Genomic DNA, 72,089 nt, shown 5'->3' on the forward strand with positions numbered 1-72,089 from the left:
AGTGCACGCGTGTAATGGTGTCCCCGCACTCACAAAGTTCAGTGAATTGGCTCTGAACAATGTGGGGGCACCTTGGCTAGTGCCAGGGTGCCCTCACACTAAGTAACTTTGCACCTAACCTTTACCAGGTAAAGGTTAGACATATAGGTGACTTATAAGTTACTTAAGTGCAGTGTAAAATGGCTGTGAAATAACGTGGACGTTATTTCACTCAGGCTGCAGTGGCAGGCCTGTGTAAGAATTGTCAGAGCTCCCTATGGGTGGCAAAAGAAATGCTGCAGCCCATAGGGATCTCCTGGAACCCCAATACCCTGGGTACCTCAGTACCATATACTAGGGAATTATAAGGGTGTTCCAGTAAGCCAATGTAAATTGGTAAAAATGGTCACTAGCCTGTCAGTGACAATTTGGAAAGAAATGAGAGAGCATAACCACTGAGGTTCTGGTTAGCAGAGCCTCAGTGAGACAGTTAGGCACCACACAGGGAACATATACATGCACACCTATGAGCACTGGGGCCCTGTGTGACAGGGTCCCAGTGACACATACATATAGGCCACAAACCTATGAGCACTGGGGTCCTGACCAGCAGGATCCCAGTGACACATAACAACCATACTGAAAACATAGTGTTTTCACTATGAGCACTGAGGCATGGCTATCAGGATCCCAGTGAGACAGTGAAAACAGTGACAAACACCCTGACATACACTCACAAACAGGCCAAAAGTGGGGGTAACAAGGCTAGAAAGAGGCTACCTTCTCACACAGGCCTTCCAACCCTGAAGGCTAGGTGCAAAGTACCCGTGTGTGAGGGCACCCCTGCACTAGCAGAGGTGCCCCCACGTTGTCCAGAACCATTTTCCCAGACTTTGTGAGTGCAGGGATGCCATTTTATACGTGCATTGGACATAGGTCAATACCTATGTCCAGCTTCACAATGGTCACTCCGAATATGGCCATGTAAGGTGTCTAATACCTGGGAATTGTACCCCAATACTGATTCTAGTATTGGTTTTACAATTCCATTCTCTCTGGGGGCTCCACAGTGGACCCCCAGTATTGCCATTACAGTCTTCTGAGGTTTTCCAGGCAGCCCCAGGTGTCGCCTCCTCCGAGACCGGTTTCTGCCCTCCTGTTGCTTGTGTAGCTCAAGCCCAGGAAGGCAGAACAAAGCATTTCTTCTCCCTTTGGAAATAGGTGTTACAGGCATGGGAGTGCTGAAGGAATCAGACCAAAAGCTGATCTTGTTATCACAATTTGTAAACTCAAGACTCCACAAAACAAAGAAGAAGTAATGAAGTTTTTAGGTATGACTGAGTTTTATAACAAGTTTATTCCCAATTTGGCTGATAAAACCTCAGGGATGAGAAAGATATTGCAGAATGGGAAGGAATTTGAGTGGACTGGAAAATGCGATGAAGAGTTCATTCTAGTAAAGCGGTGTTTGAAAACTGCTACGAATCTTGGTAGCTTTGATCCCATGGATGAGTCTTGGATATTGACTACTGCGAGCTCGAAAGGGTTAGGAGCAATTCTTACGCTGGGGTAGAGCGGACTATTTTGTTTGTTTCTCACGCATTGAGGGGAGCAGAGTGTAATTACTCTGTAGTTGAGAAAGAGGCACTTGCTGTATATTGAGCAGTACGAAAACTACGGATGTTTCTGTGGGAAAGAAGTTTGTAGTTAAAACCGATCACAAACCCCTTAGGGAAGTTTTCTGCAAGAAGGGAGTAGATTTAGTCTCCCATACTATACGAAAATGGGTTGTGGCACTGCAGGAGTTTAACTTTAAAGTGTCATACATACGAGGTGTGGATAACATTTTAGCAGATTGTTTATCAAGGTTGGGTAATGTAGAAAGTGGAGTTTCAGAGGAAGGTGATAGTGTTGAAGATGAAGACTTGGAAGAAGAAGTCAATGTGTGTATGATTTCAGAAGGTATTGTTTCGGAAGAAATGTGGAGAGATAATTTGAGGAATGATGTGGTCTTATAAAAGGTGATTTCTATGATTAATACTGGATGGTGTGAGAAAAGTAGATGTGACAGTGATCTGAAATGATTTTGGCAAGTTAAGGATGAACTATCAGTGGTTGTTATTTTGCTTATGAGAGGTACTAGATTAGTACTCTGATTAGAATGTCACAGAGTCTAAGAGAGTCCAAGTGGGGAAAAGGGGATTAGTTAGGGAACAGCTGGGAAGGAGACCTGTAGGAAGGAAAAAAGTTAAAACACACAATATCAAGATGATATCATATTAATCATTACTAGGCTATGACTCTAAGCATTGTCATACTGGAAACATGGATAACTTAAGCATGGACTTAAATAACTAGGCCTCAAGGTGACTGGATACCTGTGAGGGAATCAAGAAAGATTAATACACTTTCCAATGAAACACTCAATGAAATGTTACACATTAATTAGAAACATCAGAACCTTCTAGAATTACACTTTCAAATTCAAGTATAGACTTTTGCATGAGGACCACGAAATAATCTGAATGATTTCTATAACACCATATGAATTGTACTAGATGGACTCATGCACATACAATATAACATCTGGAATTCTAACACCTTAGTTTTCTTAAAATGCAGGAACATGCATTGCGCACATTGCAGATTTTTACAAAGGTTTGTAAATGCCATGAAATGATTGTGCACAATGAATAACATGAGTTAGACTCGAGACATAAATCGCGCGTCTTGCCGATTCGAAGGCCACCAAGTAAATGCCAATGAAATGGTAGCGCACAATGAGTAGCATCAGTTCAACACAAGAAATGAATCGTGCATTCTGCCGATTCGAATGTCACCACGTAAATGCCATGAAATGGTAACACACAATGAATATTATGAATTAGACACAAGAAATGAATTGCGCGTCTTGCCAATTCGAAGGCCACCAAATGAATGCCAAGAAATGGTAGCGTACAAAGAAAACCATTAATTGAGCACAGGAAATGAATTGCGCATTTTGCCGATTCGAATGCCACCATATGAATGCCAAGAAATGGTAGCGTACAATGAATGACATGAACTAAGCACAGAAAATGAATTGCGCGCCTTGCCGATTCGAATGCCACCATATGAATGCCAAGAAATGGTAGCGTACAATGAATAACATGAATTAAGCACAGGAAATGAATCGCACGTCTTGCCGATTCGAATGCCACCATATGAATGCCAAGAAATGGTAGCGTACAATGCATAACATGAATTAAGCACAGGAAATGAATCGCACGTCTTGCCGATTCGAATGCCACCATATGAATGCCAAAAAATGGTAGCGCACAATGAATAACATGAATTAAGCACAGGAAATGAATCGCGCGTCTTGCCGATTCAAATGCTACCTAGTAAATGCCATAAAATGGTAGCGCACAATGAATATCAAGATTTGTGCACGAGTAAAGAATCGCGCATTTGCCGATTTGAGTGTCAGCATGAAAATGCCATAAAACTTCGAGTGCACTTTCACATGCATAAGAGCAAAATTGTTTTATCATGCAAATTAGGCCCAAGAACTCGAAAGCCTTCGAGAACGGGATCGGGGGCCCAGCCCGACCTCCGTCTTACCGCCCTGATCAAGAATCACCAACAAAGTGAAAGGGCAAGGCCTGGAAGATCAAAGTAGGCCTCCGGAACAGGAGCTCAGGAAGTTGCTGCTGCTCTGCACCGGGACCTCTGAATAGTGAGCAAGTGGAGCTGGGCTGGCTCCCTTATATAGAGTCTTGGCCCAGCTCACAAACCACACCCAGTCATGCTGCAGAGAAAGCTTCTAGAAGGCCCTGGAAAGGGACCACACCCTGACACACTCTGAAAGCCTGCAGCAGTACATTACAAATGAACAGTGTTTTTAAGCACCTTGAACATAAGTCTTCAGGATTAAACTCTGCAATGCAAAAGGTTAAACAACAGCATATCAGCACAATGCATAAATTACGATATCCTGAAAGTGGTAGGTTTTTGCATTCTAGTCGCCTGTAGAGCGCGCACTGCCCTGATGTTGACAGTTGGCCTGAAGCTAAGATTGTTGGTTCGGTAGAATCGAAAGTGATTATTGAGTTATCGGAAGATCTGTTTGAGAAGGAAGGGTTTCCAGCATCTATTCACTCAGATAATGGTATGCAGTTCACTTCAAGAGTGGTAGAGGGGTTTCTGCAGGAAATAGGAGTGAAACATAAGAAAGCAGCACTTTACCATCCTGAGAGCAATGGCGTGGTGGAAAGGTTTGTTTAAGTCTTGAAAGAAAGTGTGCAACAGGCTCAAACTTCAGGTGGTAATTGGGAAGTGGCCATAAGGAAAAAAGTAGGAGAATATCGTTTCACACCACATTCATCTACTGGAATCTCTCCCTTTCAATTATTCAGAGGTAGGAGGGCCAACACCGAGATAATGCCTCTGTGGGTGTCTGAGAAACGAACGATGGTGGACAGTCATGTTGATGTGGCTGGGGATTGGAAGGTGAAAGAAAGAGAGAAGATGTTGTGAAGAAAAGAGCTGTATGATGTGAGAAAATCGGTTAAAGACACAGTAGTGAGTGTAGGAGACTGGGTGAAAATAAAATCACCCAAGAATGGGCGTCTTTCTCAATACAGTCAACCTTACAAGGTGATTAAAGTTTTTAAAAATGCGGTAAAGCTGAGTGACCATAGCGTTTGGAATTTGAATAGGGTGGCGAAATTTACACCGTTGACTAACGAGCGGTGCACAAATGATGATACACAAAATGATGGTCTCGTGGGGAAGTGTAGGCCTCAACAGGTAAGAAAGAGACCCATTTATTTGCAAGATTTTGTGAAATGAATCTAAAAAAGAAAAAACTCAAGTATACTCAAGTTTGCATTGAAATCTAGTCGGTTAGTATATGAATACAGTTGAGTAGTGTATAAGAAATATGAAATGTTTTCTTGTGTTAGTTTGTGTTACTTTCCTTGTATTGCAATGGGTTGCCTAAGTAAGAAATGTGAACTCTGTACTTTTTTTGTATTTGTGAGGTGAGGGAGGTGGTGTGGTGTTTAGTAACTAGGCGATGACATAATATTCATAGCACCTCCCCCACCTTTCTCCCCTTCCCCTACTCAGTGCTTTGAGACCCTCACGGGTGAGTAGTGCGCTTTACAAATCCCCCTGATTGATTGACTCTGGAATGCTGAGTTCGTTCTGGTGTGGAATGTGTATGGAAGAAGGAGACGACAGTTGAGGACTGGAATGATGGGTGGGGTCTTCATTGTCAGTCACTTAAATAAACTTGAATGCACTATGAAATCAACCGGAACGGCTGAAACATTGATTTAACCTTTCACATTAGGCTCACATTTTAAATGTGCAAAACCATAGAAATTCACCAGTTATAGTTAGAGTTACATCAAGCAACTATAACTCATCCCCTAAGGTAACTATAACTCACGCTCTCGCCATGCACTGCTAATTACCCCGCAAATTACGGCACTCATGACATCTTTGATAACATCATTGATAATGTCATTGTAATATTTGCAGTAAAATTTGTGATGAAAAAACTGTGCAAAAAATAAGTGCATATATATATATATGTATATATATATATATATATATAATAAAAGGTTACAGGGACGGTATAGTTAGGTTCTGAATTTACTCATACAAAACCATATAAATTCAGCAGTTATAGTTACCTGAGCTCACTATAACTTGCGCTCCCGTAATTCACTGCTTATGACCTCACATATTATATCACTTATGACATGGTCAGTGACATCACAGATGATAACAATGATGACATCTCAAATCACATCACTGGTGACATCATCCAGTCACTGTAAGTAGTTGTATTGATGTGTGAGTAGGTGTGTGACTTGCTCTATGGGTGAGTGAGTGGTTGAGTAATTTGCTGTATGGGAGAGTGAGTAGATGTGTACCTAGCTGTACGGGAAGGAAGTGACTATGTTAGTGGCTGCATTTGGTTCAGTGAATGGGTGTCTGAGTGGTTGCGTGGGTGAGTGAGTGGGTGTGTAGTTGCTATATGGGTGAGTGAATGGTTCTCCCTGTATTGTTGAGTGAGTTGGTGAGATAGTGACTGCATACATGATTGAGTGGGTGTTTAAGTGTTGTATATATAAGTAAGTGGCTATGAGAGTGACTCTATAGGACAGGTGAGTGGATGTCTGACTAAGTATTTTAGTGAGTGTCAGTGTGTGAGTGGCTGCATGAATGAGTAAGTGTATTGTGTGAGTCCTGTACAGGGGAGTGAGTCACTGTGTTAGTCTTTGTGTTGGTATGTGAATGGTTGTCTAAGTAAATATATCGGTGACTGAGTCGGTGTATCAGAACCTGTATGGCTGAGTGTGTGGGTGTGTGAGTGGTTGTTTGTGTGAAGGAGTGGATGTGTCAGTAGCTCCATGGTTCTGTTAGTGGGTATGTGTGTTGTTGCAGGGGTGTATGACTGGATGTATCAGTGACTGTATGAGTGTGTGAGTGGGTGTTTGAGTAGCCATATGAGTGTGTAAATAGCTGAGTTAGTGGTGTATGGGTGGGTGACTAGTTGTGTCAGTTTCTGTGTGAGTGAATCAGTGGATGAGTGTCAGTAGTTTTAGGGTTCTCCAAATGAGTATGGGAGTAGCTGTGTGTGTGGATGGGCGAGAGTTTGTATGGGGAGATGAGTGGGTGTGTGACTGGTTGTGTGGATGATGTCATGAGTGATATCATTTGAGATTTCATCAGTGATGTCACTGACCATGTCATATGCAACGTAATATGTGAGGTCATAAGCAGTGCATTACGGGAGCACAAGTTATAGTTTGCTCGGGTAACTATAACTGCTGAATTTCTAAGGTTTTCTACAAGTAAATTCAGAACCTAACTACAGTATAACTTCCCTGTAACCTTTGGATTTTCAGTGAATTTCAAAGGTTTTTTTAATTCTATTTCCTATCTATAATGTCCCTGTAACATTTAGTAATTACATTTAATTTCTCAGGTTTGTTTAAGTGTATTTTATAGCTATAACCTGTCTGTAATGTTTGGGTTTGTTAGGAAATTCAAATCTTTTAGTTATACTCAGTAAGATATTAACCCCAGAAGTCTAGGTAAAAAGTAATGAGGATCCTTTCATTAAGCTGTCTCCCATAATAAAATACACCAACGCTGTACACTGTTGTAAGTAGACTGGAACAGGTCCATTCCTTTTTAAAATGGTGATGGTGATTCCCTGTTATAGTCTATCGACCATTTAAATACTTGTCAAATGCTATTACTATTTTTTTTAAATTTATTTTAGATCCGCGTTGCCATCCGCTGTTCCAGACAGGTAGAGCAATAAACATCTGTGGTTTCCATTCCGATCAAGTTGTCGGAATGAATCTCTGGTTAAGATCCGCAGATTTGCGTAAATTTGAAAAAAAAAAAAACATTTAAATAAAGTATGCATTCTTTCCCATGTACATGGAAGGCTATATATTTGCAAGTCACAAACATATTTTGTTCCTTACAATACAATGTAAAAGTTGTTTTACAATTAGCACAAATCCGCGGGATGTGTGAAGAGTATTCTGCTATTTCATTGGTTACTTACTTTTGAACCACACCTAACTTTGGATAGGGCCACTTCCTAAAAAAGTTATTATTCTTCCAGCTGGTTTGGGAGAAGCATTTTTAGCTGGGATCCTCCTGTTATAGAAGTTCCCAGAATGGCTGAAGAGCGTGCTCCTCCACCATCTGCACAATCCCAAGATATTGCCGATGAAGATGAAAGTCAACAGGTGCCTTCTTCATCAAGGTAGGAGAGTGATGTATAGCAATTTTTTACCATACCAAGCAGAGAAAAATAAGTCACTGCAAGAACTGTTAAATGCAACCTCTGTGGAAAACATCTGTCTCATGATACATCGAAAAAATACAGCAATGGAACGTCGAGTATGTGGACGCATCTGTGCACAATCAACGAATGGGCATATCGACGTATGTTATGGGAGAACAAAGGAAGACATTTACATTCTGATGCTGATACATCATAATCTGCTCATGCTACTGCTACTACTGAATGGTAACATCGTGTGGCATCGGCCATTATCTTGTGGTTGCAAAAGCTAAATATGTCAGTGATTTATTTTTGCAGGTGAAAAAGCACAGTTGCTTATTTTGTTACTATTTTTTTCTTTAAAGAAACTTTTATTGTGCATTGTTGTCCTTTGATATAGCAAACGTTTTGCATTAAACACATATTCCCCTTGAAATTACATTTTATTATTTAAATCTGTGTAGGCTTCTGGAAATGGGAGCATATAAAGGGCAACATGAAAAAGTCGATGACTTCTAAATGTCCAGCGACAACTCTGACTCTCCAGGACATAGAAGAGCTAGTCACTTGTGCAGTCTTTCGACAAGTTGCAGACGTGCCAACTTGAACAAAAATCTCACCGCATGAGGAGATGGCAGGGTCTTGGAGGGAGCAGGGCCAAAAAAAAAAAAATCTTACTGAAGCTGTTGTCGTTGTCCTGAGGTGCTTTCACACCTATTAATGGACATATGCAGTCCAAAGCCTCTGGAAACTGCTGAAAACCACTGTCGACAGTGGTTTTCAACTTGTTTTCCCTGCCACTGTGAGATATCGGCTCCTCATCAGGTGACCATGTGGTGGGAGCGATATTGTGTGTCACACAGTGGCACTGTGTAAGTTGGCAGGTCTCAGGTTGACCTCTTAATCATAAAGATCTATGGGACCCACTCGCACTTTGGAAGGCTTTGAACTGATATGCAGATCTGCCTTGACTCTGCACTATTTATAGGAAATAACTCACTGAGAAGACTTTAGGCCTGATTTAGATCTTTATGGTAACAGTCCTGACGTCATTTCTCCATCCGAAAACCTGTCTGCCACCTTGGCGGTCCTCCTGCTGTATTTATATGTTGGCGGGACCATAGGACAGAAATCCTCAACCTCGTTGATGGTGCCATTGGAAATAGTGGCTGGCAGCGGTGCTCCAGCCACTGTTCCCACCAAGTCAATCACGATGTACCTTCCTGCCAAGCCAAATGTGGCGGTGTTACCTCCACACCTGAGTTGTTAGATCGGGAGGAAAATTATGTAAACTCACCTTTTTGCCCATTTCCACTTCTGTTTCCAACTTCTCTCCCACTGGATGAGAACTGCCGCTGCTGCTCTCACTTGACCAAGGAGGACACACAACCCTGCTGTCGCCCATCAGGGACCTCCGGACAGTCAGGTTCCCAGACCCACACCACCACAGAGCCTCCCCCTCAGGAAACACCAGCACAGCACCCACCCAGCGGGCCCATGCCTCTACCCCTAGGACACGTCAATCAGCAGTGTGTCCACCACTACAGGAACCCCAGGCCACCCCACAAACCCAGGACAATCACAGACCTGGGGTCAGAGGTAGTGGGAACACGGTCCAGGGGACAGAGGCACAGTCCAACAGGGGCTCTGGGAGGACTGCTGTGCGACAGGGTTGAGGACAGGCCCAGGGAACCCACTCTCCAGGAGGCACTCACCAACATTCTGGGAGCCTATCAACATTCCTAGGATACCATGGGCCAGATACTGGAAAAGTTGCAGGAGACCCAGTGGCTGCAGGAGGGACAGTACCTGGGGATCAGGGAAGACCTCTAGGACATCAACACCACCTTGGTCACGATTGCAGGGGTGCTGGCAGACTTGGCCAAAACCATCAGGGAGGCAGTGGCACCCCAGCAGGCCCCTGCCACTAGCCAGGACACAGAACAGCCCTCCACCTTCGCAGCCGCTAGTGGACAGGAGGCCCTGCCACAGGAACTACAGGCCACCAGGACCCCACCCACCTGCAGAAGGAGAAACACCCCGTAAATGGTCCCTGCGATCCAGGCAGAAGCCAGAGACAATTGCCAAGCCCACCGCCAGGAAATAGGACTCTCCTGAATTTCACCCTTGTGTCCCACTCCGTCACCCTGTCCACTATGAACTGCCATTGCTCCCCTTCCTATGCCCCCTTGGACAATGCACCTGTGAGACGAATAGACTGGACTCCAACCTGGAAACCTGGACTTTCCTCCATCATCACCCCAGCCCATTGCACAAACCCCTCTACTTTTTGGCACTAAAATAAACACTCTTGAATAAAATACAAGTATGGAGTCTGTCCAATAATTTAAGTATGTATTTTTGTATCCAAAGTTTAAACATTGCATCACAACTATACAGTACTGTAGATTTATAAATGACCTGTAGTTGGCTGCAGACAACACACTAGGTGCCAGAGTGGGGCACAGATTTCTGAAAATAGGGATAGCAAAGGGTACAGTAAGTGGATACAGAATTGTGAGAATCTGACTGCCATGTACAATGTCAAATACAACACTGTCAATACAAAGTGAAGTTACACTGTCCTACCTGTGATTATCACTGGAAATACTGTCGTATGATGGCTGTTCTGTTGTCCTCATCCTCATCCTCTTCCTCTGCCTCCTCATCTTCACTGTCCACAGGTCCACCACTGCCACACGACCATCACCGGCCTCATCCTCCTGCAGAAAAGGCACCTGGCGTCTCAATGCAAGGTTATACAACATGCAGCATGCCATGATGATCTGGCACACCTTCTTGGGTGAGTAGTACAGGGATCCACCTGTCATATGTATGCAGCGAAACCTGGCTTTCAGCAGGCCGAATGTCCTTTCGATATTTCTTCTTGTACACCCATGTGCCTCATTGTAACGTTCCTCTGCCTTGTCCTGGGATTCCTCACAGGGGTCAAAAGCCATGACAGGTTGGGGTAACCAGAGTCACCTTCAAATACCGAGGGACACCTGTTAGCCAAACACTCACCCTTAATGCATACACCATATCCACACACCAACTTGTACTGGGTGGGAAACATGGGCTCACCTATTAGCCACACCCGGTGTCTCTGGAGTTGAGCCAGGATTCTTGGCATTCACATGGGAGATGTACTGGTCAGCCAGGCACACCATCTGCACGTTCATATAGTGAAAGCTTTTTTAATTTCTGAACACCTGCTCATTCCTCCGGGGGGGGGGACAATGTAGGAGGCTGGACTGGCTTGTAGTGAGTACCAAGGGGTACTTGCACCTTGCACCAGGCCCAGTTATCCCTTATTAGTGTATAGGGTGTCTAGCAGCTTAGGCTGATAGATAATGGTAGCTTAGCAGAGCAGCTTAGGCTGAACTAGGAGACGTGTGAAGCTACTACAGTACCACTTAGTGTCATATGCACAATATCATAAGAAAACACAATACACAGTTATACTAAAAATAAAGGTACTTTATTTTTATGACAATATGCCAAAGTATCTTAGAGTGTACCCTCAGTGAGAGGATAGGAAATATACACAAGATATATATACACAATAGCAAAAATATGCAGTATAGTCTTAGAAAACAGTGCAAACAATGTATAGTTACAATAGGATGCAATGGGGAAACATAGGGATAAGGGCAACACAAACCATATACTCCAGAAGTGGAATGCGAACCACGAATGGACCCCAAACCTATGTGACCTTGTAGAGGGTCGCTGGGACTATTAGAAAATAGTGAGAGTTAGAAAAATAACCCTCCCCAAGACCCTGAAAAGTGAGTGCAAAGTGCACTAAAGTTCCCCTAAGGACAAAATAGTCGTGTTAGAGGGAAAATGCAAGGAAAACACAAATCAGCAATGCAACAACGATGGATTCCTGACTGAGGGTACCTGTGGAACAAGGGGACCAAGTCCAAAAGTCACAAGCAGCTCGGAGATGGGCAGATGCCCAAGAAATGCCAGCGGTTGGTGCAAAGAAGCTCTTACTAGGCTGAAGAACTGTGAATACTGCAGGAACGACAAGGGCTAGAGACTTCCCCTTTGGAGGATGGATCCCCCACGCCTTGGAGAGTCGTGCAGAAGTGTTTTCCCGCCGGATGGACGCCAACAAGCCTTGCTACACGCAAATCGTGCGTTTGGCGTTTCTGGACGCTGCTGGGGCCCAGGAGGGACCAGAAGGTCGCAAATTGGACCTGCAGAGAGAGGGGACGTCGAGCAAGACAAAGAGCCCTCAATGAAGCAGGTAGCACCCGGAGAAGTGCCAGAAACAGGCACTACGAGGATGCGTGAAACGGTGCTCGCCGAAGTTGCACAAAGGAGTCCCACGTCGCCGGAGACCAACTTAGAAAGTCGTGCAATGCAGGTTAGAGTGCCGTGGACCCAGGCTTGGCTGTGCACGAAGGATTTCCGCCGGAAGTGCACAGGGGCCGGAGAAGCTTGCAAAGTCGCGGTTCCCAGCAATGCAGCCCAGCGAGGTGAGGCAAGGACTTACCTCCACCAAACTTGGGCTGAAGAGTCACTGGACTGTGGGGGTCACTTGGACGGTGTCGCTGGATTCGAGGGACCTCGCTCGTCGTGCTGAGAGGAGACCCAAGGGACCGGTAATGCAGCTTTTTGGTGCCTGCGGTTGCAGGGGGAAGATTCCGTCGACCCACGGGAGATTTCTTCGGAGCTTCTGGTGCAGAGAGGAGGCAGACTACCCCCACAGCATGCACAAGCAGGAAAACAGTCGAGAAGGCGACAGGATCAGCGTTACAGAGTTGCAGTAGTCGTCTTTGCTACTATGTTGCAGGTTTGCAGGCTTCCAGCGCGGTCAGCGGTCGATTCCTTATCAGAAGGTGAAGAGGGAGATGCAGAGGAACTCGGCTGAGCTCATGCATTCGTTATCTAAAGTTTCCCCAGAGACAGAGACCCTAAATAGCCAGAAAAGAGGGTTTAGCTACCTAGGAGAGAGGAAAGGCTACTAACACCTGAAGGAGCCTATCAGCAGGAGTCTCTGACGTCACCTGGTGGCACTGGCCACTCAGAGCAGTCCAGTGTGCCAGCAGCACCTCTGTTTCCAAGATGGCAGAGGTCTGGAGCACACTGGAGGAGCTCTGGACACCTCCCAGGGGAGGTGCAGGTCAGGGGAGTGGTCACTCCCCTTTCCTTTGTCCAGTTTCGTGCCAGAGCAGGGGCTAAGGGGTCCCTGAACCGGTGTAGACTGGCTTATGCAGAATTGGGCACATCTGTGCCCAACAAAGCATTTCCAGAGGCTGGGGGAGGCTACTCCTCCCCTGCCTTCACACCATTTTCCAAAGGGAGAGGGTGTCACACCCTCTCTCAGAGGAAGTTCTTTGTTCTGCCATCCTGGGCCAGGCCTGGCTGGACCCCAGGAGGGCAGCTGCCTGTCTGAGGGGTTGGCAGCAGCAGCAGCTGCAGAGAAACCCCAGGAAGGGCAGTCTGGCAGTACCAGGGTCTGTGCTACAGACCACTGGGATCATGGAATTGTACCAACAATGCCAGGATGGCATAGAGGGGGCAATTCCATGATCATAGACATGTTACATGGCCATATTCGGAGTTACCATGGTGAAGCTACATATAGGTAGTGACCTATATGTAGTGCACGCGTGTAATGGTGTCCCCGCACTCACAAAGTTCAGTGAATTGGCTCTGAACAATGTGGGGGCACCTTGGCTAGTGCCAGGGTGCCCTCACACTAAATAACTTTGCACCTAACCTTTACCAGGTAAAGGTTAGACATATAGGTGACTTATAAGTTACTTAAGTGCAGTGTAAAATGGCTGTGAAATAACGTGGACGTTATTTCACTCAGGCTGCTGTGGCAGGCCTGTGTAAGAATTGTCAGAGCTCCCTATGGGTGGCAAAAGAAATGCTGCAGCCCATAGGGATCTCCTGGAACCGCAATACCCTGGGTACCTCAGTACCATATACTAGGGAATTATAAGGGTGTTCCAGTAAGCCAATGTAAATTGGTAAAAATGGTCACTAGCCTGTCTGTGACAATTTGAAAGTAATGAGAGAGCATAACCACTGAGGTTCTGGTTAGCAGAGCCTCAGTGAGACAGTTAGCCACCACACAGGGAACATATATATGCACACCTATGAGCACTGGGGCCCTGTGTGACAGGGTCCCAGTGACACATACATATAGGCCACAAACCTATGAGCACTGGGGTCCTGACCAGCAGGATCCCAGTGACACATAACAACCATACTGAAAACATGGTGTTTTCACTATGAGCACTGAGGCCTGGCTATCAGGATCCCAGTGAGACAGTGAAAACAGTGACAAACACCCTGACATACACTCACAAACAGGCCAAAAGTGGGGGTAACAAGGCTAGAAAGAGGCTACCTTCTCACAGACAAATGCAATATGCATTCCATCAATAGCCCCATTGATGTGTGGGATATGTCCCATTGCATAGAATTCAGCTTTCACTCTGGCCAATTCATCCACCTGGGGAAAACAATGTAGCTGGGCACGTGTTTCATCAAGGCAGCCAACACTCTCGTCAGCACAACTGAGAACATTACCCGTGACATTCCTGCTGCCAAGCCCACTGTCACTTGGAAGGAGCCAGTTGCCAGGAAATGGAGCACAGATAGGTCTTGCACGAGAGGGGGGATCCCAGTGGGCTGACGGATAGCAGACATCAGGTCAGGCTCCAATTGGGCACACAGCTCGGTGATTGTGGCCGTGTCCAGTCTATAGGTGAGTATAATGTGCCTGTCCTCCAGAGTAGCCAAGTCCACCAGGGGTCTGTACACTGGGTTATGTCTCCATCTCCTATTCATCCATAGTGGTCGTACTCTAGGGGGCAAAACGGGGAGCCAAAGTTGAGATTCAGGCACATACTCAGATTAACATGCAATTTTTGTCTTACAGAAACAGTATGTGAAGTATGTGATTCAGTTGATGTGCCTATGTCTGATGTGACACAGTTAGGTGCCATGGCCTGTGCCCCCATGAAATGGCGTCTGCCTGACCTGTGAGGAGGGACAAGTGGAAATGAGGTAATTTCGCTGGCGTTGTGTGCCGTCGCGGTGGGCAGTCGACGACCGCCATGCAACCCCGCATTGGTTATCATTGGGGCCTGCGGCTCCAAGGGGCCAATGGCAAGCGGTGATGCTCCCTAGTGGTGGCGGACACCTCTGTGCCCACCCCATCTTCAGGTACAGCCGCCACCCCCGTACCAGCACTGCCCTCCCAGCAGCCAGCAGCCCCTCAGCGTATTTCCCGTGCCCGCTTACCCAGGAAGGTGGGCATCTCCTTCGCCCCAGGCACCTCAGGCCCTGCCCCAGTCAGTCCTGCTGCCCTGAGTGAGGAGGCTATTGACCTCCTGCGATCCATCTCTGTTGGTCAGTCAACCATAGTGAATGCAATCCAGGGGCTGGCAGCCTGTTTGCAACAAACTAATGCATTCCTGGAGGGCATTCACTCTGGCATGGCGGCCCAACAGAGATCAATCCAGGCTCTGGCCTCCTCTCTGATGGCAGCCAGTGTCCCTGTTTCCACCCACCCCCCTCCAGCTCCCACTACCCAGTCCCATCCCCCACAATCCCAACCTATCCCAAGCACATCTACAGACCTTCATGCACCCATGACAACACATAGGAGGGGCTCAGGCAAACACAAGCACCACACATCATCCCTCAGGCACTCGCACAAACAACATTCAGATGCAGACATGCCAACATCCACTGCCTCCACTGTGGCCCCCTCCTCCTCCTCATCACCCACCTCCCTCCCAGCAGTGTCTCCACTCACACCTGCATGCACTACATCCTCATCCACTACCACCATCACCAGCACACCTATCACTACACACCCCTCACTGGCAGTCACCACTCCCACATCCATGCACACATCCCCTGTGTCCTCTCCCACTGTGTCTGTTCCCACTCCTCCCAAAGAACACAAACGCAGGCACCCAGACACCCAACAGCCATCTGTAGGAAAGTACCATCTTGCCTGGCATGTTACCCCCATTTTTCAATGTATATATGTTGTTTTAGTTGTATGTGTCACTGGGACCCTGCTCTCCAGGGCCCCAGTGCTCATAAGTGTGCCTGACTGTGTTACCTGTGTAGTGACTAACTGTCTCACTGAGGCTCTGCTATCCAGAACCTCAGTGGTTATGCTCTCTCATTTCTTTCAAATTGTCACTAACAGGCTAGTGACCAATTTTACCAATTTACATTGGCTTAATGGAACACCCTTATAATTCCCTAGTATATGGTACTGAGGTACCCAGGGTATTGGGGTTCCAGGAGATCCCTATGGGCTGCAGCATTTCTTTTGCCACCCATAGGGAGCTCTGACAATTCTTACACAGGCCTGCCACTGCAGCCTGAGTGAAATAACGTCCACGTTATTTCACAGCCATTTTACACTGCACTTAAGTAACTTATAAGTCACCTATATGTCTAACCTTTACCTGGTAAAGGTTAGGTGCAAAGTTACTTAGTGTGAGGGCACCCTGGCACTAGCCAAGGTGCCCCCACATTGTTCAGGGCCAATTCCCTGAACTTTGTGAGTACTGGGACACCATTACACGCGTGCACTACATATAGGTCACTACCTATATGTAGCTTCACAATGGTAACTCCGAATATGGCCATGTAACATGTCTAAGATCATGGAATTGCCCCTTCTATCCCATCCTGGCATTGTTGGCACAATTCCATGATCCCAGTGGTCTGTAGCACAGACCCTGGTACTGCCAAACTGCCTTTCCTGGGGTTTCACTGCAGCTGCTGCTGCTGCCAACCCCTCAGACAGGTTTCTGCCCCCCTGGGGTCAAGCCAGGCTTGTCCCAGGATGGCAGAACAAATGACTTCCTCTGAGAGAGGGTGTTACACCCTCTCCCTTTGGAAAATGGTGTGAAGGCAGGGGAGGAGTAGCCTCCCCCAGCCTCTGGAAATGCTTTCTTGGGCACAGATGTGCCCAATTCTGCATAAGCCAGTCTACACCGGTTCAGGGACCCCTTAGCCCCTGCTCTGGCGCAAAACTGGACAAAGGAAAGGGGAATGACCACTCCCCTGACCTGCACCTCCCCTGGGAGGTGTCCAGAGCTCCTCCAGTGTGCTCCAGACCTCTGCCATCTTGGAAACAGAGGTGCTGCTGGCACACTGGACTGCTCTGAGTGGCCAGTGCCACCAGGTGACGTCAGAGACTCCTTCTGATAGGCTCCTTCAGGTGTTAGTAGCCTATCCTCTCTCCTAGGTAGCCAAACCCTCTTTTCTGGCTATTTAGGGTCTCTGTCTCTGGGGAAACTTTAGATAACGAATGCAAGAGCTCATCAGAGTTCCTCTGCATCTCTCTCTTCACCTTCTGCCAAGGAATTGACTGCTGACCGCGCTGGAAGCCTGCAAAACTGCAACATAGCAGCAAAGACGACTACTGCAACTCTGTAACGCTGATCCTGCCGCCTTCTCGACTGTTTTCCTGGTGGTGCATGCTGTGGGGGTAGTCTGCCTCCTCTCTGCACTAGAAGCTCGGAAGAAATCTCCTGTGGGTCGACTGCTACCGCAGGCACCAAAAAGCTGCATTACCGGTCCCTTGGGTCTCCTTTCAGCACAACGAGCGAGGTCCCTCGAATCTAGCAACTCTGTCCAAGTGACTCCCACAGTCCAGTGACTCTTCTGTCCAAGTTTGGTGGAGGTAAGTCCTTGCCTCCCCACGCCAGACTGCATTGTTGGAAACAGCGTCTTTTGCAAATACTCCGGCTTCCGTGCACTTCCGGCGGAAATCCTTTGTGCACAGCCAAGCCTGGGTCCACAGCACTCTAACCTGCATTGCACGACTTTCTAAGTTGGTCTCCGGCGACGTGGAACTCCTTTGTGCAACTTCGGCGAGCACTGTTTCATGCATCCTCGTAATGCCTGTTTCTGGCACTTCTCCGGGTGCTACCTGCTGCTAAGCGGACTCCTTGTCTTGCTCGATGTCCCTTCTATCTCCTGGTCCAATTTGCGATCTCCTGGTCCCTCCTGGGCTACAGCAGCATCCAAAAACGCTAACCGCACGATTTGCAGCTAGCAAGGCTTGTTGGCCTTCTTTCGGCGGGAAAACACTTCTGCACGACTCTCCACGGCGAGGGGGATCTGTCCACCAAAGGGAAAGTCTCTAGACCTTTTCGTTCCTGCAGAAACTGCAGCTTCTTCTGTCCTGTAGAAGCTTCTTTGCACCCGCAGCTGGCATTTCCTGGGCATATGCCCATCTCCGACTTGCTTGTGATTTTTGGACTTGGTCCCCTTGTTCCACAGGTACCCTAGATTGGAAATCCACAGTTGTTGCATTGTTGGTTTGTGTCTTTCCTGCATTATTCCTTTATCACGACTTCTTTGTCTTTTGGGGAACTTCAGTGCACTTTGCACTCACTTTTCAGGGTCTTGGGGAGGGCTAATTTTCTAACTCTCACTATTTTCTAATAGTCCCAGCGACCCTCTACAAGGTCACATAGGTTTGGGGTCCATTTGTGGTTCGCATTCCACTTTTGGAGTATATGGTTTGTGTTGCCCCTATCCCTATGTGTCCCCATTGCATCCTATTGTAACTATGCATTGTTTGCACTGTTTTCTGAAACTATACTGCATATTTTTGGTATTGTGTACATATAACTTGTGTATATTTGCTATCCTCACTCTGAGGGTTCACTCTAAGATACTTTGGCATATTGTCATAAAAAATAAAGTACCTTTATTTTTAGTATAACTGTGTATTGTGTTTTCTTATGATATTGTGCAAGTGACACTTGTGGTACTGTAGTAGCTTCACACGTCTCCTAGTTCAGCCTAAGCTGCTCTGCTAAGCTACCATTATCTATCAGCCTAAACTGCTAGACACCCTATACACTAATAAGGGATAACTGGGCCTGGTGCAAGGTGCAAGTACCCCTTGGTACTCACTACAAGCCAGTCCAGCCTCCTACATTGGTTGTGCAGGGTGGGATAAGTGCTTTGAGACTACTTACCACTCTTGTCATTGTACTTTTCATAAGAGAAACACACGCCTTCTCTCTTCCCCAACACCTTCACCAGCGTCCTCTTTGTTACACGTTCCTATCATTCTGCATCACCAATTTTTTGGCACCCTCAAAAGCTCACAGTGAAGTGGTCAGGCTAACGGAAAGGCCGTTTCAATCTGCACGGTGTGGAACGACGTTGACGACGTGGACACAGGCGCCGGGTGGCTCACATCCGGAGCTCACCGCGGAGTGCAACGCTGCCGCTACTGCTGCTGCGGCGGCGGCTTTGGGGGTCGGAGGAGGACTCTCGCCGGGTGGCTCACGTCCGGAACTCACGCGGAGTGCAACGCGGAGTGCAACGGTGCCGCTACTACTGCTGCTGCGGCGGCGGCTTTGGGGGTCGGAGGAGGACTCTCGCCGGTGTGTAAACCGGCTGTATCTTGGCTGCATTCCGGCAGGGGGTGTGGGCGACCCCCCTGCTCCTTTCCACCGCTGTGTTGTTGTTGTTGTTTCGGCGCGGCATGGCGTGGACTTGAGGCGCTAGGAGGAGCCAGAAAGCCGGAAGGAGTCAGAAGGAGTCTTGCCAACCCCCCTGTGGACCCCCTGTGGGCCCCCCCTGAAAGACGCTGAGTAGGTGAGCAGACCGGGAGAGACCAGGAGTAATCGGGAGAGACCGGGTAAGCAGCCTTCCTGGGGGGGGGGTCCCTGTTCAGACTCTGTTATACGGGACCCTTCTTGGCCATTGAACCCCTCTCTTGCTTCTACCCTCGGCTCCGGTTCCAGCTCGGTGTTGGTGCTCAACCGCGTCACGTCGCCTCACCCAGCCCCACCCAGCCCCACCCAGCCCCAGCCACAGCTCTAGCCGCAGCTAGCTTAGCTTTTGGCCTTGGACTTGGACCTGCCTTCGCTGTTGGTGGTCTCTCCTAAAGACTGAGTAAGGAAGGAAGCCAGTAAGGAACCAAGAAGCCAAGGGGAGGGGAGCGAAGGGTGAACGGAGGATGGTTGGGACAAGAGGAAAGACAAAGAAGGCTAGGGAGGCCAATGAGGCGCTCATTCACCTAGCGGAATTCCAAAGATCAGAGCAGGAGTTCAACAGTTTACAGGGTCTGGGGTTAGACCAGGACCAGGACCCCAGAACCATCCAGCTATCCCAGGGGGGATTCGCAAAACTAGGTGAGGACACAGCAGAGGGTGTCCAACTCGGGTTTCCCGCCGATGAAAGCGATTGCGAGCCAGGAGAAGTGTCAGGTGGGATACTAGAAGTGGTGACAGTGCCTCGTTTGCCAGCCCATACTGACTCCGATGACATAGGGGGTGTTTTACTGAACGCAGGAGAAACTGCAGGAGAAACTGTGGGGGGCCTTGCAAGTTCTCTGTGTAGGAGACAAAAGTATACACCGACGCACCCGGGCCCGGGTGGAACCACGGGAGTAAGGAAAACTAGATTAAAAATAAACACCATTACTAACTATTACAACCAACTGAACTTAAACTCCGAACAGCCGCAAACGCAAAGTCCTAAAGCCAGTGGCCTCCCATTACAGCCACCGGGGGAAGTGGGTGGCTACAACGTGGGGGGGGGGGTGAACTGGAGCTACAAGAGACCGGGCTCCAGGACACTCGCCTACTCCAGCAGCAACTGGCTGGTTTATCGCAACTATCCTGCCCAATGAGTAATCCCCTTGGGGATGGTGAAGTGGAGTCAAATAACTTCCAAAAGTGGAGCAACTTTACGGGAGAGCAAAGAAAAAGCAACGAATTACTTTATCCTGACCCCCAAAAGGGACCATTAAACTCCGGGAATTTCTCATTAACATTCTCTCCACGATGTGCCCAAGCAGAATTTATAGCACTCCAAAATATAATGGGTCCGGAAACAGATCACTCACCATCTAAACAGACCCATAAACCCTCAGCGCCACAGCTTCACTGCGGAAGTCAAATTGTTAAAACTAATTTAACGCTGGGCAGACTTAACAGTAGTTCCTTCAGTCTGGAGCTGTCCTTGCTCGACAACTCCGTCATTGGCAATATAGACCCTCAACTAAACAGCATAACATCAGAAGATCTAAACTTTCTGGAAGGTAGCATAATAAAAGGCCATAGAGGAGAGGAAGGTAAGAACCCAGAAGGCCAGATAACCAATGAGCAAAGTGGAAATAGAGATGACCTCTCATTAGATCAACCAATTCTTAGCATCATGAAAGTTATATGTACAACACTGGGCTCAATTGCAACAACGATCATGGCCCAGTCTCAAAAATTTGATGATCAACTTGAGCTGACCAAACAACTTACAACCTCAATACAGTCTATAGATTACAGGATGGCCCTAATAGAGGGCGTAATTAGGGAAAACCTGTTGCACCAGGCAGTGGCTGACAAAATGGACAAGTTGGACGGACAAGCCTGTGGACCACTGCTGGAAAAATTATTGGAAGTCCCGAAAGTAATCAAAGACATAATCGAAGACTGCAAACATAGCCTTAAAAGCACACAGGGGTGCAACCACGAGTTAGGAAAAACAGAATCTAGATTAATTGAAAGGTCAACAGACAGAGAAAATAGAGAAAGGCACTCTGGCCCAGGACGAGAGAACTATCCAGATGCAAAAAATCAGACACCTAAGATGGAGAGAACCAACGGAAGTCCTGAACTTGGAATCAAAGTCCCAAATACAGTAGAAAAAAGGACCCCGGGTAAAAGGCCTCAACCAATAGGCAGATGGAAAAACACATGGAAGAAAGCTAGAGGAAAAAAAAAAGCACCAGCAAGAAAGGCTTCAAACATGTTACAACAGATAGGCCTAATAGGAGAAATCAGGAACACAGGTGATGAGATCGCCCAACAACAGCATAGAGATGAAAGCATTAAGTCTGAGAGTCTTGAGTAACCTACTGATAAAGTTTTTAACTTTATAAACAAAAATCCTGGATTATTGTGCGACAAAAGTTGCACTCACCATTCCCATATAAACCGTATACCCATTGGCCCCAGGGGATACCAAGTATCTGGGCATGACTTAGATAAAGGAAGGTGGTCTGGAAAAGATCCTGGAACAAATCATGGGATAAATGAGGTAAACGAGGTAAATGATCCTCTAGTCAATGGACAACTTAAATGGAGCCCAGAAACATCCAAATCAAGTACCGGCATCGATAAGCACTTCCCAGCTACAAAAAACGAACATTTAGTTCAGGTACATCACTCAAATACAGTAGGAGACCACTATGGAAAATGCCAGCAGCCTCCGAATTCCATTAGTGAGGGGGCAAAACAAGATAACAGCAAAGGTGAAAGCAGAAGGGCAGAGACCCCAGAGTAAATACGAAGCAAACAAAGTATAAGAACAACCATGTGCGTGGACAACATAACAGCCCCAGTTCCCGCACCCCGGACAAAGGTAAAATATTGCTCTTAGGTCAGCCCTGGAAATCATAATCTCAGTAACCAGCCTGGGTGGATCACTGATTCGCCTGCTCCATCGCGCCCAGCACTGGACCTGGAAACCAATGAAACCAAAGGAAAAAGGGACAATTGGCCTCCAAAAAGGCCACCCTATGAAGAACAAAGGAACAAAGAGTTGCAATTGGGGAGGGAAAAAGGCCAGGTAAATCGAACATTGACTAGTCGGGCTGTTACCACTCAAGACAGACAAAATGAGAATACCCAACTTCAAGGAAGACGGTCGCAGGGAGGTGGCGGGCACACTGAGATCCATTCTGAAACAACTAAAGAGCCTGAAGCCATGATCATGTTCATCCCTGAGTACTCCTCAAGAGGAAGTCACGACATCCTGAACAGGTCTAACATCTTACATCTGGTCAACTCCCTACCAGCCTTACAGAATGTAACAACTAAAGATCTCCTCTCAGTAAGATTCACACCAAAAAAAGAATTAGAGAACGGGGAATTAACAGAAACAGTCTGGGCCTCACCTTGGATAGTAGAACAGATCCTAAAATGTTCTAACACGATGTTGACCTGGGGAATATCCATTGCTACTCCGCAAAAAGAACCATATCCAACAATACTTCTTGAAAAAGCCTCAAACCGAAACATGTTGGGTAGGCAAGAGGTAAAAGGCAATTTTGGTTCGATTCTCCAGGGAGCAATCAGCTCCAAACAACAACTCCCTGAACGAATAAATTTGAGTAATATGAGGTTCTGCCTGTTGGCCAATTCCCCCAGAAACAGTAGGGGCAATCCCCCACAGTTACAGAACTGCGAAGAGCAATCATTCAGAAGCTCGTAGCAAAAAACGGACGGCTTGAACATAAAAAATAAAATCAGTCCCATATTAAAAATTCTAAGCTGGAACATAGCAGGTTTAAAAAACAAAATGGAAGATAAAGACTGGGTCGAATTCATTAAAAAACAAGACATCAGCTGTTTCCAAGAAACTTGGTCTATTCATGCTATTGACCTAGATGGGTTCTCAACTTTCCACTTACCCGCTATTAAGCAAAAAAAAGGAAGACCATCGGGAGGTCTGATTATTTGGATCAGAACTTCACTACTGAGAAACTCCGTAGTAACTCATACTGTACTAAGCAAGGGAATCCAGACGCTCGCAGTCAAATACGAGGAGTGGTCACTCGAAATAGTAAATGTGAATTTCCCCCCTATCAGCCGGGCTCAAGTTATGCCAGGGGTGCGGCTCCTTAAAGAACATATCCTAAATAAAAGAACTAAGGATTGGAGGAACCCTGCACCAGGTCACACGAACAATTGCTCTCCCCAGCCTTGTAAAACCCTTTTACTGATATGTGGTGACTTCAACACTAAACCTCATTCTATCCTCTGGGATGAACAAGTAGCAGAGGAAGACTATGCTTGGAATATCCCAACGCCTCTTATCCAACGTTGTAAAGACTCCAAGAAAGGAGAATTAATCTTTGAAGCACTAATAGAAGGAGGAATCCGCACATTAAATGGGAGAACAAATTCAGATAAAACTTTCAAATCTACCTTTCGAACTGGAAAAAGGCAAAGCATAATCGACTACATGGCAATAAACATCGAAGCCTGGCATTATGTCATCGATATGGAAATAAGGGACAGAATCGAGAGTGATCACGACCCACTGCTAATGGAGATAGTCCATCCGGACACGAGCCCAGGGAAGGCTGAGTCTCCATTCAACGGAAATAGTTTAACAATAACTATGAGACCAAATAGGAAAAACATATTAAGGTCAAATGAGGATGAACCTTATATGAGCGTACCTAGTCAAACCTGGTTGTTATCACTTAGCACATTTTTAAACCTATCAGTTAATGACGCTTTACCCCTCCTGCATAACTTTAATAATTTGCTATTGCAAACAAAAAAGGAAAAGATCAAGCATCTTCAAATCAATCCTAAAATGATGGAGGGCTGGTTCGATGAAGAGTGTTTAAAGCTAAAAAAGACTTTATCACAAGCATTGAAGAACCAGCACTTGAATGACTCCAACGAGCAACATTTTTATGAACGTAGGCAACAGTACAAAAAATTATTAAGATACAAAAGGAAGATATTTCCACATAAACTTTGGAAAACTCTACTGCAAGCAATATTGGCAGGGAACTCCAAAAAGTTTTGGGAGATAGTCAGGTGGGGATGCGAAGGTCCCTCGAAAAACCTAGAACTGAATATCAACCCTCAACTTTGGGTAAAGCATTTTACCGCCTTGTACCAGGAAGTGGCCAAGACGGCACCAGGGATGACCAATAACCCAAACATCCTCACTCAAGGGCTGGCAGGCAGAAATCAAAGATTAAGTAAAGTATTTCCTTTTCAAAAGACTTACGCAGCACCTTCAAATCGGCTTGCTAGATTGGTAAACGAAACCCAGAATGTACTAGTCCCCAACGAATTCTCCAGCACAAATTCCACGCAAGTAGCCCATGTCATTCCACGTGCAATGGAGTCAATACCGGAATTCAGTGAAAAAGAGATTAAACAAGTTATCCTCCTCCAAAAGCCGCATCAGGCTGCAGGCCCAGATGGTATCCCTTCAGACGCTTACCGCAACCAGCTAACGTTATGGTTACCTGCTCTAGCCCGTCTATTCAACAGTGTTTGGCACCACAAGGTAATCCCTTCCTCTTTGAAGGAATCAATATTCGTTCCAATTCACAAAAAAGGGCCTCGGGACATGGTGAGCAATTATAGACCTATTTCACTGCTTGATAGTGTTGGAAAGATTTTTGCCAAATTGATTCAGTCGCGTCTAGACCAATGGCTAGAGGACGGAGACTTAATATCAACACACCAGCTGGTTTTAGGAGAGGCCAAAGTACAACAGATCAACTTTTTAAGCTAAACATGATCTGCACTAAATACGCCACCCTTAAAAACTGTCCATTATATCTGGTCTTTGTGGATCTCCAAACAGCCTTTGACAGCGTAAATCGCCAAACACTATGGCAGTTATTGTCGGACATGGGCATACAGGGAAAAATCTTAAGGCTGTTAATTCTATTGCATACAGGAAACACTGCCAGGGTCAGATATACTACGAGAAATGATTATATGGCTGAAATTCCAATCGAGCGAGGTGTAAAACAAGGCTGTGTTTTGGCCCCAACCTTATTTAATTGTTATATAAATGAAGTAAGTCAAGTTTTGAAGGAATTAAATCTGGATGTGCCAAAACTAGCCAATGAAAGTATACCTATCCTGCTCTTTGCTGATGACGCCGTATTACTGGCAAGAACGGAGATAGCAATGCATGGACTACTTAGGGGTTTCGAATCATTTTGTACCTCAAGGAGCATGGTAATCAATGAGGGGAAAACAACGTTTATGATTCTTAACCAAAAACAGACGATGCAATCGACCTTTAGGGCAAACAATAAGCCTTTGGCCTGAGTGGCTACTTACGATTACCTGGGCTGCAGACTAGACGAAAAACAGACATGGAAACCACAAATCTATAAAAGTAGCATTTCCTTGGCCCAACAAGCTGGAGCAGTACTCAGATTCGCAAAAGCTACAGGCAATCATTCCGTGAGTTCTGCACTGCTCGCATACAAAACAAAAGCAAGAGCCGCAGCACTTTACAGCGCAGAGATCTGGGGATTCAGAAAGACTCCATCAATACAAGTAACCGAGAACAAATTTTTACGCCGATTACTTTGTCTAGGCAATGCCACACCAATGAATGCAATAAGAATTGATCTACAGATGAGAAAGGTCGAGGACTACATTGCTCTGGCTCCAGTAAGATACTGGATCCGTATTTGGACAAAAGAGGCTCTCAAACCATATAGAGACGTACTTAAGGACATCATGAAGCTGCAAAACCATCGGAAATTGCCCTGGTTCAAACATATCTCAACTATCCTGGCTGCTATCGGCCAGGATGACTTCTGGCTCCATCCAGAAAAAATCGGAAGGCCTAGTCTAGCTGTCGTAAAAAAGGCATATTGGGAGCGAAAGACTGAGACTATGTGCGAGTCATTTAGCCCTTTATTCAAGCGGTATATTTTGTTTAACCAAGAGCTTAAACCAGCAATATTCATAGACAGTATTTATCCGGAGGAAAAAAGGGCTCTCTACTTTAAATTCCGTATGGGCACACTACCTGTGACGGCGGTGGTCAACAGATGGCAACCTGCTCCTCTGGGTAGATTAGAATGCTGTCCATGTCTTCATGGTGGCCCAGAAACACTTTCCCACTTCCTTCTATTATGCCACTTTACGCTTAAACTCCGTAAACTGTACCTACGCCCACTTTTCAGATCTTACGGAGTTAGGAAGTGCAAGGAGGCGGAAGCGCTATGTATGCGATCAGACGAGAAATACATTGTGACAAAGGTCTCAACTTATATCTTGGAACCATGGAAATTACGTCTATCAATGCACCCATAGTTGGCATAAGCATAACAGCCTATGTTATCCCGTAGCTATCCAGCGTGGGAAATTGGTGCAGGGTAGCGTAAAACTGGGTTAGGCCTCGGGCTTCTATTAAATGGCTGGAAGGCACTGCAAGGTCCCAAATGATTCGTCCCAGAAGAAGACATTTTAAATATTAGATTTATAATGTTTTTCTAGAATAAGTTAAGTTTTAATGTAAATTATGGCTATATATCAGGTTTTACGATAACGCATGGTAAATCGGATACATTTCGGTACATGTTAAATCAAAAATTCAAGCATAGTTTCCCTTTTTACTGAGATGTTTTATTTAATGTGATTTTTATCGAGTGTGATGGATTGATATTTATTGTGTAATTATTGTTAAGGCCGGATAGGCTAACAACAATTAAATAAATGGTAATGGTAATGGCATAAGAGAAAAATATTCAAAACAAGTTCAGTGTGTGTACACATAACTAAAAAGTTTTGCATTTCCTCTTTTCACTCTTTTCTAAAGTGCTGAAAAGTACATCTAAACTTTCAAAAAGTTCTTAAAAGTTTAAAAAGTTTTTTTCTGTCTTTCTAAAAAGTTCTGAAAACTTTTTTCTCTTTTTCTATCACTTTAACTCTCTCTAAAAATGTCTGGCACAGGCCAAAATGTTGATCTGTCCAAACTTGCATATGACCACCTTAGCTGGAAAAAAGCAAGGAGTCTCTGTGTAGAGAGAGGTTTGAGTGTAGGGGAGAATCCTTCCTTGGAATTGTTGCTTAATATGCTTAGAGAACAAGATAAGGCCATAGGGGCCACATCTGTTGAAAAATTAGCAAATGGTTCCCAATCTGATCCAGGGACTCTCCCAGGAAAAGATTCAGGAAAGAAAGTTCCTAGCCTGCCCATTACTAGACAGTCTAGCATAGTTGGTAATGATGGAGAGCCACACCATACAAATAGTGTTGTCTCACATCATAGCAAGAGCATTTATTCACACCACAGTGGAAGTGATGTTTCTGTTAGCCAAGCTGTTAGGGTGGCTTCTGTAAGGGACAGGTCTCCTTCTGTTCATTCTTCTGTGTCTAAGAATGTCCCTCCCACCAACCCTGATGACAGAATGTTAGAAAGGGAACTCAACAAGTTGAGAGTGGAACAAACCAGACTGAAGCTTAAAAAGCAACAGCTGGATTTGGATAGACAGTCTTTTGAACTAGAGAAAGAAAAACAGAAGTTGGGTTTAGATACCCATGGTGGCAGCAGCAGTATTCCCCATAGTCATCCTGTAAAAGAGCATGATTCCAGGAATCTGCACAAGATAGTTCACCCTTATAAGAATGGGGATGACATTAACAAGTGGTTTGCTGCACTTGAGAGGGCCTGTGTTGTACAGGATGTCCCTCAAAGGCAGTGGGCTGCTATCCTATGGCTATCATTTAGTGGAAAAGGTAGGGATAGGCTCCTTACTGTGAAAGAAAGTGATGCCAATAATTTTACAGTACTTAAGAATGCACTCCTGGATGGTTATGGCTTAACCACTGAACAATAGAGGATAAAGTTCAGAGAGACCAAAAAGGAGTCTTCACAAGACTGGGTTGATTTCATTGATCATTCAGTGAAGGCCTTGGAGGGGTGGTTACAAGGCAGTAAAGTTACTGATTTTGAAAGCCTGTATAACTTGATCCTGAGAGAGCATATTCTTAATAATTGTGTGTCTGATTTGTTGCACCAGTACTTGGTGGACTCTGATCTGACCTCTCCCCAAGAATTGGGAAAGAAGGCAGACAAATGGGTCAGAACAAGAGTGAACAGAAACGTTCATACAGGGGGTGACAAAGATGGCAACAAAAAGAAGGATGGTAAGTCTTCTGACAAGGGTGGGGACAAATCAAAAAATGAGTCTTCATCAGGCCCACAAAAACACTCTGGTGGAGGTGGTGGGTCAAAATCCTCCTTTAATCAAAACAAAGAAAATAAACCATGGTGCTATTTATGTAAAGTAAAAGGCCATTGGACAACAGATGCCAGTTGTCCAAAGAAAAGCACCAAGCCTACTACCACTACAACCCCTACTGCTACACCTAGTGTCCCTACTAATAGCAGTGGTGGTGGGAGCAAACCTACTAATAGCCAACCCAAGGGAGTAGCTAGGCTCACTATTGGTAACTTAGTTGGGGTTGGTCTTGTTAGGGAGACCACAGAGGCTGTGTTAGTCTCTGAGGGGGCTATTGATTTAGCCACCTTAGTTGCTTGTCCCCTTAATATGGATAAGTACAAGCAGCTGCCCCTAATAAATGGTGTTGAGGTTCAGGCCTACAGGGACACTGGTGCCAGTGTGACTATGGTCATAGAGAAACTGGTCCACCCTGAACAACACCTACTTGGTCACCAGTACCAAGTAACCGATGCTCACAACAACACACTTAGCCACCCCATAGCTGTTGTAAATCTCAACTGGGGGGGGGTTACTGGTCCAAAGAAAGTTGTGGTAGCCACAGATTTACCTGTAGACTGTCTACTAGGAAATGATTTGGAGACATCAGCTTGGTCAGATGTGGAGTTGGAGGCCCATGCAGCAATGCTGGGCATCCCAGGGCATATTTTTGCATTAACCAGGGCTCAGGCCAAAAAGCAAAAAGGACAGGGAATCTTGGATTCTGGAACAATGGACCAAGTGCTCCCTAAAGCTAGGGCTAGTAGAAGCAAACCACTTCCTACTATCCCTCCCTCTACAGTGGATTCTACTTCTGAGGAAGAAGAATTCCCTCCCTGTGCAGAACCTACACCAGAGGAGTTTGAAGCAGACACTGCTGAGCTTTTGGGTGAAGGGGGGCCTGCCAGAGAGGAGCTGAGTGTGGCACAGCAAACCTGTCCCACATTAGAGGGTCTCAGACAGCAAGCTGTCAAACAGGCTAATGGGGATGTCAGTGACTCTCACAGAGTTTACTGGGAGGACAACCTCTTGTACACTGAGGCAAGGGATCCTAAACCTGGAGCTGCCAGGAGATTAGTGATTCCTCAGGAGTACAGAAAGTTCCTCCTAACTCTTGCCCACGACATTCCCCTAGCTGGGCATCTAGGACAAATGAAAACGTGGGACAGGCTTGTTCCCTTGTTTCATTGGCCTAGAATGTCTGAGGACACAAAAGAATTTTGTAAGTCCTGTGAAACCTGTCAAGCCAGTGGCAAGACAGGTGGCACCCCAAAGGCACCCCTTATTCCACTGCCTGTGGTTGGGGTTCCCTTTGAAAGTGTAGGGGTTGACATAGTTGGCCCCTTGACCCTCCTACTGCTTCAGGCAATAGGTTTATCTTGGTGGTAGTGGACCATGCCACAAGATATCCTGAAGCTATTCCTTTAAGGACCACTACAGCTCCTGCAGTGGCAAAGGCCCTCCTGGGAATATTTTCCAGGGTGGGCTTCCCAAAGGAAGTAGTATCAGACAGGGGAAGCAATTTCATGTCTGCATACTTAAAGGCCATGTGGAAGGAGTGTGGTGTGACTTATAAGTTCACTACACCCTATCATCCACAAACAAATGGACTGGTGGAGAGATTTAACAAAACTCTCAAAGGCATGATTATGGGTCTCCCTGAAAAACTCCGCAGGAGATGGGATATCCTTCTACCATGCCTCCTTTTTGCCTACAGGGAGGTACCCCAGAAAGGAGTGGGCTTCAGCCCCTTTGAACTTCTTTTTGGACACCCTGTTAGGGGTCCACTCACACTTGTCAAGGAGGGTTGGGAACAACCGTTAAAAGCTCCAAAGCAAGATATTGTGGATTATGTACTTGGCCTCAGATCAAGGATGGCTGAGTACATGAAAAAGGCCAGTAAAAACCTTCAGGCCAGCCAAGAGCTCCAGAAGCAATGGCATGATCAGAAGGCTGTTTTGGTTCAGTACCAACCAGGGCAGAAAGTGTGGGTCTTGGAGCCTTTGGCCCCAAGAGCACTCCAAGATAAATGGAGTGGTCCCCACACAATTGTTGAGAAAAAGGGTGAAGTCACCTATTTAGTTGACTTAGGCACTGCCAGGAGTCCCCTTAGGGTGCTCCATGTCAACCGCCTGAAACCCTACTATGACAGGGCTGATCTCACCCTGCTCATGGCAACTGATGAGGGACAGGAAGAAGACAGTGATCCTCTACCTGATCTCTTCTCTTCCACAGAACAAGATGCTCTTGTGGAAGGTGTAGTTTTGGCTGATTGTCTTACTGCTGAGCAGAAAGACCATTGCATAAATCTCCTAGATCAATTCTCTGAACTCTTCTCTACTGTGCCAGGTACCACTTCTTGGTGTGAGCACACTATAGATACTGGAGACAGCTTGCCTGTCAAAAGTAAGATCTATAGGCAGCCTGACCATGTCAGGGACTGCATAAAGCAAGAGGTGCAGAAAATGTTAGAACTAGGAGTGGTTGAGCACTCTGAAAGTCCATGGGCTTCTCCTGTGGTACTTGTACCAAAACCCCATTCCAAAGATGGAAAGAAGGAAAAGCGGTTTTGTGTAGACTACAGAGGTCTCAACTTGGTAACCAAAACTGATGCTCACCCTATACCCAGGGCAGATGAGCTCATAGATACACTGGCATCTGCCAAGTATCTAAGAACTTTTGAATTGACTGCAGGGTATTGGCAGATCAAATTGTCAGAAGGTGCTAAACCTAAAACTGCATTTTCAACCATTGGAGGACATTACCAGTTCAATGTAATGCCTTTTGGATTGAAAAATGCACCTGCCACTTTTCAGAGGTTGGTGAACACAGACCTGCAAGGGCTGGAAGCTTTCAGTGCAGCATATTTGGACGATATAGCTGTCTTTAGCTCCAGCTGGGATGATCACCTGGTCCACCTATGGAAAGTTTTGGAGGCCCTGCAAAAGGCAGGCCTCACTATCAAGGCTTCAAAGTGCAGATAGGGCAGGGTAAGGTGGTTTATCTGGGACACCTTGTTGGTGGGGAACAGATTGCACCACTTCAGGGGAAAATCCAAACAATTATTGATTGGGTTCCCCCTACCACTCAGACTCAGGTGAGAGCCTTCCTAGGCCTCACTGGGTATTACAGGAGGTTCATTAAGAACTATGGCTCCATTGCAGCCCCTCTTAATGACCTCACATCCAAGAAAACGCCTAAAAAGGTATTATGGACAGCAAACTGTCAGAAAGCTTTTGAGGAGCTGAAGCAGGCCATGTGCTCTGCACCTGTCCTGAAAAGCCCTTGTTACTCTAAAAAATTCTATGTCCAAACTGATGCATCTGAATTAGGAGTAGGGGCAGTCCTATCACAACTTAATTCTGAGGGCCAGGATCAACCTGTTGCTTTTATTAGTAGGAGGTTGACCCCTAGAGAAAAGCGTTGGTCTGCCATTGAGAGGGAGGCCTTTGCTGTGGTCTGGGCACTGAAGAAGTTGAGGCCATACCTGTTTGGCACTCACTTCATTGTTCAGACAGACCTCAAACCTCTACTTTGGCTAAAACAAATGAAAGGTGAAAATCCTAAATTGTTGAGGTGGTCCATATCCCTACAGGGAATGGACTATACAGTGGAACATAGACCTGGGAGTAGCCACTCCAATGCGGATGGACTCTCCAGATATTTCCACTTAGACAATGAAGACTCATCAGGTCATGGCTAGTCTTATTGTCCTTCGTTTGGGGGGGAGGGTTGTGTAGGAAAGTACCATCTTGCCTGGCATGTTACCCTCATTTTTCAATGTATATATGTTGTTTTAGTTGTATGTGTCACTGGGACCCTGTTCTCCAGGGCCCCAGTGCTCATAAGTGTGCCTGACTGTGTTACCTGTGTAGTGACTAACTGTCTCACTGAGGCTCTGCTATCCAGAACCTCAGTGGTTATGCTCTCTCATTTCTTTCAAATTGTCACTAACAGGCTAGTGACCAATTTTACCAATTTACATTGGCTTACTGGAACACCCTTATAATTCCCTGGTATATGGTACTGAGGTACCCAGGGTATTGGGGTTCCAGGAGATCCCTATGGGCTGCAGCATTTCTTTTGCCACCCATAGGGAGCTCTGACAATTCTTACACAGGCCTGCCACTGCAGCCTGAGTGAAATAACGTCCACGTTATTTCACAGCAATTTTACACTGCACTTAAGTAACTTATAAGTCACCTATATCTCTAACCTTTACCTGGTAAAGGTTAGGTGCAAAGTTACTTAGTGTGAGGGCACCCTGGCACTAGCCAAGGTGCCTCCACATTGTTCAGGGCCAATTCCCTGAACTTTGTGAGTGCGGGGACACCATTACACGCGTGCACTACATATAGGTCACTACCTATATGTAGCTTCACAATGGTAACTCCGAATACCATTGTAACATGTCTAAGATCATGGAATTGCCCCCTCTATGCCATCCTGGCATTGTTGGCACAATTCCATGATCCCAGTGGTCTGTAGCACAGACCCTGGTACTGCCAAACTGCCTTTCCTTGGGTTTCACTGCAGCTGCTGCTGCTGCCAACCCCTCAGACAGGTTTCTGCCCCCCTGGGGTCAAGCCAGGCTTGTCCCAGGATGGCAGAACAAAGGACTTCCTCTGAGAGAGGGTGTTACACCCTCTCCCTTTGGAAAATGGTGTGAAGGCAGGGGAGGAGTAGCCTCCCCCAGCCTCTGGAAATGCTTTCTTGGGCACAGATGTGCCCAATTCTGCATAAGCCAGTCTACACCGGTTCAGGAACCCCTTAGCCCCTGCTCTGGTGCGAAACTGGAGAAAGGAAAGGGGAGTGACCACTCCCCTGACCTGCACCTCCCCTGGGAGGTGTCCAGAGCTCCTCCAGTGTGCTCCAGACCTCTGCCATCTTGGAAACAGAGGTGCTGCTGGCACACTGGACTGCTCTGAGTGGCCAGTGCCACCAGATGACGTCAGAGACTCCTTCTGATAGGCTCCTTCAGGTGTTAGTAGCCTATCCTCTCTCCTAGGTATCCAAACCCTCTTTTCTGGCTATTTAGGGTCTCTGTCTCTGGGGAAACTTTAGATAACGAATGCAAGAGCTCATCAGAGTTCCTCTGCATCTCTCTCTTCACCTTCTGCCAAGAAATCGACCGCTGACCGCGCTGGAAGCCTGCAAAACTGCAACATAGTAGCAAAGACGACTACTGCAACTCTGTAACGCTGATCCTGCCGCCTTCTCGACTGTTTTCCTGGTGGTGCATGCTGTGGGGGTAGTCTGCCTCCTCTCTGCACTAGAAGCTCCGAAGAAATCTCCCGTGGGTCGACGGAATCTTCCCCCTGCAACCGCAGGCACCAAAACGCTGCATTACCGGTCTCTTGGGTCTCCTCTCAGCACGACCAGCGAGGTCCCTCGAATCCAGCACCTCTGTCCAAGTGACTCCCACAGTCCAGTGACTCTTCAGTCCAAGTTTGGTGGAGGTAAGTCCTTGCCTCCCTACGCCAGACTGCATTGTTGGAAACCGTGTCTTTTGCAAATACTCCGGCTTCCGTGCACTTCCGGCGGAAATCCATTGTGCACAGCCAAGCCTGGGTCCACGGCACTCTAACCTGCATTGCACGACTTTCTAAGTTGGTCTCCGGCGACGTGGGACTCCTTTGTGCAACTTTGGCGAGTACCATTTCACACATCCTTGCAGTGCCTGTTTCTGGCACTTCTTTGGGTGCTACCTGCTGCTAAGAGGACTCCTTGTCTTGCTCCATGTCCCTTCTATCTGCTGATCCAATTTGCGACCTCCTGGTCCCTCCTGGGCCACAGCAGCATGCAAAAACATTAATCGCACAATTTGCAGCTAGCAAGGCTTTTTGGCGTTCTTTTGGCGGGAAATCACTTCTGCACAACTCTCCACGGCGAGAGGGATCCGTCCACCAAAGGGAAAGTCTCTAGCCCTTTTCGTTCCTGCAGAAATTGCAGCTTCTTCTGTCCAGTAGAAGCTTCTTTGCACCCGCAGCTGGCATTTCCTGGGCATATGCCCATCTCCGACTTGCTTGTGACTTTTGGACTTGGTCCCCTTGTTCCACAGGTACCCTAGATTGGAAATCCACAGTTGTTGCATTGTTGATTTGTGTCTTTCCTGCATTATTCCTTTATCACAACTTCTTTGTCTTTTGGGGAACTTCAGTGCACTTTGCACTCACTTTTCAGGGTCTTGGGGAGGGCTAATTTTCTAACTCTCACTATTTTCTAATAGTCCCAGCGACCCTCTACAAGGTCACATAGGTTTGGGGTCCATTTGTGGTTCGCATTCCACTTTTGGAGTATATGGTTTGTGTTGCCCCTATCCCTATGTGCCCCCATTGCATCTTATTGTAACTATGAATTGTTTGCACTGTTTTCTAAGACTATACTGCATATTTTTGGTATTGTGTACATATAACTTGTGTATATTTGCTATCCTCACTCTGAGGGTACACTCTAAGATACTTTGGCATATTTTCATAAAAAAGAAAGTACCTTTATTTTTAGTATAACTGTGTATTGTGTTTTCTTATGATATTGTGCAAGTGACACTTGTGGTACTGTAGTAGCTTCACACGTCTCCTAGTTCAGCCTAAGCTGCTCTGCTAAGCTACCATTATCTATCAGCCTAAACTGCTAGACACTCTATACACTAATAAGGGATAACTGGGCCTGGTGCAAGGTGCAAGTACCCCTTGGTACTCACTACAAGCCAGTCCAGCCTCCTACACCATCCACCTCACAACAGCATGCAGCCCATGCACCTGCACCCAAACACAGCAGACTGACACCTCCTACAACCACTACCTCTTCCTCCACTCCATCTCCATCTCCCTCTTCCTACCCCACTGCCCCTAAGAAGTTTTTCCTTGCAACCTTTGACCTCTTCCCTACCCCTCCCCCCGTCCATCACGTACAGCCAGAGTGGCGACAACCGAGGCACGCACCTCATCCACCCAGTCCACAGCCACAGTGGTTTCTGCAGGTACTGCAGGTGTGAGAGGCTCCGAGGAAGCACCTGTCAGCACAGCCAGTGTGCCAGCACCACCTGCCAAGGCCTGGGAGGCACCACCAGCCAGCAAGGGCAAGGGGAAGACACCAGCCAGCAAGGCCAAGGAGACACCACCAGCCAGCAAGGCCAAGGAGACACCACCAGCCAGCAAGGCCAAGGGGAAGACACCAGCCAGCAAGGCCAAGGAGACACCACCAGCCAGCAAGGGAAAGACACCAGCCAGCAAGGCCAAGGAGACACCCCCAGCCAGCAAGGGCAAGAGGAAGACGCCAGCTGGCAGAAGCAAGGAGGCACCACCAACTGCTAAGGGCAGGGAGGGGCACACAACACCAGCCATGGCACTTCAGCCATCCGAGGCTGCAGGGGAAGGGCTAGAGCCTCCCCCCACCACTGACAGCACCGCCACCTGCACCACAGACAGCACCGCCACCTGCACCGCGGACAGCAGCACAACTACCAGCAGCAGCAGCCCCAGGGGGCAGACATCCGAGGCTGCAGGGGAAGGGCTGGAGCCTCCCCCCACCACTGACAACACCACCACCTGCAGCGCATGAGACATACATTGAGCAGCTGTCACCACCGGCAACCAGTGTGTAGAAGTGACTACATGGGCTACAGTGCATACTGGCCCCTGCAACACCTGTCGGTGTGACACCCAGGTGAGAGACTGTGACCTTGCCCCTTGCCAGGATGTAGCACACTGGGCACAAGGCCACCTCCAGAAGCAGTGGATAAGTCATCCACTCACCCCCTCCTTGCCAGGATGAAGCACAATGGGCACAAGACCCCCTCCAGAACCAGTGGAGAAGTCATCCACTTACCCCCTCCTTTCCAGGATGAAGCACACTGGGCACAAAGCCCCCTCCAGAAGCAGTGGAGAAGCCATCCACTCACCCCCTCCTTGCCAGGATGAAGCACACTGGGCACAAGGCCCCCTCCAGAACCAGTGCAGAAGACATCCACTAGAGAGACTGTGGCTTTGTACTCCTCAGGACCAGGCAGGGGGCAAACCACCCACTAGAGAGACTGTGGCTTTGTACTCCCCATACCAAGCATTGGGCAAACCACCCACTTGAGAGACTGTGGCTTTGCACTCCCCAGGACCAAGCAGTGGGCAAAGCACCAACTTGAGAGACTGTGGATTTGCACTCCCCAGGACATAACAGAGGGCATGTAGCCCCCTTCAGGAACAGTGGCGTTGTACCATCTTCCAGCTGGGGTGCCCCCCATTCCTCATCCCCCTGAGGTGCCTGTGTGTTTTTGACCTGATGGCCCTGCAGTGTTCTCTCCGTATTGAGGCAGGAGTCAAGTGTGGCCTTGGCCAATGTGTTTTGGCCCGTGGGACTGGGACATTTTGGAATGGGCATTGTCCCTCCTTTTGTATATATCGTACATACTGTTTGCTGATTGACGACCAAATTGGTCTCAAACTATACTATTACACTCATTTCAATCCTTTTCTTTTGTTGTTGCGTTATTCCTGGGGATTACGGGGTGTATATGTAAAGTTGTTGCATCTGTTTGTGTGTATGGTGTTGGGGGTGAGGGTGGGGGTGGGGGTGTTGAGTGTGTGTGTCACTCTCTTTCCCCCCCTCCCTTGTGTGCTAGGTACAGTACTCACTGTGGTCATCTTCGCCAGCGTTCGTGTTCCTGGTACATGAGGAGGCACACCAGCATTGGGAAGATCTGCAACTCAGGCTCCATGGCATTGTGGTTCTTCGTAGAGTCTCCAGAGGTGAGTGGTTTCCCTTCTGTGCCCTGTTTCTGCTGTGTTTTTGATGTTGTTCGTACCGCCCCGGAAACGGTGGCGGATAGGGCTGTTGTGATACGGTGGGCGGTACATGGTCTTCCTCCTGGCTGTCGGCAGTTACCGCCACGGTGCTTGTTGCTACCGCCATGGCAGTCAGTATGTTAAAGTGTCTGTCTGTGTGGGGCGGTTACCGCCGTGGTCATGATGCCATTTTGGTTACCGTCGGGCTGTTGGCGGTATTACAGCTGCTTTATCACCGACTGGCAGGGTTGAAATGAGGGCCTGAGTGTGGTCACTTCACATTAGCTCAGGACCACTGCAGTCATATATATGTCACAGTAATATTTTTTAAAAACTGCATATGACATGCATATGTCTGTAACACATCTGTGTCAGACATCAATGGGGACATACCTGTATATTACACATATCACTGACATACACAATTTTTATTCTGGTGTAAGTATTCATTGCCAAAGACCGTCAAAATTGTAATCTATGTGTGAGAAAGTAGCCTCTTTCTAGCCTTGTTACCCCCACTTTTGGCCTGTTTGTGAGTGTATGCCAGGGTGTTTTCACTGTCTCACTGGGATCCTGCTAGCCAAGGCCCAGTGCTCATAGTGAAAACCCTATGTTTTCAGTATGTTTGTTATGTGTCACTGGGACCCTGCTAGTCAGGACCCCAGTGCTCATAAGTTTGTGGCCTATATGTATGTGTTCCCTGTGTGGTGCCTAACTGTCTCACTGAGGCTCTGCTAACCAGAACCTCAGTGGTTATGCTCTCTCTGTACAAATTGTCACTAACAGGCTAGTGACCAATTTCACCAATTTACATTGGCATATTGGAACACCCTTATAATTCACTAGTATATGGTACTGAGGTACCCAGGGTATTGGGGTTCCAGGAGATCCCTATGGGCTGCAGCATTTCTTTTGCCACCCATAGGGAGCTCTGACAATTCTTACACAGGCCTGCCACTGCAGCCTGAGTGAAATAATGCACACATTATTTCACAGCCATTTTCACTGCACTTAAGTAACTTATAAGTCACCTATATGTCTAACCTTTACCTTGTAAAGGTTAGGTGCAAAGTTACTTAGTGTGTGGACACCCTGGCACTAGCCAAGGTGCCCCCACATTGTTCAGGGCAAATTCATCGGACTTTGTGAGTGCGGGGACACCATTACATGCGTGCACTACATATAGTTCACTACCTATGTGTAGCTTCACAATGGTAACTCTGAATATGGCCATGTAACATGTCTAAGATCATGGAATTGCCCCCTCTATGCCATCCTGGCATTGTTGGCACAATCCCATGATCCCACTGGTCTGTAGCACAGACCCATGTACTGCCAACCTGCCTTTTCAGGGGTTTCACTGCAGCTGCTGCCAACCCCTCAGACAGGTTTCTGCCCTCCTCGGGGTCCAGCCAGGCTTGGCCCAGGAAGGCAGAACAAAGGACTTCCTCAGAGAGAGGGTGTTACACCCTCTCCCTTTGGAAAAAGGTGTTCAGGCAGGGGAGGAGTAGCCTCCCCCAGCCACTGGAAATGCTTTCATGGGCACAGATGGTGCCCAGTTCTGCATAAGCCAGTCTACACCGGTTCAGGGATCCCTCAGCCCTGCTCTGGTGCGAAACTGGACAAAGGAAAGGGGAGTGACCACTCCCCTGACCTGCACCTCCCCTGGGAGGTGCCCAGCGCTCCTCCAGTGTGCTCCAGACCTCTGCCATCTTGGGAACAGAGGTGCTGCTGGCACACTGGACTGCTCTGAGTGGCCAGGGCCAGCAGGTGACGTCAGAGACTCCTTCTGATAGGCTCCTTCAGGTGTTGCTAGCCTATCCTGTTTCAGGTCCTGAGCTCGCCCCCACGACCGCAGCACCAACCTGCTGCCTCCTGCCTCTGTCCCCCATCCACGCTGCTGTTTGCGTGTTCGAGGCCCTCCGCCACCCGCAGGCATCCTCCTGCGCCTCATCCCTGGTGTCTAGTGGGCTCTGACTAGCTTCACTTGACCCGTGTGCCGCTTTCCGCCGTCTGCCATCCTGTAAGTTGTTTTTCTCTTTTTTTCTGCGCCTCGCCTCCGGCGCTTCTGCCCCCGTTGTGCCCCTCTGATTGCTGTTTCCCCGATCGTGTACTGTGCCATTACTGTATTTCATACTGTGTGTTTTCATATTGTGACTGCCTTTAATTTTGCTCGATTTTCTGTGCTTTTTTGCCCCTTGTGCGCTCCCCCTTGCTCTCCGATCCCTGCCGCTGCCTCCCTGCGGCCCCGCCCCCCTCGCGCCCCCATTCGCCGCTCCCTCCCGCCTCCCAGCTGCTCCTCCCTCCCCCCTCCCTTCTTAATGGCTGGCGCTGCGCGTCGCGAGTGAGCGACCTCTGACCTGTTTCAGGTCCTGAGCTCGCCCCCCACGACCGCAGCACCAACCTGCTTCCTCCTGCCTCTGTCCCCCGTCCACGCTGCTGTTTGCGTGTTCGAGGCCCTCCTCCACCCGCAGGCATCCTCCTGCGCCTCATCCCTGGTGTCTAGTGGGCTCTGACTAGCTTCACTTGACCCGTTTGCCGCTTTCCGCCGTCCGCCGTCCTGTAAGTTGTTTTTCTCTTTTTTTCTGCGCCTCGGCTCCGGCGCTTCTGCCCCCGTTGTGCCCCTCTGATTGCTGTTTCCCCGATCGTGTACTGTGCCATTACTGTATTTCATACTGTGTGTTTTCATATTGTGACTGCCTTTAATTTTGCTCGATTTTCTGTGCTTTTTTTGCCCCTTGTGCGCTCCCCCTTGCTCTCCGATCCCTGCCGCTGCCTCCCTGCGGCCCCGCCCCCCTCGCGCCCCCATTCGCCGCTCCCTCCCGCCTCCCAGCTGCTCCTCCCTCCCCCCTCCCTTCTTAATGGCTGGCGCTGCGCGTCACAAGTGAGCGACCTCTGACCTGTTTCAGGTCCTGAGCTCACCCCCCACGACCGCAGCACCAACCTGCTGCCTCCTGCCTCTGTCCCCCGTCCACGCTGCTGTTTGCATGTTCGAGTCCCTCCTCCACCCGCAGGCATCCTCCTGCGCCTCATCCCTGGTGTCTAGTGGGCTCTGACTAGCTTCACTTGACGCGTGTGCCGCTTTCCGCCGTCCGCCGTCCTGTACGTTGTTTTTCTCTTTTTTTCTGCGCCTCGCCTCCGGCGCTTCTGCCCCCGTTGTGCCCCTCTGATTGCTGTTTCCCCGATCGTGTACTGTGCCATTACTGTATTTCATACTGTGTGTTTTCATATTGTGACTGCCTTTAATTTTGCTCGATTTTCTGTGCTTTTTTGCCCCTTGTGCGCTCCCCCTTGCTCTCCGATCACTGCCGCTGCCTCCCTGCGGCCCCGCCCCCCTCGCGCCCTCATTCGCCGCTCCTTCCCGCCTCCCGCCTCCCAGCTGCTCCTCCCTCCCCCCTCCCTTCTTAATGGCTGGCGCTGCGCGTCGCGAGTGAGCGACCTCTGACCTGTTTCAGGTCCTGAGCTCGCCCCCCACGACCGCAGCACCAACCTGCTGCCTCCTGCCTCTGTCCCCCGTCCACGCTGCTGTTTGCGTGTTCGAGGCCCTCCTCCACCCGCAGGCATCCTCCTGCGCCTCATCCCTGGTGTCTAGTGGGCTCTGACTCGCTTCACTTTACCCGTGTGCCGCTTTCCGCCGTCCTGTAAGTTGTTTTTCTCTTTTTTTCTGCGCCTCGCCTCCGGCGCTTCTGCCCTCGTTGTGCCCCTCTGATTGCTGTTTCCCCGATCGTGTACTGTGCCATTACTGGATTTCATACTGTGTGTTTTCATATTGTGACTGCCTTTAATTTTGCTCAATTTTCTGTGCTTTTTTGCCCCTTGTGCGCTCCCCCTTGCTCTCCGATCCCTGCCGCTGCCTCCCTGCGGCCCCGCCCCCCTCACGCCCCCATTCGCCGCTCCCTCCCGCCTCCCAGCTGCTCCTCCCTCCCCCCTCCCTTCTTAATGGCTGGCGCTGCGCGTCGCGAGTGAGCGACCTCTGACCTGTTTCAGGTCCTGAGCTCGCCCCCCACGACCGCAGCACCAACCTGCTGCCTCCTGCCTCTGACCCCCGTCCACGCTGCTGTTTGCGTGTTCGAGGCCCTCCTCCACCCGCAGGCATCCTCCTGCGCCTCATCCCTGGTGTCTAGTGGGCTCTGACTAGCTTTACTTGACCCGTGTGCCGCTTTCCGCCGTCCGCCGTCCTGTAAGTTGTTTTTCTCTTTTTTCTGCGCCTCGCCTCCGGCGCTTCTGCCCCCGTTGTGCCCCTCTGATTGCTGTTTCCCCGATCGTGTACTGTGCCATTACTGTATTTCATACTGTGTGTTTTCATATTGTGACTGCCTTTAATTTTGCTCGATTTCTGTGCTTTTTTGCCCCTTGTGCGCTCCCCCTTGCTCTCCGATCCCTGCCGCTGCCTCCCTGCGGCCCCGCCCCCCTCGCGCCCCCATTCGCCGCTCCCTCCCACCTCCCGCCTCCCAGCTGCTCCTCTCTCCCCCCCTCCCTTCTTAATGGCTGGCGCTGCGCGGCCGCGGCAAGCCCGCCTGCGCTCCTCCGCGCCTGGACCGCGCCCAGCGCCACCCCCCCTGGTCCTCGCGCCCCCCGCATCCCCGGCGTCCGCTACTCAGCCAACGAACTCCGCTCACTCAACCCCGGCCCCTCCGCTGAGTGCTTCCTGGCGTCCCCGAAGCACACAAAAGGACCTTTTTCCTGCCGCTCCTGCAAATTCTCCTGCGACAGAACGACAAAGCCAACAACAAAAACCTCCAACACTAACCACCTGAACTGCATCCTCATCAACACTCGCTCCGCACGTAAACACGCCATCGAGCTCTGGGACTTGCTCGACACCACCGCCCCTGACGTGGCCTTCCTGACCGAAACCTGGTGGAACGACTCCTCGGCCCCGGACATCGCCATCGCCATACCGGACGGTTACAAAATTACCAGAAGAGATCGAACCAACGGAATCGGCGGCGGAATAGCCATCGCTCACAACGCTACCCTCAAAATCCACACCCACACAGACGACACCCTCAAGACAGCCGAACACCTCCACTTCCAGATCCACACGGACCCCAACACAACCCTCAGAGGAACCTTCATATACCGCCCTCCAGGACCAAGAGCCCCCTTCAGCGACACTGTTGCCGACCTCGCAAGCACCCATGCCCTCGCTTCCCCAGATTACATCCTCCTGGGAGACCTAAACTACCATCTGGAAAATAACAACGACGTCAACACCGCATCACTGACCTCCAACCTCGGACTCCGCCAGCTGGTCAACACTCCCACCCACATCGCCGGACACACTCTTGACCCCCTCTTCACCTCAAGCAACCACATCTCTTTCAGCCACACCTCAGAACTCCACTGGACCGACCATCTCTGCGTCCATTTCTCCTATAAGAAAATCACCGAGCAACACCGCATCCCTCTACCTCCTCACCGCCGCTGGGGAAAAGTCACCCAAGACCAACTAACCAGCACCCTCGTCAATAACCCGACGCAACCGACCCGAGCGCAGCCGCCATCAACCTCCATCAATGGATCCTTGACTGCGCCAACACCTTAGCCCCACTCAAGAAACCCACCACCAACCAAGGAAAGAAAAAACCAGCCTGGTTCACAGACGAACTGACCGCCTCCAAAAGCCTCTGCCAGAAGCTCAAAAAGAAATGGATCCTAGAGCGCACACCCGACAACCTCGCCTCCCTCAAAGACGCCAACCGTGAAAACCACCAACGAATCCGCGTCGCCAAGCGCGCCCACTTCACCGAACGCATCAACAACAACGCCCACGACTGCAAAGACTCTTCATTGTGAAGGAACTCTCAAACCCAAAAGCCAACTCCAACGACATCCCGCCCTCCCAGAAACTCTGCGACGACCTCTCCACCTTCTTCCACCAGAAAATCGCAACCATCCACGACAGCTTCAACACCGTTCCACCGCCAGACCCCACCCCTGACGCCTCCGCCCACGCCTGCCGCCTCACCGCCTGGACCCACGTGGACGACGCCGAAACCATATCAACCATGAACACCATCCACTCATGCTCCCCAACGGACCCATGCCGGCATCATGTATTCAACATAGCCAACGCCACCATCGCCCCCGAACTCCGCAAGATCATCAACCTCTCCTTCAATTCCGCCACCTTCCCGGACAGCTGGAAACACGCAGAAATCCAACCCCTCCTCAAGAAACCCAAGGCCGACCCCAACGATCTCAAAAACCTCCGACCAATCTCCCTCCTCCCCTTTCCAGCAAAAGTGATCGAAAAAATCGTCAACACACAGCTCGCCCACTTCCTCGAAGACAACTCCATCCTAGACCCCTCACAATCCGGATTCAGACAAAACCACAGCACCGAGACTGCTCTCCTCGCCGCCACAGATGACATCAGACATCAAATGGACAACGGCGAAACCTCGGCCCTCATCCTCCTCGACCTATCGGCCGCATTTGACACAGTCTGCCACCGCACCCTACTGACCCGCCTCCAGGAAGCCGGCATCCAAGAAAAAGCCCTCCAATGGATCTCATCCTTCCTCTCCGACAGAACTCAGACAATCCGACTCTCCCCTTTTCGCTCCAAAGCCACCAACCTCATCTGCGGCGTCCCCCAAGGCTCCTCCCTCAGCCCTACGTTGTTCAACGTCTACATGGCCCCCCTCGCTAAACTGGCCCGCCAACATCACCTCAGCATCATCTCCTACGCCGACGACACCCAGCTCGTACTCTCCCTGACCAAAGACCCACTCACCGCCAAAACCAACCTCCACGAGGGACTAAAATCCATCGCCGAGTGGATGAACAACAGCTGCCTGAAACTCAACTCCGATAAGACGGAAGTCCTCATCCTCGGGCGCACTCCCTCGGCATGGAACGACTCCTGGTGGCCCTCTGACCTTGGACCCCCACCCACACCTGCCAGCCACGCAAGAAACCTCGGTTTCATCCTGGACTCCGCCCTCACCATGTCCAGACAGGTCAGCGCCGTCTCCTCTTCATGCTTCAACACCCTTTGAATGCTCCGCAGAATCTTCAAGTGGATCCCAAAGGAAACCAGAAAGACGGTGACCCAAGCCCTCGTCAGTAGCAGACTTGACTACGGCAACGCACTCTACACAGGCATCCCAACCAAAGACATCAAACGACTCCAGCGTATCCAAAATGCATCCGCCCGCCTGATCCTCGACATACCCCGCCGATGTCACATCTCCCCTCACCTGAAGGACCTCCACTGGCTCCCCGTGGACAAGAGGATCACCTTTAAACTCCTCACCCACGCTCACAAGGCTCTCCACAACACCGGACCTACCTACCTCAACTCCAGACTAAACTTCTACGCTCCCACACGTCAACTCCGCTCTGCCAATCTCGCCCTCGCCATCGTCCCCAGAATCCAGCGCAAGACCTCCGGCGGCAGATCCTTCTCCTTCCTCGCTGCAAAGACCTGGAACTCTCTCCCCACATCACTATGCCAGACCCGGGACCTCCTCGCCTTCAGGAGACTCCTCAAGACCTGGCTTTTCGACCGCTAACAGCTCTCCCCCCCCCCCCCCCAGCGCCTCGAAACCCTGACGGGTACATAGTGCGCTTTATAAATATTCTGATTGATTGATTGATTGATTGATCCTCTCTCCTAAGTAGCCAAGCCCTCTTTTCTGGCTATTTAGGGTCTCTGCTTTGGGGAATTCCTCAGATAACGAATGCAAGAGCTCATCAGAGTTCCTCTGCATCTCTCTCTTCACCTTCTACCAAGGAATCGACTGCTGACCGCGCTGGAAGCCTGCAAAACTGCAAGAAAGTAGCGAAGACGACTACTGCAACTCTGTAATGCTGATCCTGCCGCCTTCTCGACTGTTTTCCTGGTGGTGCATGCCGTGGGGGCAGTCTGCCTCCTCTCTGCACTAGAAGCTCTGAAGAAATCTCCCATGGGTTGACGGAATCGTCCCCCTGCAACCGCAGGCACCAAAGAAGTGCATCACCGGTCCCCTGGGTCTCCTCTCAGCATGACGAGCGAGGTCCCTTGAATACAGCAACTCTGTCCAAGTGACTCCCACAGTCCAGTGACTCTTCAGTCCAAGTTTGATGGAGGTAAGTCCTTGCCTCCCCACGCCAGACTGCATTGCTGGGTACAGCGACTTTTGCAGCTACTCTGGCCTCTGTGCACTTCCGGTGGAAATCGTTTGTGCACAGCCAAGCCTGGGTCCACGGCACTCTAACCTGCATTGCACGACCTCCTAAGTTGTCCTCCGGCAGCGTGGGACTCCTTTGTGCAACTTCGGGTGAGCACTGTTTCACTCCTCTTTGTTGTGCCTGTTCCAGCACTTCTGCAGGCTCTGCCTGCTTTTGAGAGGGCTCCCTGTCCTGCTGGACGCCCCCTCTGTCCCCTGACGCAATTAGCGACATCCTGGTCCCTCCTGGGCCACAGCAGCATCCAAAAACCCTAACTGTACAATTTGCAGCTAGCAAGGCTTGTTGGTGGTCTTTCTTCAGGAAAACACTTTTGTACGACTCTCCATGGCGTGGAGGATCCATCCTCCAAAGGGAAAGTCTCTAGCCCTTGTCATTCCTGCAGAATCCTCAGCTTCTACTGTCCAGTAGCAGCTTCTTTGCATCCACAGCTGGCATTTCCTGGGCATCTGCCCATCTCCGACTTGCTTGTGACTTTTGGACTTGGTCCCCTTGTTCCACAGGTACCCTAGTTTGGAAATCCATCGTTGTTGCATTGCTGGTTTGTGTCTTTCCTGCAGAATTCCCCTATCACGACTTCTGTGCTCTTTGGGGAACTTTAGTGCACTTTGCACTCACTTTTCAGGGTCTTGGGGTGGGCTATTTTTCTAACCCTCACTGTTTTCTTACAGTCCCAGCGACCCTCTACAAGATCACATAGGTTTGGGGTCCATTCGTGGTTCGCATTCCACTTTTGGAGTATATGGTTTGTGTTGCCCCACTCCCTATGTGTCCCCATTGCATCCTATTGTAACTATACATTGTTTGCACTGTTTCCTAGGACTATACTGCATATTTCTGGTTTTGTGTACATATATCTTGTGTATATTTGCTATCCTCATACTGAGGGTACTCACTGAGATACTTTGGCATATTGTCATAAAAATAAAGTACCTATAATTTTAGTATATCTGTGTATTGTGTTTTCTTATGATATTGTGCATATGACACTAGTGGTACTGTAGGAGCTTCACTCATCTCCTAGTTCAGCCTAAGCTGCTCTGCTAAGCTACCATTATCTATCAGCCTAAGCTGCTAGACACCCTATACACTAATAAGGGATAACTGGGCCTGGTGCAAGGTGTAAGTACCCCTTGGTACTCACTACAAGCCAGTCCAGCCTCCTACACTATGTCCATGTGTGCACTATGCAATGTGACCTGTTAGTGTACTATTGTGCTTCCAGTTGTGTATGCGAGTCAGTACATGTATGTCACTAATTCCATTCCAATTACACAATGCTTTGTACAGCAATACACAAAGTGGGACACACTGAGGGTCATTCTGACCCTGGCGGCCCCACCGACCACGGGAGCACCGCCAACAGGCTGGCGGTGCTCCAACGAGCATTCTGACCGCGGCGGTTCAGCCGCGGTCAGAAGCGGAAAGTCAGCGGTCTCCCGCTGACTTTCCGCTGCTCGTGTGAATCCTCCATGGCTGCGGAGCGCGCTCCGCAGCCATGAGGATTCTGACCCCCCCTACCGCCATCCTGTTCATGGCGGGAAAGCCGCCATGAACAGGATGGCGGTAGGGGGGGTCGCGGGGCCCCTGGGGGCCCCTGCCGTGCCCATGCCAATGGCATGGGCACGGCAGGGGCCCCCGTAAGAGGGCCCCGCAAAGTATTTCAGTGTCTGCCTTGCAGACACTGAAATACGCGACGGGTGCCACTGCACCCGTCGCACCTTCCCACTCCGCCGGCTCGATTACGAGCCGGCATCCTCGTGGGAAGGTCGTTTTCCCCTGGGCTGGTGGGCGGTTTTTCAGCAACCGCCCGCCAGCCCAGGGGAAAACTTGTAATACCCGCTGCGGTCTTTTGACCGCGGCGCGGTATTTTGGAGGGCGGCATCCTGGCGGTCATAATGAGGCCCACTGTGTACAAGTAGGACTCATGTCATTATATATGTACTCCTACTCTCAAATTTTTTGGGGGGGAATGTGACTCATATGTGATAGTGACAAATGTTTGGATTGTACAACTGCCCCTGGCTGTGTTGCCCTTCACTTGTCTCTTGCTTACAGTCCAGGGGTGTGCTTCTTATGTATGGGCATCTTTTAGACCCATATCTGGCACTTCACCACTTTTACTTGGGAGGGGTGTGAGTGGGTTCGCTGGTTGAGGTGGAGGGAGCTGGTGGGGGTGCTGTGATTGTATCTGTATGTGTGCCAATTGCATGTGGGATGTTGTTTGTTATGTATGTTTGGTTGTGTGTTGTGTTGCCGTGTGCAATATTCAGGTGAGTGTTTTTATTGTGTTGTGGTTGTTGTTAAGATATGTGTGTAGGAAGTTGGCTCTCTGTATTGTGTGCTAAAAAGAAGTATACCGTGCAGAGAGTCCAGCGGATCCCCGGTTAGCTTGCAGAGGCAAAAGTAGATAGGGCCAATGCTTTATTTTGTGGTACTGTGGGCGAGCAGTTAGGCTTATCAGAGGGTAGTGCTAAATATTTGTTGTACTCACAGAGGCAATAAATGAAACACACACTCAAAGACTAAGGTGGTCATTACAACCCTGGCGGACGGTGTTAAAGCGGCGGTAAGACCGCCAACAGGCCGGCGGTAAAAATTTTGCAATTACGACCGTGGCGGAAACCGCCAACAAAGACAGCCACTTTAACACTCTGTCTGCCACGGCGGTACAAACAAACAGCGCGGCGGTCACCGCCAACAGACAGGCGGGAGACAATGTACCGCCCACACTATTATGACAGGCCAATCCGCCACCTTTTCCGGGGCGGATTCACCGCTGATAAAAACACGGCGGAAACAGGCATTTCGAAGGGAAAACGCTCACCTTTACACACTTCATGAGGAAGGAGGGCACCATGGAGCCGGAACTTCATATTCTCCCAGCGCTAGTCTTCCTGCTCTTCTACGAGGAGCACCAACGCCGGCGGCGAAGACCACAGTGAGTACTGAACACACTCAACACCCCGACCCTCACCCACTACAACACACACACCAATGCTTATCTATACATTACAGTAACACCCTCCAACCCCCCCAGAAGAATGCAAAGACAAAAGGAAATGAGTGTAACTATTGTAATATATCAAAATTCAGTAAGCAAAAATATGCATATATATATATATATATATATACACTATAAACAAATTATACACCACGATTAGTAGTGCAGGTTTAGCATCATTCATAGTCCGTGGACCACTGGGCCCAAAATGCATGGGCGAGGCCCACACAAGATACCCCAACATGACGGAGAGAACACTGCTGGGGCATCAGATAGAAATACAACAGGCACCTCAGGGGGAAGGGAAGGGGGGCTACCTCTGCCGGATGAGTGCACAGCGCCAGATCCACGAGGGGCCTCCATGCCAATTGATGAATCCTGGGGAGTGAAAAGCCACAGTCTCTCAAGTCTCTACAGTGGTTGGTTTGCCCACTGTACCATCCTGGGGAGTGTAAAGCCACAGTCTCTCAAGTCTCTACAGTGGTTGGTTTGCCCACTGTACCATCCTGGGGCGTGCACAGCCACAGTCTCTCAAGTCGATGCATGTCTCCACTGGTTCTGGAGGGGGACTGGTGCCCAGAGTGCTTCATCCTGTGCAGGACAGAGGGAGTGGATGTTTGTCTCTACTGGTTCTGGAGGGGGACTGGTGCCCAGAGTGCAGCACTCACCCCGTGACGGTCCCAGTTACGTCACTGCCCCTGCCGCAAATGGGCTAGCGGTGTTTTCCATGGCGGTTTTTGCCCTGTTCAGCGGTGCTTGGCCTGTTCAGCGATGCTTGAGTTGCGAGTTTCTGACCTATTCAGCGGTGCTTGCCCTGTTCAGTGGTGCTTGCCATGGCGGTCTTTGCCCTGTTCAGCGGTGCTTGCCCTGTTCAGCGGTCCTTGGCCTGTTCAGCGGTGCTTGAGTTGCCAGTTTCTGACCTGTTCAGCGGTGCTTGCCCTGTTCAGCGGTGCTTGCCATGGCGGTCTTTGCCCTGTTCAGCGGTGCTTGCCCTGTTCAGCGGTGCTTGCCATGGCGGTCCGTCATTGCCCATCTGGGCTGTGGCTGGCGGTCCTTCATGGGTCAGCTGGGCTGTGGCTTGCGGGGACCTCCTGGGCAGTGACGGTGGGGCTTGCGGGGCCCTCCTAGGCAGTGATGATGGGGCTGGCGGTGGCCTCTTCCTGGGCAGTGACGATGGGGCTGGCGGTGGCCTCTTCCTGGGCAGTGACGATGGGGCTGGCGGTGGCCTCCTGGGCAGTGACGATGGGGCTGGCGGTGGCTCTTCCTGGGCAGTGACGATGGGGCTGGCGGTGGCCTCCTGGGCAGTGACGATGGGCCTGGCAGTGTCCTCTTCCTGGGCAGTCACGATGGGGCTGGCGGTGGCCTCCTGGCCAGCGGGAATGATGGCGGTCTTCTCTGCCTTGCTGCTCCTCCCAGACTTTGCAGGTTTCTTCGGCCCCTTCCCCAACTTGGGAGGAGTCACAGCTGAGTCCACACTCTCCCCGGGACCCCTGTGAGTGGCTTGGCTGGCTGGAGTCTTCACCCTCTCCCGCTGGGCACTGTCCAACTTCTGGTGCTTCACAGGGGGGGGGGGGGACTGGCTGTGCTGTGGCTCCGTGCCACACTGGCTGCCCTGATGGCCGGTGCACTCCAAATACCTGAAACAACAGGCACCACTGGTCCCGGAGATTTTTTGGCTGAGGTGCTAGTACGGGACCTATGAGTTGGACGGGGGGGGGTGGTGGGAAACAGGTTAAGGGGGGACAGGAAAAGTTGTTTGGACACACTGGGACGGGTAGCTGGAGGGGGTTTGGGAGTGGAGGAAGAGGTGGTGGTTGTAGGAGGTGTAACTTTTGTGGATTTGGGTGCAGGTGCAAGTGCTGAAGGCTGTCGTGAGGTGGATGGCTGTTGGGTGGGTGTGTGCCTGCGCTTGTGTATCTTCGGAGGGGGCGTCACAGACACACTGGGAGAGGACACAGGGGACGTGTAAATGGTAGTGGGGTGGTGAGTGCACTTGAGCGGGGTGTGCTAGTGGGTGTGCTGGTGCGGGATGTAGTGGCTGTAGTGGTAGTGCATGCAGGTGTGTGTGGAGACGAGACTGGGAGGGAGGAGGGAGACGAGGAGGAGGGGGACACAGTGGAGGCAGTGGATGTTGGTGTGTCTGTATGTGTGTGATGCTTGCGTGAGTGCCTGTGGGATGTGTGGTGCTTATGTTTGCCTGAGCTTCCCTTGTGTGGTGAGGTGTGTGCAGGCTGGTCTGATGGTGTGCTTGGGATAGGCAGAGGTACAGGGGATTGGGTCTGGGTGGAGGAAGTTGGAGGGGGAGGCTAGACACAGGGACAATGGCTGCCATCAGTGCTGAGGCCAGAGTCTGAACGGATCGATGAAGGGCAGCCTGACCAGAATGAATGCCCTCCAGGAATGCATTTGTGTGTTGCAACTCCCTTTCTACACCCTGGATGGCATTCAAAATGGTAGACTGCCCAACAGTGAGGGACCTGAGGAGGTCAATGGCCTCCTCACTGAGGGCAGCAGAGGTGACAGGGGCAGGGGCTGAGGTGCCTGGGGCAAGGTGATGCCCACCCTCCTGGGTGAGCGGGCACGGTGCACACACTGAGGGGCTGCTGGGAGGGCGGTGCTGGGAGGGGGGGGTGGCGGCTGTACCTGTTGAAGTGGGGGGCACAGATGTTGCCGCCACCACAAGGGAGTTCCCATCGGAGGACGAGTCCGTGTCACTGGTTGCAGATCCTGTGACCGGCGTGGTGCTCCCCTCGCTTTCCGTCTCACTGGTGTATACAGACTCCGTAGTGTGGGCCTCCATGCCCATGTGGGATGCAGCTCCCTCGTGCTCCGGTGCCACTGTACCTCCGCCTGATGATGCTAATGCACACAAAAACAGGGTGACCATGAAAAGGGGGGGAAACAGAAGAAAGACAGGCTGAGTGCATGGCTTACCGCTACCGTTGGCGGACAATACAGACACAGCAGCCCCCTGCACTACTTCGCGCTGTTGGGCTCTACAGTGCTATTCCTGGGAAATGGCATACAAGGCTATGGATGACATCTGCACACATAGATGACACAGGTGCATGAATAGCTGTACTTGGCACTCTACAGAGGTGGGGTGGGGGGCCACAGGGCCATGCCTTACGAATGTGCTTAGCCTACGGAACTCGCCCTGGCCTAGGGGAACCCACTGCCCTCCTCCCCACCCAGACACCGCGCAAAGTCAGCTGAATGATAGTGTACTCACCCCCTTGTGTCTGCTGTGATGCCCTCAAGCGCCCATCCATCTCAGGGTAGGCCAACGCTAGGATTTGGAACATCAGGGGGGTCATGATTCGACAGGCACCCCTCCCACGTTGGGAGGCCATCCCCAGCTGAGCCTCCGCCGTCTTCTTGCTCCAGCGGCGAATGTCCTCCCATCTTTTACGGCAGTGGGTGCTCCGTCTGTGGTGGACACCCAGGGTCCGGACGACCTTGGCGATGGCACGCCAAATATCCTTCTTCTGGTGGGCGCTGACCTACATGAAATGTACAGGGAAAGAAGAGAAGTCATTACCAACTGCACCGTCAAAGTGAGTGGCCCACATCCCTACCCTTGCCATGTGGCACATGCATTCACAGTCTTTCATGCACGTAGAACTCTGCCCCCATCCTTCTTACAACCAGCCCTCTCCACACAGGCATAGCCCATACAACTTGCTCCCTGTGTACTTACCTGTTGGTCTGGAGTACCGTAGAGTAGCTTGTACTGTGGGAGGACCCCGTCGGCGAGCTTCTCCAACTCCTCTGCAGTGAAGGCAGGGGCCCTTTCCCCAGACGCACGAGCCATTGTCTCTTCCAGACCAAAGTCACAGCAGCACTTGCAGTGTAGGTCCTCTCCTGTCAAAGATCAGGTATGGAGTGATTAAACAGTTAAAAAATAGCGGTCACGTCTGCAGCGGTCACGTCCGCGGCGGTGCGTAACATCACCTCCGGCGTACATCGTCATTTGCTCCTGGGACCCATAAGGTCCAATGTTAACCAATGCAGCTTTGCGCCGCGGTCTTCGATCGCCTACCACAACATTGTACAACGCCAGCGCAGTTACCTCACATCCCATTGCCCCACTTTACACGTCAGGCATCCGCCATTTCAGGGGCCCACATGGCCTAATTACCAACTGCGTCACACATACCGAGGCCTAGTCTCACAACACACATATAGGCCAGATTTTTTGTATGAATGGTGTTCGGTGTAGACTGTGGGTACATACCTCTGATTTGTTTGACTCTGTGCTCGCTGTTGTCCTTCATAGGCACCGTCCGCTGGGACATGTGAGGAGATGGGAGAATCCTCTGGTGTACCGACCGCTGGTGGACCTGTCGACAATGGAGGAAAGAAGTTTGATCATCACCTACAGGTTTGACCGTGCCACAATCCAGGAACTGTGTACCCAGTTGGAGCCAGACCTGATGTCAGCAATCCGCCATCCCACTGGAATCCCCCCTCAAGTGCAGGTGCTATCAGTGCTCCATTTCCTTGCAAGTGGGTCATTTCAAACAACTGTGGCCATGGCATCAGGGATGTCCCAGCCTATGTTTTCCAATGTGTTGTCCAGAGTGTTGTGTGCCCTGCTGAAACACATGCGGAGCTACATCGTTTTCCCTCAGTTGGAGGACTTGCCTACAGTGAAAGGTGACTTCTATGCCATGGGACATATCCCCAACATCATAGGTGCCATTGATGGGACCCATGTAGCTTTGGTCCCCCCCCCCACAGGAGTGAACAGGTGTACAGGAGCCGGAAGAGTTATCATTCCATGAAAGTACAGATGATATGTTTGGCAGACCAGTACATCTCCCATGTGAATGCCATGTTCCCTGGCTCAGTGCATGACACCTACATCCTGTAGAATAGCAGCATCCCTTATGTGATGGGTCAACTCCAGAGGCACCGGGTGTGGCTATTAGGGGACTCTGGTTACCCCAACCTGTCATGGCTACTGACCCAGTGAGGAATCCCAGGACCAGGGCAGAGGAACGCTACAAGTAGGTCCATGGGCAGACTAGGAGGGTGAACGAACGCACCTTCGGCCTCCTGAAGGCCAGGTTTAGGTGCCTCCATATGACAGGTGTATCCCTATTTTACTCACCAAAGAAGGTGTGTCAGATCATCGTGGCCTGCTGTATGCTTCACAACTTGTCTTTGCGATTACAGGTGCCTTTTCTGCAGGAGGATGGTCCAGATGGCGGTGTTGTGGCAGCTGTGGAGCCTGTGGACAGTGATGAGGAGGAAGCAGAGGAAGAAGACATTGACAACAGGGACTCAGTCATTGTAGGAGGCTGGACTGGCTTGTAGTGAGTACCAAGGGGTACTTGCACCTTGCACCAGGCCCAGTTATCCCTTATTAGTGTATAGGGTGTCTAGCAGCATAGGCTGATAGATAATTGTAGCTTAGCAGAGCAGCCTAGGCTGAACTAGGAGACGTGTGAAGCTACTACAGTACCACTAGTGTCACTTGCACAATATCATAAGAAAACACAATACACTGATATACTAAAAATAAAGGTACTTTATTTTTATGACAATATGCCAAAGTATCTCAGTGAGTACCCTCAGTATGAGGATAGCAATTATACACAAGTTATATATACACAATACCAAAAATATGCAGTATAGTCTTAGAAAACAGTGCAAACAATGTATAGTTACAATAGGATGCAAAGGGGACACATAGGGATAGGGGCACCACAAACCATATACTCCAAAAGTGGAATGTGAACCACGAATGGACCCCAAACCTATGTGACCTTGTAGAGGGTCGCTGGGACTATTAGAAAATAGTGAGGGTTAGAAAAATAGCCCACCCCAAGACCCTGAAAAGTGAGTGCAAAGTGCACTGAAGTTCCCACAAAGGACAAAGAAGTCGTGATAGGGGAATAATGCAGGAAAGACACAAACCAGCAAAGCAACAACGATGGATTTCCAATCTAGGGTACCTGTGGAACAAGGGGACCAAGTCCAAAAGTCACAAGCAAGTCGGAGATGGGCAAATGCCCAGGAAATGCCAGCTGTGGGTGCAAAGAAGCTTCTACTGGACAGAAAAAGCTGAGGTTTCTGCAAGAACTAGAGACTTCCCCTTTGGTGGAAGGATCCATCTCGCCGTGGAGAGTTGTGCAGAAGTGTTTTCCTGCCGAAAGAATGCCAACAAGCCTTGCTAGTTCGAAATCGTGCGGTTAACGTTTTTGGATGCTGCTATGGCCCAGCAAGGACCAGGATGTCGCAAATTGCGTCAGAAGAGAGAGGGGACGTGGAGCAAGAAAAGGAGCCCTCTCAGTAGCAGGTAGCACCCGTAGAAGTGCCAGAAATAGGCACTATGAGGATGCGTGAAACGGTGCTCACCGAAGTTGCACAAAGGAGTCCCATGTCGGCGGAGACCAACTTAGAAAGTCGTGCAATGCAGGTTAGAGTGCTGTGCACAAAGGACTTCTGCCGGAAGTGCACGGAAGCCGGAGTATTTGCAAAAGACGCGGTTTCCAACAATGCAGTCTGGCGTGGGGAGGCAAGGACTTACCTCCACCAAACTTGGACTGAAGAGTCACTGGACTGTGGGAGTCACTTGGACAGAGTTGCTGGATTCCAGGGACCTCGCTCGTTGTGCTGAGAGGAGACCCAAGGGACCGGTAATGCAGCTTTTTGATGCCTGCGGTAGCAGGGGGAAGATTCCGTCAACCCACAGGAGATTTCTTCGGAGCTTCTAGTGCAGAGAGGAGGCAGACTAGCCCCACAACATGCACCACCAGGAAAACAGTCGAGAAGGTGGCAGGATCAGCGTTACAGAGTTGCAGTAGTCGTCTTTGCTACTATGTTGCAGTTTTGCAGGCTTCCAGCGTGGTCAGCAGTCGATTCCTTGGCAGAAGGTGAAGAGAGAGATGCAGAGGAACTCTCATGAGCCCTTGCATTCATTATCTAAAGTTTCCCCAGAGACAGAGACCCTAAATAGCCAGAAAAGAGGGTTTGGCTACTTAGGAGAGAGGATAGTCTAGCAACACCTGGAGGAGCCTATCAGAAGGAGTCTCTGATGTCACCTGGTGGCACTGGCCACTCAGAGCAGTCCAGTGTGCTGGCAGCACCTCTGTTTCCAAGATGGGAGAGGTCTGGAGCACACTGGAGGAGCTCTGGACACCTCCCAGGGGAGGTGCAGGTCAGGGGAGTGGTCACTCCCCTTTCCTTTGTCCAGTTTCGCGCCAGAGCAGGGCTAAGGGGTCCCCTGAACCGGTGTAGACTGGCTTATGCAGAATTGGGCACATCTGTGCCCATGAAAGCATTTCCAGAGGCTGGGGGAGGCTACTCCTCCCCTGCCTTCACACCATTTTCCAAAGGGAGAGGGTGTAACACCCTCTCTCAGAGGAAGTCCTTTGTTCTGCCATCCTGGGACAAGCCTGGCTTGGCCACAGGAGGGCAGAAACCTGTCTGAGGGGTTGGCAGCAGCAGCAGCTGCAGTGAAACCCCAGGAAAGGCAGTTTGGCAGTACCAGGGTCTGTGCTACAGACCACTGGGATCATGGAATTGTGCCAACAATGCTAGGATGGCATAGAGGGGGCAATTCCATGATCTTAGACATGTTACATGGCCATATTCGGAGTTACCATTGTGAAGCTACATATAGGTAGTGACCTATATGTAGTGCACACGTGTAATGGTGTCCCCGCACACACAAAGTTCAGGGAATTGGCCCTGAACAATGTGGGGGCACCTTGGCTAGTGCCAGGGTGCCCTCACACTAAGTAACTTTGCACGTAACCTTTACCAGGTAAAGGTTAGACATATAGGTGACTTATAAGTTACTTAAGTGCAGTGTAAAATGGCTGTGAAATAACGTGGATGTTATTTCACTCAGGCTGCAGTGGCAGGCCTGTGTAAGAATTGTCAGAGCTCCCTATGGGTGGCAAAAGAAATGCTGCAGCCCATAGGGATCTCCTGGAACCCCAATACCCTGGGTACCTCAGTACCATATACTAGGGAATTATAAGGGTGTTCCAGTAAGCCAATGTAAATTGGTAAAATTGGTCACTAGCCTGTTAGTGAAAATTTGAAAGAAATGAGAGAGCATAACCACTGAGGTTCTGATTAGCAGAGCCTCAGTGAGACAGTTAGTCACTACACAGGTAACACATTCAGGCACACTTATGAGCACTGGGGCCCTGGAGAACAGGGTCCCAGTGACACATACAACTAAAACAACATATATACAGTGAAAAATGGGGGTAACATGCCAGGCAAGATGGTACTTTACTACACAACCCCCCCCCCCCCAAACGAAGGACAATAAGACTAGCCATGACCTGATGAGTCTTCATTGTCTAAGTGGAAATATCTGGAGAGTCCATCTGCATTGGAGTGGCTACTCCCAGGTCTATGTTCCACTGTATATTCCATTCCCTGTAGGGATATGGACCACCTCAACAATTTAGGATTTTCACCTTTCATTTGTTTTAGCCAAAGTAGAGGTTTGTGGTCTGTCTGAACAATGAAGTGAGTGCCAAACAGGTATGGCCTCAACTTCTTCAGTGCCCAGACCACAGCAAAGGCCTCCCTCTCAATGGCAGACCAACGCTTTTCTCTAGGGGTCAACCTCCTACTAAAAAAAGCAACAGGTTGATCCTGGCCCTCAGAATTAAGTTGTGATAGGACTGCCCCTACTCCTAATTCAGATGCATCAGTTTGGACATAGAATTTTTTAGAGTAACAATGGCTTTTCAGGACAGGTGCAGAGCACATGGCCTGCTTCAGCTCCTCAAAAGCTTTCTGACAGTTTGCTGTCCATAATACCTTTTTAGGCATTTTCTTGGATGTGAGGTCATTAAGAGGGGCTGCAATGGAGCCATAGTTCTTAATGAACCTCCTGTAATACCCAGTGAGGCCTAGGAAGGCTCTCACCTGAGTCTGTGTAGTAGGGGGAACCCAATCAATAATTGTTTGGATTTTCCCCTGAAGTGGTGCAATCTGTTCCCCACCAACAAGGTGTCCCAGATAAACCACCTTACCCTGCCCTATCTGGCACTTTGAAGCCTTGATAGTGAGGCCTGCATTTTGCGGGGCCTCCAAAACTTTCCATAGGTGGACCAGGTGATCATCCCAGCTGGAGCTAAAGACAGCTATATCGTCCAAATATGCTGCACTGAAAGCTTCCAGCCCTTGCAGGACTGTGTTCACCAACCTCTGAAAAGTGGCAGGTGCATTTTTCAATCCCAAAGGCATTACAGTGAACTGGTAATGTCCTCCAATGGTTGAAAATGCAGTTTTAGATTTAGCATCTTCTGACAATTTGATCTGCCAATACCCTGCAGTCAAGTCAAAAGTGCTTAGATACTTGGCAGATGCCAGTGTATCTATGAGCTCATCTGCCCTGGGTATAGGGTGAGCATCAGTTTTGGTTACCAAGTTGAGACCTCTGTAGTCTACACAAAACCGCATTTCCTTCTTTCCATCTTTGGAATGGGGTTTTGGTACAAGTACCACAGGAGAAGCCCATGTACTTTCAGAGTGCTCAACCACTCCTAGTTCTAACTTTTTCTGCACCTCTTGCTTTATACAGTCCCTGACATGGTCAGGCTGCCTATAAATCTTACTTTTGACAGGCAAGCTGTCTCCAGTATCTATAGTGTGCTCACACCAAGAAGTGGTACCTGGCACAGTAGAGAAGAGTTCAGAGAATTGATCTAGGAGATTTATGCAATGGTCTTTCTGCTCAGCAGTAAGACAATCAGCCAAAACTACACCTTCCACTAGAGCATCTTGTTCTGTGCAAGAGAAGAGATCAGGTAGAGGATCACTGTCTTCTTCCTGTCCCTCATCAGTTGCCATGAGCAGGGTGAGATCAGCCCTGTCATAGTAGGGTTTCAGGCGGTTGACATGGAGCACCCTAAGGGGACTCCTGGCAGTGCCTAAGTCAACCAAGTAGGTGACTTCACCCTTTTTCTCAACAATTGTGTGGGGTCCACTTCATTTATCTTGGAGTGCTCTTGGGGCCACAGGCTCCAAGACCCACACTTTCTGCCCTGGTTGGTACTGAACCAAAACAGCCTTCTGATCATGCCATTGCTTCTGGAGCTCTTGGCTGGCCTGAAGGTTTTTACTGGCCTTTTTCATATACTCAGCCATCCTTGATCTGAGGCCAAGTACATAGTCCACAATATCTTGTTTTGGAGCTTTTAGAGGTTGTTCCCAACCCTCCTTGACAAGTGTGAGTGGACCCCTAACAGGGTGTCCAAAAAGAAGTTCAAAGGGGCTGAAGCCCACTCCTTTCTGGGGTACCTCCCTGTAGGGAAAAAGGAGGCATGGTAGAAGGATATCCCATCTCCTGCGGAGTTTTTCTGGGAGACCCATAATCATGCCTTTGAGAGTTTTGTTAAATCTCTCCACCAGTCCATTAGTTTGTGGATGATAGGGTGTAGTGAACTTATAAGTCACACCACACTCCTTGCACATGGCCTTTAAGTATGCAGACATGAAATTGCTTCCCCTGTCTGATACTACTTCCTTTGGGAAGCCCACCCTGGAAAATATTCCCAGGAGGGCCTTTGCCACTGCAGGTGCTGTAGTGGTCCTTAAAGGAATTGCTTCAGGATATCTTGTGGCATGGTCCACTACCACCAAGATAAACCTATTGCCTGAAGCAGTAGGAGGGTCAAGGGGGCCAACTATGTAAACCCCTACCCTTTCAAAGGGAACCCCAACCACAGGCAGTGGAATAAGGGGTGCCTTTGGAGTGCCACCTGTCTTGCCACTTGCTTGACAGGTTTCACAGGACTTACAAAACTCTTTTGTGTCCTCAGACATTCTAGGCCAATGAAACAAGGGAACAAGCCTGTCCCATGTTTTCATTTGTCCTAGATGCCCAGCTAGGGGAATGTCGTGAGCCAGTGTTAGGAGGAACTTTCTGTACTCCTGAGGAATCACTAATCTCCTGGCAGCTCCAGGTTTAGGATCCCTTTCCTCAGTGTAGAAGAGGTTGTCCTCCCAGTAGACTCTGTGAGAGTCACTGACATCCCCATTAGCCTGTTTGACAGCTTGCTGTCTTAGACCCTCTAATGTGGGACAGGTTTGCTGTGCCACACTCAGATCCTCCCTGGCAGGCCCCCCCTTCACCCAAAAGCTCAGCAGTGTCTGCTTCCAGCTCCTCTGGTGAAGGTTCTACACGGGGTGGGAATTCTTCTTCCTCTGAAGTTGAATCCACTGTAGAGGGAGGGATAGTAGGAAGTGGTTTGCTTCTACTCGCCCTAGCGTTAGGGAGCACTTGGTCCATTGTTCCAGGATCCAAGCTTCCCTGTCCTTTTTGCTTTTTGGCCTGAGCCCTTGTCAAAGCAAAAATATGCCCTGGGATGCCCAGCATTGCTGCATGGGCCTCCAACTCCACATCTGACCAAGCTGATGTCTCCAAGTCATTTCCTAGTAGACAGTCTATAGGTAAATCTGTGGCTACCACAACTTTCTTTGGACCAGTAACCCCCCCCCCCCAGTTGAGATTTACAACAGCCATGGGGTGGCTAAGTGTGTTGTTGTGAGCATCGGTTACTTGGTACTGGTGACCAAGTAGTTGTTGTTCAGGGTGGACCAGTTTCTCTATGACCATAGTCACACTGGCTCCAGTGTCCCTGTAGGCCTGAACCTCAACACCATTTATTAGGGGTAGCTGCTTGTACTTATCCATATTAAGGGGACAAGCAACTAAGGTGGCTAAATCAATAGCCCCCTCAGAGACTAACACAGCCTCTGTGGTCTCCCTAACAAGACCAACCCCAACTAAGTTACCAATAGTGAGCCCAGCTACTCCCTTGGATTGGCTATTAGTAGGTTTGCTCCCACCACCACTGCTATAAGTAGGGACACTAGGTGTAGCAGTAGGGGTTTTAGTGGTAGGAGGCTTGGTGCTTTTCTTTGGACAACTGGGATCTGTTGTCCAATGGCCTTTTATTTTACATAAATAGCACCATGGTTTCTTTTCTTTGTTTTGATTAGAAGAGGATTTGGGCCCACCACCCCCACCAGAGTTCTTTTGTGGGCCTGATGAAGACTCATTTTTAGATGTGTCCCCACCCTTCTCAGAAGACTTACCATCCTTCTTCTTGCCATCTTTGTCACCCCCTGTATGAACTTTTCTGTTCACCCTTGTTCTGACCCATTTGTCTGCCTTCTTTCCCAATTCTTGGGGAGAGGTCAGATCAGAGTCCACCAAGTAGTGGTGCAACAAATCAGACACACAATTATTAAGAATATGCTCTCTCAGGATCAAGTTATACAGGCTGTCATAACCATTAACTTTACTGCCATGTAACCACCCCTCCAAGGCCTTCACTGAATGGTCAATGAAATCAACCCAGTCTTGTGAAGACTCCTTTTTGGTCTCTCTGAACTTTATCCTGTATTGTTCAGTGGTTAAGCCATAACCATCCAGGAGTGCATTCTTAAGAACTGTAAAATTATTGGCATCACTTTCTTTCACAGTAAGGAGCCTATCCCTACCTTTTCCACTAAATGATAGCCATAGGATAGCAGCCCACTGCCTTTGAGGGACATCCTGTACAACACAGGCCCTCTCAAGTGCAGCAAACCACTTTTTAATGTCATCCCCCTCCTTATAAGGGGGAACTATCTTGTGCAGATTCCTGGAATCATTCTCTCTTGCAGTATGACTATGGGGAATACTGCTGCTGCCACCATGGGTTTCAAAACCCAACTTCTGTCTTTCCTTCTCTAATTCTAAAGACTGTCTATCCAAATCCAGCTGTTGCTTCTTAAGCTTCAGTCTGGTTTGTTCCATCCTCAACTTATTGAGTTCCCTTTCTAACAATCTGTCATCAGGGTTGGTGGGAGGGACATTCCTAGATACAGAGGTATGATGGGAATGAACAGAAGGAGACCTGTCCCTTACAGAAGCCACCCTAACAGCTTGGCTAACAGAAACATCACTTCTACTATGGTGAGAATAAATGCTCTTGCTATGATGTGAGACAACACTATTTGTATGGTGTGACTCTTCATCATTACCAACTATGCTAGACTGTCTAGTAATGGGCCGGCTCGGAAGTTTCTTTCCTGAATCTTTTCCTGGGGGAGTCCCTGGATCAGATTGGGAACCATTTGCTACTTTTTCAACAGATGTGGCCCCTAAGGCCTTATCTTGTTCTCTAAGCATATTAAGCAACAATTCCAAAGAAGGATTCTTCCCTACACTCAAACCTCTCTCTACACAGAGACTCCTTGCTCCTTTCCAGCTAAGGTGATCATATGCAATCTTGGACAGGTCAACATTTTGGCCTGTGCCAGACATTTTTAGAGAGAGTTAAAGTGATAGAAAAAGAGAAAAAAGTTTTCAGAACTTTTAGAAAGACAGAAAAAAAAACTTTTTAACCTTTTTAGAACTTTTTAAAAAGTTTAGATGTACTTTTCAGCACTTAGAAAAGAGTGAAAAGAGGAAATGCTAAACTTTTTAGCACTGTGTACTCACACTGAACTTGTTTTGTATATTTTTCTCTTATGAAAAGTACAATGACAAGAGTGGTAAGCAGTCTCAAAGCACTTATCCCACCACTGCACAACCAATGTAGGAGGCTGGACTGGCTTGTAGTGAGTACCAAAGGGTACTTGCACCTTGCACCAGGCCCAGTTATCCCTTATTAATGTATAGGGTGTCTAGCAGCATAGGCTGATAGATAATGGTAGCTTAGCAGAGCAGCCTAGGCTGAACTAGGAGACGTGTGAAGCTACTACAGTACCACTAGTGTCACTTGCACAATATCATAAGAAAACACAATACACAGATATACTAAAAATAAAGGTACTTTATTTTTATGACAATATGCCAAAGTATCTCAGTGAGTACCCTCAGTATGAGGATAGCAATTATACACAAGTTATATGTACACAATACCAAAAATATGCAGTATAGTCTTAGAAAACAGTGCAAACAATGTATAGTTACAATAGGATGCAATGGGGACACATAGGGATAGGGGCAACACAAACCATATACGCCAAAAGTGAAATGTGAACCACGAATGGACCCCAAACCTATGTGACCTTGTAGAGGGTCGCTGGGACTATTAGAAAATAGTGAGGGTTAGAAAAATAGCCCACCCCAAGACCCTGAAAAGTGAGTGCAAAGTGCACTGAAGTTCCCCAAAGGACAAAGAGGTCGTGATAGGGGAATAATGCAGGAAAGACACAAACCAGCAATGCAACAACGATGGATTTCCAATCTAGGGTACCTGTGGAACAAGGGGACCAAGTCCAAAAGTCACAAGCAAGTCGGAGATGGGCAAATGCCCAGGAAATGCCAGCTGTGGATGCAAAGAAGCTTCTACTGGACAGAAGAAGCTGAGGTTTCTGCAAGAACAGAAAGGGCTAGAGACTTCCTCTTTGGTGGACGGATCCCTCTTGCCGTGGAGAGTCGTGCAAAAGTGTTTTCCTGCCGAAAGAATGCCAACAAGCCTTGCTAGCTGCAAATCATTTGGTTAGCGTTTTTGGATGCTGCTATGGCCCAGCAAGGACCAGGATGTCGCAAATTGCGTCAGGAGAGAGAAGAGACGTCGAACAAGTCAAGGAGCCCTCTCAGCAGCAGGTAGCACCCGTAGAAGTGCCAGAAACAGGCACTACAAGGATGCGTGAAATGGTGCTCACCGAAATTGCACAAAGGAGTCCCACATCGCCGGAGACCAACTTAGAAAGTCGTGCAATGCAGGTTAGAGTGCCGTAGACCCAGGCTTGGCTGTGCACAAAGGATTTCTGCCGGAAGTGCACGGAAGCGGGAGTATTTGCAAAAGACGCAGTTTCCAACAATGCAGTCTGGCGTGGGGAGGCAAGGACTTACCTCCACCAAACTTGGACTGAAGAGTCACTGGACTGTGGGAGTCACGTGGACAGAGTTGATGGATTCCAGAGACCTCGCTCGTCATGCTGAGAGGAGACCCAAGGGACCATTAATGCAGCTTTTTGGTGCCTGCGGTAGCAGGGGGAAGATTCCATCGACCCACAGGAGATTTCTTCGGAGCTTCTAGTGCAGAGAGGAGGCAGACTACCCCCACAGCATGCACCACCAGGAAAACAGTCGAGAAGGCGGCAGGATCAGCGTTACAGAGTTGCAGTAGTCGTCTTTGCTACTATGTTGCAGTTTTGCAGGCTTCCAGCGCGGTCAGCAGTCGATTCCTTGGCAGAAGGTGAAGAGAGAGATGCAGAGGAACTCTGATGAGCTCTTGCATTCGTTATCTAAAGTTTCCCCAGAGACAGAGACCCTAAATAGCCAGAAAAGAGGGTTTGGCTACCTAGGACAGAGGATAGACTAGCAACACCTGGAGGAGCCTATCAGAAGGAGTCTCTGACGTCACCTGGTTGCACTGGCCACTCAGAGCAGTCCAGTGTGCTGGCAACACCTCTGTTTCCAAGATGGCAGAGGTCTGGAGCACACTGGAGGAGCTCTGGACACCTCCCAGGGGAGGTGCAGGTCAGGGGAGTGGTCACTCCCCTTTCTTTTGTCCAGTTTCGTGCCAGAGCAGGGCTAAGGGGTGCCCTGAACCGGTGTAGACTGGCTTATGCAGAATTGGGCACATCTGTGCCCATGAAAGCATTTCCAGAGGCTGGAGGAGGCTACTCCTCCCCTGCCTTCACACCATTTTCCAAAGGGAGAGGGTGTAACACCCTCTCTCAGAGGAAGTCCTTTGTTCTGCCATCCTGGGACAAGCCTGGCTTGACCCCAGGAGGGCAGAAACCTGTCTGAGGGGTTGGCAGCAGCAGCAGCTGCAGTGAAACCCCAGGAAAGGCAGTTTGGCAGTACCAGGGTCTGTGCTACAGACCACTGGGATCATGGAATTGTGCCAACAATGCCAGGATGGCATAGAGGGGGCAATTCCATGATCTTAGACATGTTACATGGCCATATTCGGAGTTACCATTGTGAAGCTACATATAGGTAGTGACCTATATGTAGTGCACACGTGTAATGGTGTCCCCGCACTCACAAAGTTCAGGGAATTGGCCCTGAACAATGTGGGGGACCTTGGCTAGTGCCAGGGTGCCCTCACACTAAGTAACTTTGCACCTAACCTTTACCAGGTAAAGGTTAGACATATAGGTGACTTATAAGTTACTTAAGTGCAGTGTAAAATGGCTGTGAAATAACGTGGATGTTATTTCACTCAGCCTGCAGTGGCAGGCCTGTGTAAGAATTGTCAGAGCTCCCTATGGGTGGCAAAAGAAATGCTGCAGCCCGTAGGGATCTCCTGGAACCCCAATACCCTGGGTACCTCAGTACCATATACTAGGGAATTATAAGGGTGTTCCAGTAAGCCAATGTAAATTGGTAAAATTGGTCACTAGCCGTTAGTGACAATTTGAAAGAAATGAGAGAGCATAACCACTGAGGTTATGATTAGCAGAGCCTCAGTGAGACAGTTAGTCACTACACAGGTAACACATTCAGGCACACTTATGAGCACTGGGGCCCTGGAGAACAGGGTCCCAGTGACACATACAACTAAAACAACATATCTACAGTGAAAAATGGGGGTAACATGCCAGGCAAGATGGTACTTTCCTACAGTCATCCAGCAATATTTCCAGTGAAACACAGGTGAGAATGCATTCCTGCCTACTACAAGTACTTTTACACTTCTACCTCTATCCTGTCTGTCGATTTCACCCAGTGTATGGTCACTGAGTTGTCACTTTCCCTTACGGTTTCACAGGTGTGGTTTCCAACGTATGTCATCTGCTTACATTTCTCATGGACTAGAGCTGTGTGACATAGGTATGTTGACATTACTATTTCCAGGAAAATTTGTCACTGTAATTGCAAATACACTATTTCTAAATCACAGACAGACTCCAGATCTTTTGGTGCTTTAGGTGTGTTTATTTACATACAAAATATTGGTGGGGGAAGTTAAATGGTGAGGGTTGATGGCGGAGGAGTGTCCATGGCAGAGTTCAGTCTATTTGTCTCATAGGTGCATTGCCCATATGGGCATAGGAAGTGGAGCTGGGGCAGTTCCAATATGGACAGGGTGACAAAGTGGGACAGTGGGTTGACAATCAGGGTGGTCTTATTTCTAGGCGGGGGTCTTGGCATCGTGATCTGTCTTGTTCCTGGATCTCAGGGACCGTTTGAGGGGTGGTTCTCCATCTGCAGGGGTGGGGTGCTAGTGTGGTGGTCCTGTGGTGGTGCCTCCTGCCCACTAGCACCGGCAGAGGTGGTGGGCAGTTCGTTGTCCATGCTAGTGTCAGGGGGCCCTTGGAGTGCCACAGTCTCCCTCCTGGTGTTGTGTATTTCCTTCAGCACCCCTACGATGGTGCCCAGGGCGGATCTTATGGTTCTGAGTTCCTCCCTGAACCCCAAATACTGTTCCTCCTGCATGCGCTGGGTCTCCTGAAACTTGGCCAGGACCGTTGCCATCGTCTCCTGGGAGTGGTGGTATGCTCCCATGATGGAGGAGAGGGTCTCGTGGAGAGTGGGTTCCCTTGGCCTACCCGCCCCCTGTCGCACAGCAGCCCTCCCAGTTCCCCTGTGTTCCTGGGCCTCCATCCCCTGGACCGTGTGCCCACTGCCACTGCCCCCAGGTCCCTGTTGTTGTTGGGGTGGTGGGTTATCCTGGGTTCCCTGTAGTGGTGCACACACTGCTGATTGACGTGTCCTGGGGACAAAGGTATGGGCCCGCTGGGTGGGTGCTGTGCTGGTGTTACCAGAGGGTGGAAGGTCTGTGGTGGCCTGTACCTGTGTGAGGGGAACCGACTGTCCCGAGGCCCACAATGGTCCGGGCTGGTCATCTGGATCCAGTTGGACAGAGCTGCTGTCATCACTGTGGGCCTCTTCTGTGGGTGGGGTGGAGATGTCTGGACCCTCCTGTCTGGTGACGTTGGGTAGTGGTCCTGCAGGGGTGTAAAAACATGATTATTGCATCTGTGTGTGTCATGGTGTGCAATGGGTGGGTGACCGTGTACCCCAATGCTGGCATTCCTGTGTGGGGGCTTGTGTGATGATGGTTTAGGGGGGGTGTATGGGTATGTGCAGTGGGCATGCTTTAGTAATGGGTGTCCATGCGTTGGTGTTGCATGTAGGGCTTGGGGTTGGGATGTGTGGTTTGTGATATTAGTACATTTGTGAGGAGTTGGAGTGATAGCGGAGGAGGCGAAGGTGGGGGTCTGTGATAGCATGCAGTTAGGGTGGGGGATATGGTAGTTAAAGGTTTGACTTACCAGAGTCCATTCCTCCACCGACTCCTGCGAGGCCCTCAGGATGCAGAATGGCCAAAACCTGCTCCTCCCATGTTGTTAGTTGTGGGGAAGGAGGTGGGGGTCCGCCGCCAGTCCGCTGTACCGCCAGGTGGTGTCTGGAGACCACGGAACGCACCTTCCCCCGTAGGTCGTTCCACCTCTTCCTGATGTCGTCCCGATTTCTTGGGTGTTGTCCCACTGCGTTGACCCTGTCGACTATTCTTCGCCATAGCTCCATCTTCCTTGCAATGGAGGTGTGCTGCACCTGTGCTCCAAATAGCTGTGGCTCTACCCGGATGATTTCCTCCACCATGACCCTGAGCTACTCCTCCGAGAACCTGGGGTGTCTTTGCCGTGCCATGGGGTGGTGTGTGTGGTGATTAGTGTGGTGATATGTAGTGGTGTGTGGTGTTTTGTGCGTGGAAGTTGTGTGGGTGGGGTTGTTGAGTGCCTGTGTATGGTAGTTTGGAAATGCTGGTGTCTCTCTCTGGCTTTCTCTCTGTGATTTTGGTCGTAGGGGTTTGTTGGTGATGTGGGTGTGTGTTTTATATTGTAATGGGTGTGTGGGAGTGGTGTGTGTATGTGTATTAGGTGTGTGTATTTTGAATTGTCCAATGTGGCTGTGTTTTGTAAGAGTGTGTGTATTTTGAGCGCAGCGGTGTGTACCGCCAATGGAATACCGCAGTTGAAAGACTGCCGCGTGGATTCGTGTGTCGTGATAGCGTGGGCGTATTTCTGTTGGTGTGACGTGTCGGTTTTGTTTTCGCCAGTTTACCACTGACCTTTGGTGTGGCGGACTTGTGTGGGTGTCTGAATTTTGTCGGATTCCGAGATGTGGGTCGTAATAGCTGTGGCAGAATTCAGCTGCTGCAGCGGTATGTTGGCGGTCTTCTGCACGGCGGTAAGCGTCTTTTACCGCCAATGCTGTAATGACCCCCTAAATCTGAGAGCAATTTAGAAAAAATAACACTTCTTTTAATGTATATTTAAAACCCAAGAACTTTATAACCAGGTGAATATATTTTCAAGCATAAATACTTTTCAATGACAAAATAGACACAGTGCAATTTTTAGAGTTCTTCAATGTTCACCTGTAGAAGGAAAACACATTCAAGCAAACCAACACTTTATGATGACTCACAGGACCAATCTTGTAGAGTTAAGGTAAGTATTGTGCAAGGGTCAGGACGACACCGCAGGTCACACTGGGTAGCACTGGGGTGGCCGAGTGCGGAGGTGCAGTATGCATTGGGTGCCCAATGCAATTTAATGAGGATTGGTCCCTGTGGGTTTAAGCTGCAGGCTCGAACTATGGGGCAACAGGTAGGTCGCAAACTTGGGGTGCTCAGGAACATAGGTGCACCTTAAGTCCGCTTCTCCAAGGCCCAGGGGCAGGGATGTCTTTTGCCATTGGGTTTCTTTGTCCAGGAGCACTCGCTGTTGAGGGGGTCCTGTGGTGTGAGGCTGCCGGCATCATAGAGGACTTCAGGAGGGGTGAAACCACAGTGGACTTAGATGCACGAGCGCTGGAGGATGACATTGGCAACAGGGGCCCACTTCCACTCAGGCCGGCGGCGATGGGTGCAGTGGTTGCTGGAAAAATTGGGTTTCTCTCACCTCAGAGGCTGTCGAAGAGGAGGCCTGCATGCAGAGGTTGCAGGCAAGTTAAGGAAGTCCAGGAGGGGTGAAACCACAATGGATTCGGGCTCTGGACAGCTGAGGAAGCTTGTTGGCACCTTTGGTCTGCTTCACCTCTGGTCGTGGACGATGGGTGCAGTGGTGACTTCAGGTGTCAGGTCTTTGCAGTTCTCAGGGCTGCAGAGTTCTTTCTTTGGAGTTAGTTAGGGAGCAGGTCCACTGCTTACAGAAGACTTGAGTCTTTTTCGAAGGCAGGCAGTCCTCCCAGGGTTCTGGAGGTTCAGCTGCAGGAGGAGGTGGCTTTTGGTGCAAAGTTCATTGAGGAGTGCAGACAGGCCAGCGGGGTTGGTACCAGATCAGCTCCTCCTTCTTCTCCTTTTCTGCAGGTGCATCTCTCCTTAGTCCTTGTCTTCTTAGGTCATCGGGATCTGAGTTCTAGGGTTCAGGGGTGCCACTTAAATACTCAATTTGTGGGTGTTACAGGGAGTGTACAAGGGCAGCCATTGGGTTGCCCACCTTTAGGGTGACTACACACTTTCTTTGAACATTTCGGCTAAGAAGTGGGCATAACCCTCACCCTAGTGTCCTAATTCCTTCCAGAACAAGATGGAGGTATTTAAAAAGTGATGTCCACTTCAGCTCGTTCACCTTAGGGGTGGGACTGGCATGAAGTGGGCATACCTCCTAATCTGCCTAATTTTCCCACCTGTCTTGCTACCAAAAGTGGGGTCAGGACAGGGGGGTTGGTCATCTCCGCCAATTGGAGAGACCTGGATCGCATTACAAAGGCGGCTAGGCCTTTGAAGCTTCCTGCTCTGAAAAGGAGGCCTGCCTGGGTGAGGTGCTAACACCCTGCACAGTGCAGGCTTTTATCTCTGGCACTCAAGAACATTGGATCTCACTTTGGGGGGTCAAAAACGTAGCTAGGATGGCTGAACTGGTCAGAACCAGTCGGTGAACACATCAGTAGCTGGTAGGTCTTCAGGGGCACCTCTAAGGTGCCCTATGGGCGCAGGTATTGGTGAATACAACACTGGCATCAGTGTGGGCCCACCAATACAAGATGTTTGATACCAAACATCCCTATTTTCAGTGAAGAAATCATGTAGCTGGGGAACTCGTAGTGATCAGCGTCCAGCACATGCATTTAAAATGACTTCCCTGTTCACTTACTATGTCTGAGAATCGACAAAGACATAGCAGGGGCATATCTGCTTGTGCTTATAATGCACCCTGCCTTATGGCTGTAAGGCCTGATAGAGGGGTGACTTCCATATACTGCATATGATGCATATATTGCATGCGGTATTAGGGGACATGGCAACAGGCTGTGTGTCCTGTTGTGTTTTCAAAATTGACTGCACCAAGCCTGCAATCGCAGCCTGTCATGGCTTGGTGACGGGTCCCTGAATGTGGCACAATTCGTACTGCAGCCCTTAGGAACCCTCTTTATTACCCCAGGCCCTACGTACCAGGGGTACCATTTACAAGGGACTTACAGTGGATGCTAAACGTTTTGCCAATTGGGGAAAAATGTATGTAATTTTGGTGGAAAGAGATCTGGTACTGGTGACCTGATCAACAGTGACCCAGTGCACTATCAGTCGAAATTACACCAGAAACCAGGCAAAACGTGCGGGGTGATGTAGATGAGCATCTCACTTTGTTTGTTGTGGTTGTGTTGTATGTGGGTGTGGTATCAATAGTGTGTGTATATTGTGTGTGGGATGTGTGGCATGGTGTATTTTCTACATGAACATGTTGTGTAGTGGAGTAATGGCAATATATCCCTTTGTGCATGTAGTGTGTTGTGTATTATGCGGGTGGACACAGTACGGGGGATGCCATATGGATGTTCTCTATGTACACTGTGATTGTACAATGTACATTGGCTTCCGCGACGGGATCCTTCCTGTGAGAAAGTAGCCTCTTTCTAGCCTTGTTACCCCCACTTTTGGCCTGTTTGTGAGTGTATGTCAGGGTGTTTTCACTGTCTCACTGGCATCCTGCTAGCCAGGGCCCAGTGCTCATAGTGAAAACCCTATGTTTTCAGTATGTTTGTTATGTGTCACTGGGACCCTGCTAGTCAGGACCCCAGTGCTCATAAGTTTGTGGCCTATATGTGTGTGTTCCCTGTGTGGTGCCTAACTGTCTCACTGAGGCTCTGCTAACCAGAACCTCAGTGGTTATGCTCTCTCTATACAAATTGTCACTAACAGGCTAGTGACCAATTTTACCAATTTACATTGGCTTACTGGAACACCCTTATAATTCCCTAGTATATGGTACTGAGGTACCCAGGGTATTGGAGTTCCAGGAGATCCCTATGGGCTGCAGCATTTCTTTTGCCACCCATAGTGAGCTCTGACAATTCTTACACAGGCCTGCCACTGCAGCCTGAGTGAAATAACGTCCACGTTATTTCACAGCCATTTTACACTGCACTTAAGTAACTTATAAGTCAAATATATGTCTAACCTTTACCTGGTAAAGGTTAGGTGCAAAGTTACTTAGTGTGAGGGCACCCTGGCACTAGCCAAGGTGCCCCCACATTGTTCAGAGCCAATTCCCTGAACTTTGTGAGTGTGGGGACACCATTACACGCGTGCACTACATATAGGTCACTACCTATATGTAGCTTCACAATGGTAACTCCGAATATGGCCATGTAACATGTCTAAGATCATGGAATTGCCCCCTCTATGCCATCCTGGCATTATTGGTACAATTCTATGATCCCAGTGGTCTGTAGCACAGACCCTGGTACTGCCAAACTGCCTTTCCTGGGGTTTCACTGCAGCTGCTGCCAACCCCTCAGACAGGTTTCTGCCCCCCTGGGGTCAAGCCAGGCTTGTCCCAGGATGGCAGAACAAAGGACTTCCTCTGAGGGAGGGTGTTACACCCTCTCCCTTTGGAAAATGGTGTGAAGGCAGTGGAGGAGTAGCCTCCCCCAGCCTCTGGAAATGCTTTCTTGGGCACAGATGTGCCCAATTCTGAATAAGCCAGTCTACACCGGTTCAGGGACCCCTTAGCCCCTGCTCTGGCGCGAAACTGGACAAAGGAAAGGGGAGTGACCACTCCCCTGACCTGCACCTCCCCTGGGAGGTGTCCAGAGCTCCTCCAGTGTGCTCCAGACCTCTGCCATCTTGGAAACAGAGGTGCTGCCAGCACACTGGACTGCTCTGAGTGGCCAGTGCCACCAGGTGACGTCAGAGACTCCTTCTGATAGGCTCCTTCAGGTGTTAGTAGCCTATCCTCTCTCCTAGGTAGCCAAACCCTCTTTTCTGGCTATTTAGGGTCTCTGTCTCTGGGGAAACTTTAGATAACGAATGCAAGAGCTCATCAGAGTTCCTCTGCATCTCTCTCTTCACCTTCTGATAAGGAATCGACTGCTGACCGCGCTGGAAGCCTGCAAAACTGCAACAAAGTAGCTAAGACGACTACTGCAACTCTGTAACGCTGATCCTGCCGCCTTCTCGACTGTTTTCCTGCTTGTGCATGCTGTGGGGGTAGTCTGCCTCCTCTCTGCACCAGAAGCTCCGAAGAAATCTCCCGTGGGTCGACGGAATCTTCCCCCTGCAACCGCAGGCACCAAAAAGCTGCATTACCGGTCCCTTGGGTCTCCTCTCAGCACAACGAGCGAGGTCCCTCGAATCCAGCAACTCTATCCAAGTGACCCCCACAGTCCAGTGACTCTTCAGTCCAAGTTTGGTG

Source organism: Pleurodeles waltl, chromosome 3_2 (assembly GCF_031143425.1).
Source record: "Pleurodeles waltl isolate 20211129_DDA chromosome 3_2, aPleWal1.hap1.20221129, whole genome shotgun sequence".
Classification (NCBI taxonomy): domain Eukaryota; kingdom Metazoa; phylum Chordata; class Amphibia; order Caudata; family Salamandridae; genus Pleurodeles; species Pleurodeles waltl.